Source organism: Xenopus laevis, chromosome 1S (genome assembly GCF_017654675.1).
Source record: "Xenopus laevis strain J_2021 chromosome 1S, Xenopus_laevis_v10.1, whole genome shotgun sequence".
Classification (NCBI taxonomy): domain Eukaryota; kingdom Metazoa; phylum Chordata; class Amphibia; order Anura; family Pipidae; genus Xenopus; species Xenopus laevis.
Genome location: NC_054372.1, coordinates 84,223,114 through 84,295,202, shown reverse-complemented (window position 1 = coordinate 84,295,202; position 72,089 = coordinate 84,223,114). Strand labels below are relative to the sequence as shown.

The following is a 72,089-nucleotide window of genomic DNA, read 5'->3' as shown; positions in this document are numbered from 1 at the left end:
GCAATTCTATTACCATAACCGTTATCCATATAGTTTAACAAGTCAAGGTGCCCTAACCTTTGTAAGAACAATCACAGCTCAGAATAATTGTGCTATTTAGTTAGTCCAAGACAGATATAGTCCTGGCTGGAGGAGTGAAAAATCTTGCTGTGCCTGTTATACAGCTGTCTTTTGCAGACAATCGTCAGAGTGGTTCTTTTCACTAGGATACTAGCAGCTCTATGATTAAAGAAAGGTGGGAGACCCTTTGACCCACCTGCCTTGAAGAATTACAGCACCACCAGTATCACAAGACCATTAGAAGAAACACTATGCAACTACGTATAAAAGCTGGTTTTGCGATGAGGATGGCTTAAATAAATACACTGCACTATATTGGAGACTAAAATAATTTTGCTCACCTACATCTGCAAAGCTGTTACAGTGCCCAGATAGTTGGTAGAAATTTGATTAGCAGTTACTGTGAATAATGATCTGATTGCTAAGGTGGTAGGCGGTTCAAATTGAATCTCCCACCAATCAGTGTTGTTTGCCACTGCTGCTTGTCAAAAGTTCGAAGTAAAGATTGGGCAATGTAACAGGCTTCTGGATAGGAGTGAGAAATGTTCTTTAAGCCTCAGAGTTTTTATTTTACAACAATTTTGCAATACATAGTTAAAGTCTGTCCAAGAAATCATCCAAGCCAATCTGAAAAGCATTAACCATTAGCCATCACAACATCACCCAGCAGGGCATTCCACAACCTCACTGTCCTCACTGTGAAAAACCACCTATGTTGCTTCGAATTAAAGTTATTTTCCTCTAGTCTGAAGTAGTGCAGTGATCCTCTTTATGGGTAAAAAGGTCCCCTGCTATTTGCCTATAATGTCCTCTAATATATTTGTAAATTGTAATCATGTCCCCTCGCAAGCGCCTTTTTTCCAGAGAAAACAATCCCAACCTTGACAGTCTACCATCATAATTTAAATCTTCCATCCCTCTATCCAGTTTGGTTGCACATCTCTGCACTCTCTCCAGCTCATTTGTATCCCTGGACTGGAGCCCAAAACTGCACTGCATACTTCAGATGAGGCCTTACCAGGGACCTATAAAGAGGCATACTTATGCTTTCATCCCTTGAGTTTATGCCCTTTTTTATGCAAGACAGAACTTTATTTGCTTTAGTGGCCACAGAATGACAGTGCCCGGAATTAGACAACTTGTTATCTATAAAAAAAACCCTAGATCCTTCTCAGTTAAGGAAACTCCCAACACACTGCCATTTAGTGTATAACTTGCATTTATATTATTTTTGCCAAAGTGCGTAACCTTGCATTTATCGATATTGAATCTAATTTTCCAGATTGCTGCCCAGTTTTCCAACTAGTCAAATCACTCTGTAAAGTGACAGCATCCTGCATAGAACCTGTAGTTCTGCACAATTTTGTATCATCAGCAGAAATACTTTCAATGCTCACCTCCAGGTCATTAACCCTTTAACCGCCAAGCACGTACGGCGTACGTGCTGGCGGTTCAGGGCTCAGGCTGCCAAGAACGTACATTGTACGTTCCCCTGCAGCTGAGCCCTTCTCTCTGCTTTTGCCTCTGCAGAGAGTCAGGAGGGTAGACAGCCCCCTGGGCAACGTGGCTGGGGGGCTGTCAAGTCGGATCTGCGACGTGATTATCGCAGATCCGACTTTTAAAGTAGCAAAAGCGCAATGGAAGCGCTGCTGCTACTTCCTTACCTGCTCCACGTCGCACCATCTGCCCACTCACTTCCTGCTGCGCAGTAACTCTGCAGACACGCTGCCAGGAGTCCTCCTTCAGTTCCAGCGATCCTCCTGCTACAAAAATGGTAAGTGCACGTTTTTTTACACACTTACCTGCACTTACACATTCCTACAGTACATTTATACACTTACACAAACATTTTAGTAAAGATTGGAATTTTTTTATTTATTTATTTTTTTACTTTAGCACACTTGGTCCCTTTTGTACACTTATTTACACTTAATTACATGTATTTGCACACTCAGACAACTTTTATTAGTGCACAAATATGTATACACAAAAACTCACAAACTGGTGTTTGTTTTTTTTTTACTTATTCATTGTACCGTTTGTTTTGCCTAAAAACATGTTATTTTGACAGCGTGACTATTGGATAATCGATTTCGGCCACTAATTATGCTGTCGGATCAATTATTTTGTTATTTCATTGATTTACGCTATTTTTGTGGTTTTATTGCAATTTTATCCCTGCATTATTGTTCCTTATGTATCTTTAGTATTGTTTTGCTGTTTGGTGCTTTGGTATAGAAAGATAGATTTTACTTAGTTTGATTCGCCAGAATATATGCTTTACGAAAATATATGGTTTTCGGGGGGTCTTTTTACAGTTTTGGGGTCTTACGGCACATAACGCACAGTTGGGGCTCTCTTTTCTGCAGCTTAGTTGGCTAGCGTGAAAATTCATATGCATGTTTTTCATTTGGGGTTCGTACACGCCAAATACTTTGGTAAATCTTTGCATATTGGGCATCAAACTATTCAGTAGACCTCTGACGTCCATATTTAGGGTGATTTTTCTTTGTACGTAAAACATGTGTGCGATAAATGCGGCAAACTGCAACAATTTTAGGAAATGTTGTAAAAATCTCTACGTTTAGAAAAGCTTTGCAGTTTGGTACTTTGGTGTAGAAAGACGTCTTTATCTTTTTTGGATTCGTCAGAATGTGTTCTTTCCAAAAATATTTGGTTTTGGGGGGGGTCTTTGCTGTTAGGAGAGTCTTGAGGCACATAATATGAAGTCAAGGGTCTATGTTCACAGAAGGCGAACCGGCAGCGGAGAAAAATCATATGCACTATTTTCATTTGGGGTCCGCACATGCCAGCTGCCTTGGTATATCAATGCATATTGGGCATCAAACTGTTCAGTAGACCCTTGGCATCAATATTTATGGTGTTTTACAATAATATGCAAGAAATTGGGTGAGATAAATGCGGCCAATTGCAATATTTTTAGGCATTTTCAAAAATGTAAAAACTGTTGCTTTTATCGCCAAATTTTGCGACTTGGTACTTTGGAGTACAAAGACATGCATACCCAATTTGGATTTGCGGGAATGTGTACTTTCCGAAAATATATGGTTTTCTGGGGTGAATGTACTTTTTTCTACCTTTGCTGCCCCCCAAAACTATGTATATGTGTTGATTTTGCAGTACCTGAAATTACAGACCATATGGGGGTCTTCCTTTTGGGGCCCCTATATTCCACGTGCTTGGGTACACCTATACATATTGGGCATCAAACTGTTCAGAGGACCCTAGGCTTTCATATTTGGGGTGATTTCTCTTGATACCTAAAAGTATGTGGGTAATACGATGCTGCAGGGTAGAAATTTTGAGGTGACTTTTGGAAATGTCACCAAAACCACCAAATTTAGGAATGGTTTGCGGCTTGGTACTTTGCAGTAAAAAGACATGCATACCCAATTTAGATTCGTGGCAATGTGTCCTTTCTGAAAATATATGGTTTTCTGGGGTGAACTTACTTTTTTCTACTTTTGCCCCCCCGAAAACGATGTAAATGTGTTGATTTTGCAGTACCTGAAATGACAGACCATACAAGGGGGGGGTCTTCATTTTAGGGCCGATATATGCCACGTGCTTGGGTACACCTATACATATTTGGCATAAAACTGTTCAGAGGACCCCAGGCTTTCATATTTGGGGTGATTTGTCTTGATACCTAAAAGTATGTGGGTAATACGATGCTGCAGGGTAGAAATTTTGAAGTGATTTTTGGAAATGTCACCAAAATCACCAAATTTAGGAACAGTTCACTTGGGGAGAGGCTGCAATATCCCACAATGTCCTCTGTTGGTTATATGAAAGAATAACAGTGCGCCCTCTGTTGGTTATATGAAAGAATAACAGTGACTGCAATATCACACAGCACCCTCTGTTGGTTATATGAAAGAATAACAGTGACTGCAATATCACACAGCGCCATCTGTTGGTTATATGAAAGATTAACAGTGACTGCAATATCACACAGCGCCCTCTGTTGGTTATATGAAAGAATAACAGTGACTGCAATATCACACAGCACCCTCTGTTGGTTATATGAAAGAATAACAGTGCGCCCTCTGTTGGTTATATGAAAGAATAACAGTGACTGCAATATCACACAGCACCCTCTGTTGGTTATATGAAAGAATAACAGTGACTGCAATATCACACAGCGCCATCTGTTGGTTATATGAAAGATTAACAGTGACTGCAATATCACACAGCGCCCTCTGTTGGTTATATGAAAGAATAACAGTGACTGCAATATCACACAGCGCCCTCTGTTGGTTATATGAAAGATTAACAGTGATGGCAATATCACACAGCACCCTCTGCACATGGTAGTGGGACAGTGGGACAATGCACACAGTAATCCGTTTGGCAATTCTCTCTCACCATCAACTTTGCAAAGAAGTCCGGTTGATCGCTGGGGGGGGTCGCTTTGGCAGAATGTGCGCTGCTGGGAGACAGGGCTGTAGTTGTGTCTAGGCTTATACTAGAGTCAATAAGTTTTCCCAGTTTTCGTAGGTAAAATTAGGTACCTCAGCTTATACTCGGGTCGGCTTATACTCAAGTATATACGGTAAATGTGTTGATTTTGCAGTACCTAAAATGACAGACCATATGGGGGTTTTCTTTTTGGGGCCCCTGTATGCCACGTGCTTGGGTACACCTATACATATTGGGCATCAAACTGTTCAGAGGACCCTAGGCTTTCATATTTGGGGTGATTTCTCTTGATACCTAAAAGTATGTGAGTAATACGATCCTGCAGGGTAGAAATTTTGAGGTGACTTTTGGAAATGTCACCAAAACCACCAAATTTAGGAATGGTTTGCGGCTTGGTAGTAGTACAAAGACATGCATACCCAATTTAGATTCGTGGCAATGTGTACTTTCCGAAAATATATGGTTTTCTGGGGTGAACGTACTTTTTTCTCCTTTTGCCCCCCCCCCCAAAACGATGTAAATGTGTTGATTTTGCAGTACCTAAAATGACAGACCATATGGGGGTCTTCTTTTTTGGGGCCCCTGTATGCCACGTGCTTGGGTACACTTACACATATTGGGCACCAAACTGTTCAGAGGACCCTAGGCTTTTATATTTGGGGTGATTTATCTTGATACCTAAAAGTATGTGGGGAAATACAATGCTGCAGGGTAGAAATTTTGAAGTGACTTTTGGAAATGTCACCAAAATCACCAAATTTAGGAATGGTTTGCGGCTTGGTACTTTGGCGTAGAAAGACATGCATACCCAATTTGGATTCGTGGGAATGTGTACTTTCCGAAAATATATGGTTTTCTTGGGTGAACTTACTTTTTTCTACTTTTGCCCCCCCCCCCCAAAACGATGTAAATGTGTTGATTTTGCAGTACCTAAAATGACAGACCATATGGGGGTCTTCTTTTTTGGGCCCCTGTATGTCACGTGCTTGGGTACACCTATAACATATTGGGCATCAAACTGTTCAGAGGACCCTAGGCTTTCATATTTGGGGTGATTTCTCTTGATAACTAAAAGTATGTGGGTAATACGATGCTGCAGGTTAGAAATTTTGAAGTGATTTTTGGAAATGTCACCAAAATCACCAAATTTAGGAATGGTTTGCGGCTTGGTACTTTGGCGTAGAAAGACATGCATGCCCAATTTGGATTCAGGGGAATGTGTACTTTCTGAAAATATATGTTTTTCTGGGGTGAACGTACTTTTTTCTACCTTTGCCGCCCCCAAAAACGATGTAAATGTGTTGATTTTGCAGTATCTGAAATGACAGACCATATGGGGGTCTTCCTTTTGGGGCCCCTATATGCCACGTGCTTGGGTACACCTATATATATTGGGCATCAAACTGTTCAGAGGACCCTAGGCTTTCATATTTGGGGTGATTTCTCTTGATACCTAAAAGTATGTGGGAAATACGATGCTGCAGGGTAGACATTTTTCAGTGATTTTTGGAAATGTCACCAAAATCACCAAATTTAGGAATGGTTTGCGGCTTGGTACTTTGGAGTACAAAGACATGCATAACCAATTTAGATTCGTGGCAATGTGTACTTTCCGAAAATATATGGTTTTCTGGGGTGAACTTACTTTTTGCTACATTTGCCCTCCTCAAAACGATGTAAATGTGTTGATTTTGAAGTATCTGAAATGACAGACCATATGGGGGTGTTCCTTTTCAGGCCCCTATATGCCACGTGCTTGGGTACACCTATACATATTGGGCATCAAACTGTTCAGAGGACCCTCGGCTTTCATATTTGGGGTGATTTCTCTTGATACCTAAAAGTATGTGGGTAATACGATGCTGCAAAGTAGAAATTATGAGGTGATTTTTGGAAATGTCGCCAAAATCACCAAATTTAGGAATGGTTTGCCGCTTGGTACTTTGGTGTAGAAAGACATGCATACCCAATTTGGGTTCAGGGGAATGTGTACTTTCCGAAAATATATGGTTTTCTGGGGTGAATGTACTTTTTTCTACCTTTGCCGCCCCCCAAAACTATGTAAATGTGTTGATTTTGCAGTATCTGAAATGACAGAACAAACGGGGGGTCTTCCTTTTGGGGCCCCCTATGCCACGTGCTTGGGTACACTTATACATATTGGGCATCAAACTGTTCAGTGGACCCCAGGATTTCATATTTGGGGTGTTTTACATTGATACCTAATGATGTGGTGGAGATATGTTGCTGTAGAGTGGAAGCTTTGAGGTCATTTTTCAAAAAATTCACCAATTTCTATAAAACATTATAACTTTAGGAAACAATTGCAAATTGGTAGTTTGGAGTACAAAGATATTTTTACAAATTTTTGGTTCACCAGAATCTGTTCTTTCTAGTAATGGATAGTTTTCTAGGGTAAACCTACTGTTAGCGGAATGTTTGGCCTTGAAATCAAAAGTATGCCGTTTGGGGATCGTTGCTTTGGAAATTTGGTTGTGTACTGCTTGTAGATTTTGAGCTATACAAGTGAGAAATCTCCATAAAACTATATATATTTGGTATTGCCGCATTCAGGAGACATAAACCTTTCTAAATCGTCTGTGTTCTCATACATAAAATAAATGATGTTTCTGATATATGTGATTGTTCTTCGTGAAACATGATTTTTTTCATTTTATTAGACACTTAGAAGCCTATATTTTTTTTTACAGAAGTAGAATTACACCAAAATTCTTGCATATTGTGAAAGTTCAGGTTGTCCTGAAAAAAACAATATATTGTTTTCCTGGGTAAACTAAAAGACCAACCCAGGAAAGGCCCTTAAAATGAAAGAGTGCAAAATATCTAAAAACTGCTTGGCAGTAGATGTTCGCATCGAGTACAAAACGGCTGGCAGGGAAAGGGTTAATAAACAAGTTGAAAAGCAAAGGACCAAGTATAGAGCCCTGTGGAACTCCACTAACAACACTGGTCCAATTAGAAAATGTTCCATTTACCACCACCTTTGTAATCTATCCTTTAGCCAGTTCTCTATCCAGATACAAATACTATGTTCCAGGCCAACATTCTTTAATTTAACCAGTAACCTTCCCTGTGGCACTGTATCAAATGATTTAGCAAAGTAGATCACATTCACTGCCATCGCAAAATCGAGGTCCCTGCTCATAAAAAGAAATTAAGTTAGTCTGGCAAGATCAATTACGCATAAAACCATGCTGGCACAAACTCATAGTATTTTGATTTGGTATGAAGTCCAATATCATATCCTTTATTAACCATTCAAAAAGCTTTCCAACAACTGATGTCAGACTAACTGGCCTATAGTTTTGAGGCTGAGAATGGGATCCCTTTTTGTATAGCGGCACTTCAAAAAGGGATCCCATTAGCAATTCGACAGTCTCTCTACACCATGCCAGACCTCAATGAAATGAATGAAGTAAGCAGGTTTGGAAATCACAGAGCTAAGCTCGCTAAGTACCCTGGGATGAATACTATCTGGCCCAGGAGCTTTGTTCCAGTCTCTTTTGAATTTCCTCATATGTAAACCATTCATCATTAGTTGTATTACTAGAATTAGGACTATTAAAGGAAAACTATACCCCCAAAATGAATACTTAAGCAACAGATAGTTTATATCAAATTGAATGACATATTAAAGAATCTTACCAAACTGGAATATATATTTACATAAATATTGCCCTTTTACATCTTTTGCCTTGAACCACCATTTCGTGACTCTATCTGTGCTGCCTCAGAGATCACCTGACCAGAAATACTACAACACTAACTGTAACAGGAAGAAGTGAGGAAGCAAAAGGCAGAACTCTGTCTGTTAATTGGCTCATGTGACCTTACATGTCGTTTGTATGTGTGCACAGTGAATCTTACGATCTCAGGGGGCGGCCCTTATTTTTTAAAATGGCAATTTTCTATTTATGATTTATTTATGAAAAAAGCATATTATTATGATAATGGTTCATTTACATGAAGCAGGGTTTTACACATGAGCTGTTTTACTCAGTATCTTTTAATAGAGACCTACATTGTTTGGGGGGTATAGTTTTCCTTTAAGAAGGAAACTTTCATTAACTGGTTCCTCATTTGTGTATGTAGACAGATGAAAAATAACAGTTCGGAATCTTAGCTTTTTTTTTGTTCTTATCAACCACCTAACTCCCCTCTGATATTAAGGGTCCCACCCCTTCCTGCTTCATTTTTTTTTTTAACTATTTACATGTTTAAAAAATAATTTTGGATTCTTTTTACTGCTTGCTGCATTACTCTTTTTTAGTTTCTCAGATTTTTTGCTTTTTTTTTGCATTATTTATTGGCCTCCTTGTACCTTCTTTTGTTACCCACCTCAACACCAACACTTCTATTGAACCAAAAAGGTTTTGCTTTGCAACAACGCTCCTTGCTTAAAAGGGGAATATACAGATTATATTTATTAAGCAGCATTCTAAAGACTTTTTGTTCCGTGTTTGACCCTGTGAAAAGCATTTACCACTTAATATGTTGCAGAGATGCTCTGATACTGTCAAAGGTTGGTGTTTTAGTTACTCCCTTATAGAATTACCTCTGCAACATAATCTCAAATAAGACCATATTATGATCACTGTTCCCTAAATGCTCACCCAGGCAAATGCTAGAGATGAGTTCAGTATTATTAGTTATTACAAGATCCAAAAGAGAATTATTCCTAGTATGTTCTTGAACGAGTTGGAATAAAAGGTTGTCATTCATCTTTTTCTGTCTTGGCAACCCCATTACCCCAGTCAATGTCTGAATAATTGAAATCACCCATAGTAATAACTTGACCTAGCTGTGAAGCTGATTCTATTTGTAAAAGTAGATGGGCTTCATACTTGTCACTTATACAAGCTGGTTTATAGCATACACCAATGATTATTTTCTTTTGCCCAGTCGAAATCTCTACCCAGAGGGATCCAACACCCTCACCAGTCCCATCAATGGTTATTTCTTTAGTGCATGGCTTTAAATCAGGCTTTACATACAGACACACTCCTCCACTCTTTTTAATACCTATGTCCCTCCTAAAAAGGTTGTAACCATTTAAATTCACAGTCCAGTGACATGTTTCATCCCACCAGGTTTCAGTGATACCAATTATATCAACATTTTTAGAGCATGCAATTAACTCTAGGTCTCCCATTTTACCTGACAAACTCAGTGCATTTGCCATCATACAGCAGAGGTTACTACATTTTCTTTTGAAATTTGCATTACTTAGGCACAACCCATTAGCACACCTAAGGCCCTTTCCTTCAGTAGAGCCCAATTGCATGGGTTCCTCTGTAGGCCTAGGGGCTGAAACTTTAGGCTTGGTTGCCGACTCTGAGGGAATATTATAAGAGGTAGCAGTAGGGGTTCTCCCCAGACACCTTTACTTATGCCTCCTATCAATTTGTATAGCGAAGTGCATGAAAGTATCAAGAGAGGACAAAGCAGGATAATAATTAGGCTATCTTTGATAACATCAGAAAGCCCGACCCTGAACTGATTACTTAAGGCAGTATCATTGCAGACTATACCGCCCAGAGGCAAAATTCAGTACAACTCTTGGAGTAGGGTTATTTACCTTGGGCTTCTTGATGGGAAAGGAGTGGGGTAGAGAGCCAAAATGTAATTTACAGGCCTCCTGAAAGGTGAAACATTCACCGCAGTGTTACCCAGGGATGTTGGTAGTGGTCCTGGGACAGGAGCTGGAGCAGGAGCAAAAGGTTGTTGCTGCGTAACCTCCAACCTTGGACTCTTTCATGTTGCTTAGCCTCTTGTTCCCCGAGACACTGGAGGAGGCCTGCCAGGATTGCTTCTGTGGTAGCAGGAGAAGCAGCTGCTCCTACAACATCCATGTCTGGCCCAACATAATATCACGTTTTGTATCCCAAAACCCAGAACAGATGCCAACATTCCAGTTCATGGCTCACGCTTCTGCCTATAACAGCCGTATTTCACATCAGGAGGAACCCTTTGCTACACTGATACCACCAAGTGAGTGAACCAAGGCGAGGGTTCTGCACAGCAAAGCATCTCAAAAAACATAAGAATAGTTAGTAAACAGGCAATGGATCAGGCATCAAAAGAGCAATGGTCAAGGACAAGCAAGGGTTAAGAAACAGTAAATCAGACTAGAATAGTCCTATGCTGGGCAGTGAGAAACTGTGTGTGGTGCCTTTAAATATTTCAATTTCGTGCTGTTCACGATGATGCCATGTGCCTTGTCGAGTATAAAAGGACGCACACAAGATCATAACCTAGGACTAAATTCAGTTACTTGTTTTTGAGATCAAGATAACATCCTTAAATATAATGAAAAATAGTTCATACTTAAATGGGTTGAAGAAGAAACATTTTCAAGGGTCGCACGTGAAATACATGGTTGTCAAATAGATTTAATAGTGAATTAATGACTTATCCTACAGACCTACACAGTGAATTTAAGTAAATAATTGAGAGATATTTATGGAATAAGTATTGGATGGACCAGGGGTGTTACACAAATCCCAACTTCCAAATTTATAATCTCAAAGGCAAGGCGCCAGGCCAGAGTAAAACAGAAAACAGAAAGAGAAATGTTGTGCAGGTGTGTTGTGCTGAGCCAGGTAAGCCTGAGGTAATTGGTCAGGTCAGGTTGCTGACTTGCTGCTGGTGGAGTGCCAGACTGCCAGTAAGCTGCAGGCTGAAGCGTGCACTCTGGTGGATGTCTTCACAACAAAAAAAAAACAATTATCTGCACCCTCCCCTCCCTCGCTACCCTTTTGTGAAGCATTTCCCATTTACCACACTTCCTGGCCTGATCCTTGATCTCCATTGGGCAGGAGAAGAGCCAAGTTGTTGGCTGGGAGTTGCTTTCTCTCTCTATGATACTCTCTCTGCCTCTATTTTACACTAAGCTGCCAGACGAGAGGATAGCAGGGCCCAGCAAAACCAGACAGTCACAGGCACCCAAAAAGACTAGCCGTCTGGCGCAGAGCTCGCTGGCGGTGACATGCAGCATGCCGTGGAGATCCCGGCAATGATGCAATGCGATCTACAGCAACCAAGCATTTCAAGCTAGCCCGCAGGTTGGACACCCCTGCTATTGGATACTATAACTTGTAATAGAATTTATTACAGAGTCTGCTACAATATGTAGGAAGGATGCTGTCTAAAAATAAGAATGAGAGAACATATTACTAATATTATAAAAGAACAAGTGACTCATAGGGGGTGGGGTGGATTCACAAAAGTGGTGAAATTGAGACAATATAAAAGAGGAAATAGAATTATCGGATTTCCCGCCATATTCACAAATCTCCAGTTCTGTGAATTTGTCTTAAAAAATAGACAGTTTCCAGATTTAGAATTTTGCACATAATTTTAAATGACAACTTTTTTCTGAATTTGTCTTTAGGTATTCTAAACCTATCAGTCTGTCATCAGGTGACTCTCAGCTGTACATTTGCCTTGTACTAATAATTTTGTCCTTCAGACAGTTGGGCAAATTTACTAAAGCGCAAAGTGGCTAACGCCAGTGTGACGTTATTTCGTTACTTCGCAGATTTACTATTGGGTGCTTCTGTAAATTCGCTAGCAAAGTGGACCTACTCTAGCGCTACTTCACACCCTTATGCCAGGCGAAGTTGCGCTATGGTGAAGGGACGTAACTACACTAATTCACTAACTTGCGCATTTTACTGAACGTTACCTCTTGCGCCAGATCAGGTCAGAACAGGCGAAGTTCAATACAATAGATAGGAGTTTGTCCAAAAATAGCTGAAATTTTTTCCAAGTCCAAAAAAACGCTGACGTCTTTTACATTTTTAAGGGTGATAGTATGAAAAATAGCATCATTTTTTTGGGGGGTACCCTCCTTCCCCCCTACACTTCCTGATATATGGCAACTCAACGTTACAGTGGGCACATGTGTAGGGCAATAGAACACCTTTATTTTATCTTTTAAAGGTTTCCTGGGCTTCTGCAGTGTAATGTAGTCGCTGCAGCATAAACGTCCATTATATTTTAACTTTGCACCGTATGCAAATTAGGCATCGATAGCATAACTTAGATTTGCCTGAAGAAGTAAAAGTAGCGCAACTTAACAACCGTTTGCCTCCCTGAGCGCAACTTCGCATTTTGGTGAAATTGCGTATCGCTGGCGAAACTACGCCTGCAACTTTGGATCTTAGTGAATTTCCCCCCAGTGTCGGACTGGGCCGGCAGGACACCGAGAAATAACCTGGTGGACCATGGCCCTCATGGCCCACACCTGCTCCCCCCGACTGGATGCCCCCTTAAAAAAATACTTGCACTGCAGGTGCGCAGCTCGACGGCACCCGCACAGAAACACAGAGGGAAGCCTGGATGGGGGCCCCCGGTTACTGCCTACAAGGCCCATCATGTGGCAGACCCAGTGGGCCCCACTCTAGTCCGACCCTGCCTTCAGAGATGTGAATTTTCAGGGTGCTTTACTTCACCTTTCAATAAATAAATATTATATATAAATAAATATTATATATAATTATATATAATTAATTTAAATGCTAACATTGCCTCATTCATTTAGCAAAAAATAGCAAAATAATACAACCTGTGTTATGTTGGCAATAAAAAAAAAATCTTGTTCATAAACCTATTGTTATTCAATTCTGGCTATACAGAAAACAGAGCTTTTACTCTGACAGTAGGCTACTGATGCACAGGAAAATACTCCCCCTTGCTGCACCTTAAAAGTGGGGAGATTGGAGGAAACAATGCAGAGCTGACACAGGGGAAGAGTTACACTGAGCTTTACCCAGTCTCTCAATGTGGAGAGAAAATCTTAAAAATTTAATTTTTCTTCTTTTGTTTTCATTTTAACAACATATTCACAAAAATGTCTGTAAAATAGCTTTCATTTACCAGAATACCAGTTTTTCATAATAGTTTTTAATACCACTTACACCAAAAAAATGCCTTCTCCCCTTTTGCAAATCCCCCATATTGTTTGAGCTCATTTTAAATTGGTACATAACTTTGACCCTTCCCTGCTAACTTTTTACAAAAAAAAGCCACAAGGGGGAATATAATACAAGCCATATCCAGAGAGGAAACCTTTTGGATTTATGAAATAAAAACCTTAGCACCAAAAGGATTAAACATAGACATTGATTTAGTGTTTTTTTTTAGAAGAATGAAATGCTCCAACAAGTCTTTTAGTATAAATGTTTTTATTTAGTTATTGATGTGTTTTATAAATGTGTTTGTTTGTAACTAAATATAATTCATTTGCATAATGTATTTGCATAAGTTATTTGCATAATTTATTATTGGCTTGTAAAGAACAACCAAATGTATGATGAGTTATTTTTTCTGATGAAGTATGTAAGATGTAACATGCCCTGGGCTGTTATTACCATTAAAAATAAAAGTATGTTACATATAAACCCCCTCATTGAATCCCACACAGCCCTTGGAGCTTTCTTGAGAGTTTCTTCAGATAATGCACAACACTGCTCACGAAGGAGAAAGCATGTTTGACAAAACATTGTGAAGACAAGACAGCCCAGTGCAGTGTCGGACTGGCCCACCAGGATACCTGGAAAAGTCCCGGTGGGCCAAGGTGTCAGTTGGCCCTTGTGCTGTTAGACATGTGGCCTAATTCATGGCCATTCCCTATTTCTATGAGAACAAAGTGGCTAAAGAGATGGAAAAATAGATTATAGTATGTAAAGAAAAGAGACAAGGAGAATAGAGGTTGAGTGAGGAGAGGAATAATTATACTACTAAGAGTGGGCCCTTGGTCTAAGATTAATTGGTGGGCCCCTAGTCAAAGGTTTTTGGGTGGGCCCCTGGTATCCCAGTCCGACACTGGCCCAGTGAGGAGATTGCAGGAACATTGAACAAGACTGGTAGGAAACAGGAGAAAATTTAAACACTGGATCCAAATGAAGATCTTCAGTGGCGTAACTAGATGTTACTGGGCCCCACAGCAAAATAATTTTAGGGCTCCCAAAATATCCAGTGGTTGCCCTGTATTGACAATATATATTAAAATTCCTAATTAATTAGAGCCTTATGGGGCCCCCTATGCCTCTTGGGCCCCCCTGCAGCTGCAGGGTCTGCTTCCTCTGTAGTTACGCCCCTGAAGATCTTGTTGATTATATCAATTGACTACACACCATTCATTTGACTATCCTTTGACCAATGGCATAACTTGACTGATCAGGGTCTACCTGCAAAAAACATCTTCAGGGGGCGCTACTTTTACCTATATCGTCTATAATACATCTGTAGAAAAGTCACAATATTTTGTTGTGATTTTGAAAGGAATAAACAAATACTGCTTTCAATTGCAATTACATTTAAAAAGTAACATAAAATTTTTATTCACATAATACAATGTAAAAGCATAATAATAGCAATGTACATTTAACCTCCCCTTTAAGCTAAAGATATTTCATGTACAAATTGCACTTCCTCAAACCATTCCTGATGTACTAGCACCATCTTGTGGTATTTAAAGCAAAATGAACCATTATGCAACTATACAGATTAAAACAACTAATAGACAAAAATTTAAGTATTGTACAAACCATACAACGTCATACAAGAAGCAAGCAACAATGAGCAACTTTATACAGGTGTACAATCTATTATCCGGAATGCTTGAGATCTTCTGTCCGAATAATGGATTTTTCCGTAATTTGGATCAAACTTATATGAAGATGGGTTGAAAAAAGACCATCATGTTCAACCACTTTAAACAAATCCCAGTGCACATACGTATGTACATATACATACTTATACAGACCTATCTATACACTCGCATTTATACCAAAATAAAATCTATATTGACCATACATCTTAATCACAATAGCCTTGCTCCTAAAAGCATTAAAAGAATTTGCCATCACAACATCACCCACCAGGCCATTCCACAACCTTGGTGTCTTCACAGTGAAGAACCATCTACTTTGCTTCAAAAAAATAATACAATTCATATTCTGAATTGGTGACCTCTAGTGTGGTAGTCTATGGGAAAAAAGATCCCCTTTTATGTCTATAACGTCCTCTAAGTTACTTGTAAAGTGTAATCATGTCCCCTCCCACATGCCTTTTCACAGGAGAACGTGAGAGTGTGTGCTTCTATGCTCTCTCAAGCTCATTAATATGTTTTTTAAGGACTAAAGCCGAAAATTGCAATGCATATTCAAAGTGAGTGTAAGAAGCCCACGAAGGTCTAGTATGCCTCCCCACCTTTAATCATGCTGTCCAGCTGGTACTTTCTGGTGCTGTTTGGTGCGCATGCATGCTTTGCCACTCATGATATCACATTACAGTGTGACATGACACAGGACACAATGACATCACAATGTCCATGCCATTCATATTTGCCTCTTTCCAATTGGCCCCTTAGCTCTTTAAATTCTGCTATCTCCCTCTCTGCCTGCTCTGTCCAAAGCTGGCTTCTGGTTATTCAGATCCTGCTCAAGTTCATATTCATTGCTAATTGGTTTTTTAATAAGTTACTCTGATTCTTGCTGTCTGTCCTGACCTTGGCCTGACCTTGGCCTGACCTTGTTTACGATTTGTCTCCTACTTTTCTGTACTGAATTTGGTTCTAAAATGTGCAGGATCCCTGTCTGCTCTGCTTCAGAAAATGCCGGGGGCCCGAAAGGGCATCTGTGAAGACCGGGGTAGGCAGGGGGTTCCCTGTAACAAGTGTACCCCTTTCCAACTTCTTCCATGGTTCCTTGATAATAGACAGTTATAGCATACCTCCCAACATTTGAGAACAAGAAAGAGGGACAAAAAGTTGAGCAGCGCAGCAGTGAAAATGTTTCACTTAGTGGTCACACCCACACAAGTCACGCCCATTTAACAAAACAGACCCCCTTTCCTTGGTTGGAATGGTAGCATCAGACACACAATGTACACTAGCATTTTAAGGCAGTCAAAGTGGCCCCCAATGTTTCATTTCATTATTAAGCTTTAAACTTAAATTTTGGAAAAACAGTAAAAAATAAAAAGTTTAAAAAAATAAAAGCAAATGAAAAAAGTCTTTATTTCTGGGAATAATCAGAAAACAGCTCAACTGAAAAAGTATTTGGAAGGTGAACAACCCCTTTAACTGTGCCAACCCTAACCCAAGCTCAGCCCACTACTCTATTTTGCACATCTGCATCCAATTTGCCAATCTCTGACATCACCAGAGGAGCCGGGCCTAAGCATACAACTAACAGCTGTAATCTGCATCTGCTCTAAAATGTTGGGTTGGGACAGAGCAGGGAGCAGGAAAAGCAGCGAAAATCGGGACAGTTGGGGGTTATGCATTCTGCATGATATTAAAATGGAAGTGACAAGAGAACAGCTAAATCTAAGCCTTAAAGGCACATTTGCTCCCTCCTGAGAGCACATTGAACCATCTACCAAAAACATGTGAACATATTAGTGGGCAGAACCCATGAAGCTCCATTTGACAAAAGATAGTTATAATGGCTGAAGAGGATAGCATTTTCTTTTCCCCTGTATCTCTGACATTTCAGTTTATAGACAGAGGACGGCATACTGTACACTGATGCACACAAGGATAAAAAGACTGCTCATCCAACCAATGAGGTGGCTTTACTATTTACTGTACACCCCCTATCTATCTATCTAGTGGCCTTCTGTTTCTGAGCAAATTTCCCCAAAAAAACGGTGCTGTAGTATCCTTCTGCCAGGAACTGGGGAGTGAGGGTTTTCACTTGTTAATGAGATTTACTAGCTACTCACTGATGAGCCTGAAATTGTAAAGAATGCCTGCTTGCTGTTCTACGACCTGGTCCAATGGAATCAATAGGCTTCTATCCATTATCTGCCACTGCTTTAAAGGGGAACTTTAGCCAGGGGAGAATTTCATTTCTACCACTTTTCTGTTTAATGTTGCCATCAGGGGGATATAAGGGTTGAATTACTGTCACAGCATGTGGACTCACTCCTGCGGGAGATCAATGTGAAATATGAACCAACTGAGGTAATATTAAAAGTAAGTGCTCTGTGCTGCCTTACCAGCAGCTGTCTTCAGCAGATCAAGAAGCGCGTTTGCTTTCCTCTTCTGGAGCATTACGATTGGATCGTGACATCACAGTCATAGTCTCTTCTCACGAAACTATGCTAACTAAGCTAAACCGGAAGACCAGAAAGCGCAACAGAAAACGGCACATTGTGTTCACAATCCGGGTGTCACGTGGGTAGCGGCGCCGGTGCAATGACGTCAGGATGCTACGTCAGTCGCTGCGCGCCGCGTCACAACGTCTGCGCCAAAGTGGCGCAAAATTTGTAAATAACAGTGCGCCCAGTTCAAGGGATTCTTGCCCAAGTATAGGACTCAATTGCTATTTTGTTCCTAGGTACCTTATGCATTATTATAACTGTTTCTTGGAACCTTGACCCCTGCCTGAAATTGTCTCTGTGAACCTACGCTGCCTGCCTTCAGAATTCAGAATTCAGAATTCCTGCCTGGACTTTGACCTTGAGATTTCCTTAACCCTTGCCTGTACCTTGAACCTGAACTTTGACCCTAAGGGCTTCCTCCTTGGTCCTGACTCCCCTACTGGGAGCCGATAGGCCCCCTGCCACCGGGGTAGTGGGACGAGCTGTTGAAAGCGGGACTGTCCTGCGAAAAGCAGGACAGTTGGGGGGTATGGTTATAGTGAGGCCTTACCAGGAACCTATAAAGAGGAAAAAAAAAATTTTCATCCCTCAAGATAATGCCTAATTTATGCAAGACAGTATACTATCTGTTTTAGTAGCCACAGAATGACGCTGCCTACAATAACACATCTCCAGATTTTTCTTAATTAATGATACCCCCCAACACACTAACATTTAGGGAAAGATCTGTCTAAGTGTAACATTAGAGCTCAAACATTGTTTCATTTCAATGGGATTTTTATAAGCTTATTTCTAAAACAGTGAACTTGGGTAATGTGATAGGGACAGGTCTGGTGAATGAAACATAATCTCTGTAAAGCACAGCAGAATATGTTTGTGCTATATAAAGAATAATTAGTCAAACATTGCAAATATTTAAATATATACTGGTAATATTATTTGTTATGAGAGAGGAACTGGCCATACCGGGGATGACTTTGTTAGTTAGCCATCTTGCATATATTGCAATATATGGACAAACAATCCCTGTTTTAAAGGGTAAGGCATTTTTAGTAGCTTAAGGCACAAAATGTTTCAATGTCCTTAAAGGGGATGTAAAGGCAAAAAATAAAAACCTATTTTTACTTTCTTTAATGAAAACAAATCTATCTCCAATATACTTTAATTAAAAAATGTGTACCATTTTTATAATAAACCTGACTGTATGCAGTGAAATTACCCCTTCATTTTACTTGATTTGACTGCTATAGATAGGAAACTTCAGACAGGCCCTAAATGCTCTAAAAGTAAACAGAAAACAAACACTGTGACCTTTGGTGTTCAGTAGAAACTTTAGAAACAATTTAGCAGGCAGTCTTCTCTTTTCAGCGGCTTTTGCTTCAGGCTCCATTTGGTTCCGGCTCAGATTAGGCTCTACTTCCCTGGCCCATAAATGGAGCAGCCCAACAAGGCATTTGCCCAAACGGCTCAATGACCAGTCCCAAGATCCATACAAAATTATGTAATCCTAGTGGTCAACCTATAATATCTGTACGCATCAGTAGGTATTGTTGATTTTATTTCAGCCCCATTTGTTGAAATCTAACTTTCATATGTTAAGTATACTTAGGAGATTGGATGGAGTTAGTGTTGCCCTAATACACTGCTGGTGTCCTTGTTGTTGAGGGGATATATTCATTGATACACCATGATGTGGGCCTGATTGCCACTGAGATCTTTCTTAAAACTACAGGATATAAATACCGGACCAATACAGAATTAGTCAGCTGATGCTCGTCATACTGGAAATCAAGCACGTTATCCCCAGAGGGAATGAATGAGGAACTTAGCTTTGTGATTTTTATATAAGGTGGACATGCGGGGATTATGTGAGATGTTGTATTATAGGATCATGTTAGGACTGAATGTGTGATGTATACTGCTGCCTATTCAGATATTTTTATCATACTTATATCACTTTATGGCATTATGCATTATGTGCTATGTATAACAGTTCTGTTATTCTTAATGTTGATTCCTTTTGATCACCAGTAATATGCCTGTTTATTTGATTTTGGCTGTGATATAAGTCAAGGCATTTAACTTTATTGCCCTTTATTAAGATGTTGCCAATGTCTGTCTATGGGAAACTATTCTGATCTGTGATGTTAGCAAGAACATCTTATTCAACTGTTCTTTATCAAAATGATGCTAATGACTTCTCTAGGGGAAACAAATGTATGTGAGCTGTGATATAAGGGCATTTGATGTTACTGCCCTTTACTAAGATGGCTCCAGTGATTCTCCCATGGGAAACTATGTGAACTTTTAATGGCCACCCATGGAGGGGCATGTGCATGAAAATATTGAAATTGTGCTCCCCAGATCTCCATCTTGACCCTGCTATGGTAATATGAGCCTTGAAAAAGTCCACGGCTGGTGAGACAAAACTTGCCTCAGTGATACGTTAAACAGGCAGTGATGGAAACATTCCAATGGAAATGGTGACTTTGGCTATGAAACTTGAATACCACTGCATTGAAGTGTCAGTGCTCCAGGTGGATGATGCACTGCTCCTGGCCAGGAGTGGTGACAACCTTTACTTATATCACAGATATGTGGCTTTCTATACAGAAGGAGGACTGTTCTAATGTGCCTGTGACCCACATCATGGACATTTGGGCTCCCCATATTGCAGGAAAATCATTACAGCATGCATGTTTGTGATATGTATAAACTTGTCCACACTCTGGATGGCATTTACAAACTGAATGAACTGATATTTGTCGTCAGTTCCTAATTAGTAACTTTTATGCCCATGAACATCTTAGCATGTAGAAGTTTTAGGTCATGCATTCTTTACAGGAGATGCATGTGGTGCATCCACCAGTTGCAATAAAAGCCTGATATGAGCTCTATTTTTTCATTTAGACTATAACTAAGTGCAGTGAACTGGGTCTGTTTTTCTGTTGATATTATATATTTATGGGTTAAACCAGTGTGCACAACTCAACAAGAAAAATAAATTAATACGAAATAGAAATAAAAATACATTTTCCTCTCTACCCACCAAACAAATAAAGCATTTGCTCAATTGATGAACAAAAATTAACACATCATCAATTTATCCTGGAACAGAAATGGGTGAGTAAAAAGAATCAGAATTAAACAAAGGCCCGGATTTGTGGAAAGGCCACCTTTCCATGCCTAGGGAGGAGGCATGCTGCCCAACCACACCCTCATTGGTTCATGAAAACTGGGGATGTGCTGGAGATACAATCATTTCTTAAATTCCCAGTATTCCAATCCCCATTACTCCGGTCCCGATGATGAAAATTTGCACGAATAAAGGGAAGGGGACAGGGGAGACGAACGACAGTGGGCGTAGGGGGCGCCCGCTATGTAAATCCAGGCCCTGATTATACATAAAATTCATAATGATAACTTTATTTTTATATTTATCAGACTTCAGAATGTCAAAGTAGGAGAGCAAAGTTTCAAACATTTTTCCCTCAAACCAATATTACCATATCTAAAACATATTGCTTCATCTAAGCATAGAGACCTAAGATGAGATAAAATAACCAATGAATCCAATGCAAAAAAATTGATTTACGGGTAGTTGCAATGACCAGATGTCCACCTGATAGTCAAGCAGTACAAATTAGGGAGATAACTTAATATCAATGTTCAGTTTTTCATTTAGAAATTTTCCAATTTTACCCCATAACTTGCATTTTGGACACAAAGGGAAAGCAATACCCTCTGAGTTTTTCAAGTAAAATAATTTATAACTCAGATGAATCAATCTAAAATGTTGAACTCTCCGTCCTTCACATTTAATGCATTTATTAAAATTCTTAATAGTAAATGTTGGGAGGTAATATTGACTTTTAATATAGATGACCAATTCTTTGCCAAGTTTTTGTAAAGGATGAAGATTGTCAGGAAAGGATTGAATACAAAGGTCAGTAATATATCATATTTTATAAAAGGCAGGTTCATCTATACATTTCTGAATTCCTTTGCATGGAGGAAGTCGGTAAACAACTACACTATTTTTATCTGCAAGAAGGTCTATACAACACAGGAATCTCAAATGAACCAGGAAGGCTACTCCATTTCCTATAAAGAAAAGCAGAAATATGAACTCCCTTTTCCAAATAGGCTTCAAAAGAAGGATTAGTATTGACCTCTCCACCTCCTCCAAAATATATATATATATATATTTTGATTGACATAACTTAAGCAAGGAGATTTTCTGTTTCTTCACCTGCCATAAAAATTTTGAAAGTCCTTGTTCCAGTTTCTGTATGCTTCAAAAGAAATGGAAAATTAAGCAACGGTTATGATAACTTAGGGAAAATGAACATTTTAAAGAAAGCAGCTCTACCCATAAGATTTAGTGGAGAATTTAGCCATTTATCACATAGTTACATAGTAACATAGTAAGTTAGGTTGAAAAAAGACACTTGTCCATCAAGTTCAACCTTTTAACTTTTTTAACCTGCCTAACTGCCAGTTGATCCTGAGGAATGTAAAAAACCCCATCTTAAGCCTCTCCAACTTGCCTCAGAGGGGGAAGAGTCCTTCCTAACTCCAAAATGGCAATCTGACTCGTCCCTGGATCAACTTGTACTATGAGCTATCTTCCATAACCCTGTCACATAAGGATTCAGTAAGTTTTAGCAAGGGAGACAAATTTAGAAAATAAAGACTAGATATTAGGGGCCTATTGGCTCCTAGTGGAGAAGTCCGGACCATGGAGGAAGCTGCTGGATAAAGTTAAAGTTTGCGGTACCAAAGGGATCAAGAATAAATGTAGTCAAGATACAGGCAATACTTCAATAGGCTGGCAGCAATGAATCAAAGTCCAGAGTTCACGCAAAGGTCAAAAGTCCAAGAATTAAAGGAATTAAGGAACACCCAGGAATGCAACAAAAAAATCCTATTATTGGGCATTAAACCCATGACCTTGGCGTCCTTTTATTTTAAATAAAATCTGTGCGCTGGTGCCACTGTGCTGGCGCCACTGTCCATGGGACAGCTATGGACACCGCCATCTTGGACGCGGCATTGAAGTGGAGCTGATTTCCATTGGGCGCTCCTGACACTAGAAAGGTCAGAAGGAATATTTAATCATGAATATTTAATTGAACATTTTAGATTAAAGGAAAACTATACCCCCAAAATGAACACTTAAGCAACAGATAGTTCATATCATATTAAGTGGCATATTAAAGAATCTTACCAAACTGGAATATATATTTAAGTAAATATTGCCCTTTTACATCTCTTGCCTTGAGCCACCATTTCGCGATGGTCTGTGTGCTGCCTCAGAGATCACCTGACCAGAAATACTATAACTCTAACTGTAACAGGAAGAAGTGTGGAAGCAAAAGACACAACTCTGTCTGTTAATTGGCTCATGTGACCTAACATGTATGGTTTGTTGGTATGTTTGTGAATACAGTGAATCCTATGATCCCAGGGGGGAAAATGGCAATTTTCTATTTATGATTACCCAATGGCACATACTACTAGAAAAGTATTTTATTATGAAAATGGTTTATTTACATGAAGCAGGATTTTACATATGCGCTGTTTTATGCAATATCTTTTTATAGAGACCTACATTGTTTGGGGGGTATAGTTTTCCTTTAAAAAGGGTTTGTTTTTGGGATACTGATATTAATATTTATTAATCCAGTTTTACTTTAATTGATTAAATATCCAGAAAAAGAACTATAAGAATGGAAAAAAGTAAAGATTTTCTTTTTTTTTAATTTCTTTATTTTCAGTTTTTCATCAAGGGTACAGAACAAAAAAGGGGAAGTAAAAGGGTGATATATTTACAATTACAAATATCCACATATATAATATATATATTGCAATATCATCGTTCCAATCCTTTTATTGCCTTTTAATCTATCCTTAAAAGGTCCTCCATAAATCTATGCCAAGGATACCAAGTTCTCCAGTATATCTTACTAGTGTTATGATATAGATGGGTTAACTCTTCTAATAAGCTTATTTCTTTCACAGCTCTAAGCCATCCCTCATAGTTCGGTGGTTTTTTGGATTTCCAGTTCCTAGGTATTAAAGATTTCGCAGTCTGGACTAACTGAAAGGTAAAAGGGTCTTCAAGCATTTATCTTGTTTATCTTTCTTTATATTAAATAAAATCATTGTTTTCTTTCCGTCCTCCAGGCAGCACATACCTATAGGTAAGCTCTGGACCAATCCCCTGGCAGGACAGAAATCAACATCCAATTAACGATCCTATAATACACCCCCCTTAATTCCCCCCCCAGCAGTGTTTTTTCTGTCCTGATTCCTGGTAGGAAATGGAGGGACTGAAAGTCTGAAGATCCAGACTCTGAGGAGTTTGAAGGCCGTATGGGTGACCACCTCAGGGTGGGTGACTCAGGGGGATATAGGATTTTTCTATCCCTTAGGCTTACCGAGTGCCGTATTGCAGCCCTTGTATCCCTGTGTGGATAGAGGTGGCGAGTATTCTGGAGTGGTGCGCTCAGTTCCTAAGCAGCCGTCCTCCCAGTGCAGTGCGCTCGGGTGTTGACGCGCAATGATGACGTCAGCGCTAGCCGCCTGACCAGAGGCATTGGGAAACCGGAGGGTGAGTAAAAAGGGAGTTTTTATCCCTGCTGGGGTGTGGTAATTGCACAAGTCTGCAGGCTATATATCCCTAATAAGCACACACACAGGTTGCTGCTGGTTCCTGTACTCCAGGCTGCCAGGCTGCAGGTTTTTGGTAAGGCTGCAAAGGTACTTATAGTAGCCTTATTATCCAGCCATGTCTTCTTATATATGTGTGTTGCAAATATTATACATTTACACTTCTCCTCTCCCCTTCATTGATTCCAGATGTCTGATTCTGTTAGAATTTCGGGGAAAAGGAAGAAGAAGACAAAGCATAATAACTGCTCACAGTGTGAACAGCCCTTGCCTGATAATTACAATCATTCTAAGTGTGGAGCATGTCGGCAACCAGTTCCAAAAGACTCTAACACAAATCAGGAATTTATTTCATGGTTTAAAAAGTTTTTGTCTGACACAATGTCTGAAATTAAATCGACAACACCTTCAAATTCCAGAGTATCCCCAGAACGCAGACAATTGTTGGACACTGATTCAGAATCCACTACCTCAGAAGGATTGGCTTCTTCCTCATCCTCAGATTCTCAAAAGAAAGATGATATATTTCTTTTTCCTATAGAGAAAGTTGGTAAATTGATCAAAGAAGTCAGTAAGATAGTTGGACAAAAAGATATGGCGAGTACTTCATCCTCAGAAAATCAGCGGCTTCCCTTTTTTTCGGAAAAGAAGTCTCTATTTTTTCTGATGCATGACTCAGTTAAAAAATTAATTGAACAAGAATGGCAAAAACCTGGGAAGAAATCAGATTCTTCCAAAAGATTTAAGTTAATGATTCCTTTTTTTGTCGAAAAGGACAACTATTCCGGTGGAAGAGTCGGGAATTAAAGATCAGATGGATTGTAGAGCCGAATGTTCTTTTCGCAGAACCTATGTTACTGTCAAAACTCCGAAATTCGTATCACTGACAACAGATGCATCGGCCTTGGGTTGGGGAGCTCACCTAGGAGTCCACATGGTCCAGGGGAGATGGTCCTCATGGGAGAAGAATCTCATTCAGAGAGCTCAGGGCTGTCAGACTGGCTCTGAAGAAATTCAGCAAACATGTGAAGACACAACATGTTCTAATTCACTCGGACAACCTGGTGACAGTGTCCTATATCAACAAACAGGGAGGGACCAGGAGTTCCTTGTTGATGAAAGAGTGCAGGAAAATTATGGTCTGGGCGGAATGGAATCTTCAGTCCATCAGAGCAGTGCACATAAAAGGGATAAACAACACTCTGGCAGATTCCCTCAGCAGGTTATCCATAAAACAAGGAGAATGGGAACTCAACAACCAAGTTTTTCAGGTGTTGATAAAGAAATGGGGAGTTCCCGAGATAGATCTAATGGCGTCGAGGTCGAACAGGAAACTTCATCTGTTCTGCTCATTGACAAAGACGGACAATCCAACTTATGTGGATGCAATGTCAATTCCTTGGGACTTCAATCTAGCCTAAATATTTCCTCCTCTGCCTATGATTCAGAGAGTCCTTCTGGAGATCAAACAGGAGAAGTCATCAGTGATTATGATTGCGCCCTACTGGCCAAGGAGGGCTTGGTTCTCGGATCTCCTGTTCCTATCCAAGGGAGATTATTGGAAGTTTCCAATGCAGGGAAATCTTCTTTTTCAAGCACGAATAAGTCATCCAGATCCGTCCAGATTGAATCTTACAGCTTGGAGGTTGAGAGGGAATTGTTCACTATTCAGGGCCTGTCCCAAGAGGTGGTAGATACTCTGATTTTATCCAGGAAACCATCTACAACTAAAGTGTATAGGAGAGTCTGGAAGATATTTTCCTCTTGGTGCTCCAAGAAGGAAATTGAGGCAAAAAGCTGTCCAATATCAGGAATTCTGCAGTTCCTACAGGAAGGTTTTTCTAAAGGATTGAAACCTAACACACTAAAGGTTCATATTTCAACTTTATCGTATTTCATGTCTAAAAGTGTTGCAGTAGAACCATTAGTAAAAAGGTTCCTAAAGGCTGTGTCTAGGATTAGGCCAAAGATTCGTTCTCTCATGCCTCCTTGGGATTTAAACTTAGTTTTATCTCTCTTATGTGAAGATCCTTTTGAACCTTTACAGCAAGCATCACTGAAACATTTGTCTTGGAAGACAGCTTTCCTCATAGCAATAACATCAGCAAGGAGAATTGGGGAATTACAAGCATTAGCAGCAATCCCTCCCTATACTGCATTTTTTCCGGACAAAGTAGTAATGAGAACTCTGCCGCTTTTTTCTCCAAAAGTTCCTACTGCCGCAAACATAAATTCCCAGATAATATTACCAGCATTCTGTCAGTTTCCGGAAAATTCAAAAGAAAAGAAACTCAATGCCTTGGATGTTCATAGATGTTTGTCAGAATACATAGAAAAGACAAAAGGCTTTAGATCCACGGATCATTTGTTTGTTTTGTTTTCGGAAAAGAGGAAAGGAGAAAAAGCCGCAAAATCTACTATTGCTTCTTGGATAAAGAATACAATATGTTTGGCTTACTCATCCTCGGGGAAAGAACCTCCAACTCAATTAAGGGCTCATTCCACCAGAGCCATTTCAACTTCTTGGGCAGAGAAATCATCTGTCGATATTAATGAAATATGCAGAGCAGCATCTTGGAGCAATGTTCACACATTTGTCAAGCACTACAAGTTAGACATCGCAGCTTCTCAGGATGCAGCCTTCGGCAGCAGAATTCTAGAAGCAGCTCTTCATAATTAAATAATTCCCCCCCTGTTTAGCTTGCTAAGTCCTATAGGTATGTGCTACCTGGAGGACGGAAAGAAAACTGAAAATTTGTCTTACCTGAAATTTTCCTTTTCTTGAGTCCGTAAGGCAGCACAAATTATTCCCACCCTATTAAAATTATTGCATCAATTTTGTGTTGTATTTTTTTTATTCCTCCTAGTTGGTTAAGCTTGAAAATTAACACTGCTGGGGGGGCATTAAGGGGGTGTATTATAGGATCGTTAATTGGATGTTGATTTCTGTCCTGCCAGGGGATTGGTCCAGAGCTTACCCATAGGTATGTGCTGCCTTACGGACTCAAGAAAAGGAAAATTTCAGGTAAGACAAATTTTCAGTATAATCCACCCTCTGGATTCTTATCCCAGTAATTTTATATATGCTATCCAGTATCTGACTCCAGAATCCATCGAGGGATGGACACAATACCCAAATGTGTGTATGATTCCCCTCCCCTTCTTTACATCTCCAGCATCTGCTAGATGTTTGTGGGAACATTTTATTAAGTTTACTTGGGGTATAGTGCCATTTTGTTACCAATTTATATATGGCTTCTTTAGTTTTTTGATACCTTAGTCATCTTATTGCTATAATTAAATATCTTAACCCACTCCTGTTCTGAGAGTTTTATTCCTAGTTCCCTCTCCCATTCTCGACTAAGGGAAGAAAAATGTTGTCCTTCTCGGGTTGTTAAGATGTTATAAATTTTGGATAAGGATTTTTCAATCTCCCCTTCCATCTCCATAACCTGTTCCCATTCAGTTAAGGGTCTTTCCCATTTGTTCATATCCAGCGTATTTATATAATGTGATAGTTGATTATATCTCCATTGATCTCCGAGATGAGTTCCCCACCTTTCTTGTATCTTTAATAAAGGGACCATTTTGCCCAATGTAATAAATTCTCTCATTCTAGTCAATTTTATGTCTCGTCTGCCCCACCTCTCAAAGGCACCCTTTGTAAAGATTTTCTTAATTGCATTATGAGGATCCTGAACTATCAAGAGTAGATCATCCGCAAAAGACAAAGTCTTAAGATATGTTTTGAAAATATTCCTTAAATATATTCGAAATAACCTTAGAGGAATTAAAAATGTTATTACTGTATTTCTATATTTAATTAGATAAGTATGAGAAGAGCGTTTCCAGTTTTTTCCTAAATTGACCAAAGACCTATAAGGCTTATTACTAAGATTAAGACATCTAACATTTGAAAAAGAGATATAAAATTGATCTCTCAAATCCCTCCATTTCTTGAAGATTTCTATAACCTTTTTAAATGTATTAGTATTATGAGTTGGGAAATTCTTAAAATGCCTTTTCTTGTTGTTTACTTAACAAGAAAAACTCCTTATTAACCTTTTTTAGAAAAGCATTTTGAAAAGATGTGATTTCACCTCTAATAACACATTTCCAAGTATCCCAAAGTAGAAGGGAATAATTTTGATGTAAAATATTATCCTTCAAGAAAGAATCCAATCTATTTAATATAATGTTAACAAAATCTGGTTTCTCAGACAAAGCGAACAGAAAAGACCAAGGAATATATACGATTTAAAAGCAGAGTTTATTTTAAATTCTGCCAAAACATATGCATGGTCCGATAAACCAATTACCCCTATATCAGCTGAATAAGCCTTATTTAAAATGTCCATAGATGAAAAAATAAAATCTATCCTGGAACCCATATTGTGGGGATGAGAAAAAAAGTAAAATCTACCTCAGTAAGATGCAAAGCTCTCCAAATATCAGTTAATCTAGTATTTTTCAAGAAATTAGATATCAATATAGATTTATTAAAGGAAAGTTTTTGTTCCGGGCCACACGTCCATATAAGGAACATGTACCTCATTAAAATCTCCACCTACAATTAACCTATTTTGAGGTAAAGAGGTAATTTTTTGAGTCAACATCACATACAAACCAATTTTGTTATGGGGGCATAAATGCAGCAAAAATTCCAAACTTTGTTATTAATAAGAACTTCAGTGAGGACAAAACGACCATTATCATCTATTTCTGTGTGTATAATTTTAACATTCAATATTTTATGAAATAATATAGCAACTCTTTTTTTCTTGAAAGCTCGAGAAAAAGCTATTGACCCTACCCAATCTCTTTTTAGCTTATTAGATTCCTGGTAAGAAAGATGAGTCTCTTAAAGTAGAGCTATATCAACCCTCTGCTTTTTTAGGGCACATCAAATTCTCTTTATTTTCACAAATGAGTTTAACCCATTAACATTCCAAGTCAAAATTTTTAAATTACTCATTAAAGAATATGAGATATAAATCTTGCCTAGTTTGATACTTTAAAATGACAACATGTGTTAAGTATAACATCTTGTCAGGTAGAGAGGATAAATCAAACATAAGTATAATGAGAAAAACTAGAAAAAATAAGAACAAAAAACCAAAAACTTTTAACAAACAAAATCACCCTATAAGGGTCACATTAACCTGTTGAACGACTTTTTTGCTCAAAAGGAAGAAGGTAAAAAAACGTATACCTAAGTAACCTAGGCTAACTGCCACCAAAAATCAAAAATAATCTGGAAAACCTAGAAAAAAAGAGGAAAATCAAGAAGCATTATTTAATTTACCTAGATACCTTTAAAAAAGTCAATTTGACATTGAAAATAAACAAAACGCATGAAACTAAAAAAATATTGGACCATTAGATCTTGATGAATAGGAGAAAGTGATCTGGGAGATCTTGATCTATGAACTGGTTTGTCATCTTTTCTTTGGGATCTCGAAGGGATGCGAGTATAGTCTCTAAAATTTGCTGATTTCCTTCCCTGTGAAGAACAAGAATCGTGAGTTGAATCTGAAGTTTTTGCTAACTTTGAAGAAGATTCTGAAATGTTGAGTCACCAGAGGAAACTATGTGCCTCTTCTAGATCATTGAAGGCAAAATTCCTGAAGAATGAATATTTCTTAGTCTAGAAGGATAGTTCACAAAGAACTTAATATTGAGCTTAGATAAAGTTTGACAGATGTTAGAGAATTCCTTTCTGAGTAATCTTGAAATAATAGGATTTTTTTACCAATTACTTCCAGATTATTATGTTTCTATGTATCTAGAAATTTAGCAATGACAGCACGTGGTTTAAGATTCATTTTGGTTTTCCCTAGGTGGGTCCAAACTATGAATTCACTAAATTTTTATGTTAGTAAGTTTATCTTGAATGTGAAGAATAGTTAGAATGGTTTTTGTAACCATTTTGTAATATTCCGGCATTCCAATAAACCTCAAATTATTTCTACTAGCTCTGTACGCCAGGTCTTCAGTTTTAATCTGTAAATCCAAAACTTTCTTTTCCATATCTTTCAAATGCTTAGAAGTAGAAATAGAATCATCCTGAACTTCAGATACAGTTTCTTGAAGGTGCCCAGATTATTGTGAGGTGTGGGCAATTCCTTCATTATGTCATAATCAATTAAGGTGATAAAAGCCCTGGAGTAAATTTGAGGGGGGGAGGGGCGCTTGTATGTGGAAGAATTTGCTGTGAACAGACAACATGCGGTCAAAGGAGCTCTCCATGCAGGTGAAACAAGCCATCCTTAATTTTTATACCTATTAACTCAGTCTTTCTCCTGTTTCTCTGACCAGTTTTCTGAAGTGATAGGAGTGGCCTATTTTGAACCTGACACACCAAGAACTTCCTATATGATTACATCATCATGCCCAGGCTTTGCCCTTACTTGTTTCCTATTGGATGTTGATACTGCCCTCCTCCTAGTAATTCATTGGTTGCTTGTAAACTGTAACCAGTTACATAATTTGAATGGTCATTGATTGATTACTCAATTGTAATGGCAGAGGTTAACAGACACAGCATATAAAAAACCTGCCTTGCAACAAACAATCACACAGCCATGCAGACAAATACTGCAGAAAAGGAAGGAGCAACCTTGTTCTCCCAATTCTTGTACTCTCTTTCTGCCTAGGCTATAACTGAATGGAGTGCCAAAGGGGTGCAACCTTTTCTAGGAATAAATACCAGCTTTTTTATATTTTTATCTTTTAATACCTTTGGCATTAAGCATAATGTCAGTTATGTACAAAATTGCAACAAAACCAGCACTGACTTGCTTAGAAACTTATGTAACTTACACATCTAGCAGTGACAGTAGGGTTGCCACCTCACCCCTTTTTTTTTTTTTAAATTCGGGTAGTTTATTGAAGAAATAAAGCAAACAATGTACATCAAAAGTGTCAGAAAAAGGAGCACATAGAATTACATGTCACATATCTGAATTAAACACAAAATAGGGAGCATGCCATATAACAAACACAGTACTATTAGTATAAGAATAAATGACCTCGTTTAGTGTCTGTCTCCTAATCTTGATCTGCTAAGGGTCGTCTTGGGTGTTGGGGGTAGATGTCGGTCCAGGGACCCCAAATTTTGTGAAATTTAGTGGGAACTCCCCTTTTTAGATACATTAAGTACTCAGTGCTACAGGTGTCCCGCATTATAGCTTTCCATGAGGAAAAGGTAGGAGGGGTCACTGCTCTCCAATTCTGAGTTATTAATCTCTTAGCTAGTAATAGTGCTTCCAAGAGAAAGAGGGAGTGATATTGGTTTAACTTAAGATCTTGTATTATGGCTAAGACACATAGTTTAGGTGTTCTGGTAATTGTCACCTGAAGAACCCTTTCTAGAGTATCTAGTATTTCCCTCCAGTATAAAGTAAGATCGGGGCAACTCCACAGCATGTGTAGCAAAGTTCCCCTATCCAAGGCACACCTGGTGCAGACATCCGGGGTATTGGCGTCAATATAGTGGAGCCTGACTGGGGTGTAATAAGCCCTGTGGAGAATATACAATTGAATTAGCCGTAATCTGTGATTGGGAGATACTAACTGTGGGGATTCTTGTGCTTCCTGCCATTCCTCATCTGAGATACTGCCAACGTCCACCTCCCATTTAGCTCGTAGCTCGACTAGTTCACTTCCATGCACCTCTTGTAGCAGCTTAGCATATATCATAGTAACCAGGCCTTTGGAATGTCCCCTCTTAATGTACACCAAGAAGGGGTTTGCGGACAGCGATATGGCATGACGCTTGTGTATGATATTAAGGGCACGACTGAGCTTGTGAAAGGTCAGCCATTGGTTGGCCACCTCACCCCTTTAAAACCAAACACATATGAAATCCACAGCCTGCATGGCTACTAACAATTCATTTATGCAGATTGAACTGATTTATGTGCAGCCATGTATCATGCATCTACATTAATTGCTAATTAGCCATGCAACCACCCCTTTAAACTGCAAAAACAGAAACAGCCCATCCAAGAAATTGCTACAATATTAAGAGTGGCAAAATCTACAGTTTGGTAAAGAAAGGAAGCACTGATGAACTAAACAACGCAAAAAGACCTGGACGTCCAAGGAAGACAACAGTCTTCAAACCATAAACAACACTCTCCAGGAGGTAGGCATATTGATATCAAGTCTACCATAAAGAGAAGACTGCATGCAGGGTGCACTGCAAGGTGCAAGCCACTCATAAGCCTCAAGAATAGAAAGGCTAGATTGGACTTTGCTAAAAAAAAACATCTAAAAAAAAACCAGCACAGTTCTGTAAAAACATTATTTGGACAGATAACACCAAGATCAACCTCTACCAGAATGATGGCAAGAAAAAAGTATGAAGAAGGCATGGAACAGCTCATGATCCAAAGCAGGGATCCCCAACCTTTTGAACCCATGAGCAACATTCAGAAGTAAAAGGAGTTGGGGAGCAACACTAGCATGAAAAAGGTTCCTGGGGCGCCAAATATGTGCTTTGATTGGTCATTTAGTAACCCCTATGTGGATTTTTGAGGTTCTGTTTGGCAGTACACCTGGTTTTTATGCAGCCAAAATGTGCATCCAAGCCTGGAATTCAAAAATAAACACCTGCTTTGAGGCCACTGGGAGCAACATCCAAGGGGTTGGAGAGCAACATGTTGCTGACGAGCTACTGGTTGGGGATCACTGATCCAAAGCATACCACATCATCTATAAAACAGGCGGAGGCATTGTGATGGCTTGGGCGTGCATGGCTGCCAGTGGCACTGGGACACTAGTGTTTATCGATGATGTGACACAGGACAGAAGCAGCCGAATGAATTCTGAGGTGTTCAGAGACATACTGTCTGCTCAAATCCAGCTACAGTAAATGCGGTAAAATTGACTTGGAGGTGTTTCATAATACAGATGGACAATGACCCAAAACATACAGCCAAAGCAACCCAGGAGTAAAATATTCTTGAATATCTAAGTCAGTCACCTGATCTGAACCCAATTGAGCATGCATTTCACTTGGTGAAGACTAAACTTCGAACAGAAAGGCCCACAAACAAACAGCAACTGAATGCCACTGCAGTAAAGGCCCGGCAGAGAATTAAAAAGGAGGAAATCCAGAATCTGGTAAAGTCCATGAGTTCAAGACTTCAGGCTGTTTGCCAAATCAAGATCAAATGGCTTTTTTAATAGTGTGTTGGATTTATTCTTCAACACAATTACTTTTGATTCAACGGTAGATATATTTACAGACCTGGGGGCAGCGATGGGGACAAGATTTGCGCCCAGTTATGCAAATCTCTATTTGGGTGACTGGGAGGTACAATACATCTGGTCCCCCTCCTGCCCCCCTGGTCTAGTGGTCTACCATAGATGATCTATTCATAATTTGGGACAGTAAGGTGTCTTTGGTTGATCAGTTTTTTACATTATATTATATCATATGAATGCTAATGATGAAGGGTTCATTTATACATATACTGTAGATGAGAAACAAGTTGTATTTTACATTTAGTAATACAAAGGGATAGCAAATGGACTTATTAGCCATCATAAGCCAATATGGTTATCCAGTATCCCTAAAGATCAAGTTGAGATGAGGATTTTTTTTTCCAAGGTTTAAATCCAAGGTATATGCTGTTAAAGGTATGGGTAAGGATTTTTCTTAAGTAGCAGATTTAGGATTTACAGTACATTAGAATGTATAAGGACAATGGGAAACCCAAACCATATCCTCTGCAAATAACCAATGTTTGGAGCATACAACCTTGTGCCTTGACCCCTTAGCTGATGGTCTTGTTTTTTCATCTACTATTGGGTTCAGTGGATTGTTGGGGAAAAGCAATCTGCCCAAATATTTTGAAAATAAGCCAACGTGCGTTTCGCAATAAGCTTAAGTGTGCCGTCTTATTTTATTTTATTTTAACCAAAACCAAAATGGTTTTAACAATTATTGGGTTATAGAGGCTGGACAAGTTAATGATTCTATGTGCTATGTGCTTGAAATCTTTATTTTCTCCTCTTCACTTCAAGGTACCTTGGATTTGCGTAATTTTAGGGAAGCTAGCTCTTCAAAGAGACAGGGAAGGTAAATGATTGTGATCTAAGTCCCTGGTTTCCTGCCTTCTCTATGTTTGTTGTGTCCCAGGGTTAGATAGAAAAAATTGAGTTAGCAGAAATCGGGACAGCTCCATCCTTTATTTATTCTGCTTCATATCTTTAATTACTAAATGAATTTTTATGCACAATTCTATTTGATCAATTAAAAACATTTTAACTATATCACAGCAGGAGCACTTTATAGACATTTCATAAGGAAATTAATTTATATATGTACATCAATTAATTGTATTGAAGCAAATTGAGTCAAAAAATGGATTAATTCATTTTAGTTTTTAATGAGTTCATAGCACGGGCAATTTTCCAAGACACCTTAGGGGGTATTCAATTTTAATTATATGTATTGATTAATTGTAATCACATGAATTAAGTTTATAAATTAGTTTATCATAGCTGTCATTGATTAATCTTAAATATTTAAGTAAGCACTTGCACTTTATATTTATTGGTCAAAAACAACTTTTAAAGGAGTTGGGAATTGTGGGGTACTTTTCTTTATTCTTCTGAATTCTCCGTTCTGATAAATATTCAGAACTTAGCAGAATTCAACAAGTAAATTGTACTTAAAGGGATACTGTCGCGGGAAAAATTTTTTTTTACAAAATGTATCAGTTAATAGTGCTACTTCAGCAGAATCTGCCATTGAAATCCGTTTTTCAAAAGAGCAAACAGATTTTTTTATATTTAATTTTTAAATTTGCTGTGGGGCTAGACATTTTGACATTTTCCCAGCAGCCCCCAGTCATGTGACTTGTGCTCTAAAAAACCTCAGGCACACTTTACTGCTGCACTGCAAGTTGGAGTGATGTCATTACCCCTCCCTCCTACAAGCTGATGTAATGTAAACCGAGCCTTTTCTAGTCAGCCTGTTAATTGAACAATAGGCAGGTATCAAGATAACAGCTCTCACTGACAACTCTTCAGCTTCTGAATGGACTGAGAGGAGTTCTGTAGCTGCCTGCTGTTACCAGTGCTTTGCTCCACAGCCTTAGACCCTGGTAATAGTGGGCAGGGAGGAGAAAGGCAGTGTTGGGCTTGGAAATGTTAACAGAGCTATGGTAGTGAAGAGTGCAATTGTGAATTATTTATACCTCTTATAACAAAAGCGCAATGCCAAGACTGATGATAGGGAACAGAAAAGGGAAAAAAAAGGACATTCTCGAGAAACAGGAAAAACTAAGAGGGATGAAGTGTAGGAAGGGTTAAATAGTTCAGGGTTGCTTTCTATAGTTTATCAATGAAGAGAGAAGGGAGTAGATAGTTATATATAAACACTGCAGGCACGGAGTGAGTCTGTGTGGGGGTGGGATAGTCGACGGAACACGGTCACAGCTCTATCACCTTATCTTGTAACCAGCCTCAAACATACAAATGAAGGCAGCAAGGAGTAAAATCTCTACCCTCCCAACTCTGCAAACGCTATCAAAGGAATGCAGAGAGTAAATGTACCGAAGGGCAGGAGCTGTTTTAGTTTTCTGTATGCAAAGGGCTGCTCGTGGACGCTGGAGAGCAAACAGGAAGTGGGAAGTGAAAGCAGTAGCTGCTCTGCATACCATGTGACCGCTCTCCTGGTGACATCACACGCATGAGCAGAGAGGGGAGGGGGAGGACACAGAAGGGGAGGGGGAGTGCACAGATGGATCCTCATGTCGCAGCACGACTTGGCTTTCTACCAGAGGCTGGCTGCCTCCAAGCACACAGGTAATGCCGTGCCTGCTGTTAGTGTAGCCCTTGATGCATGTATAATGAGCAAATATGGAAGCCCCCATGACAAAATAAAAACTATAATAACTTATGTATTGAAATGTGAATTAACATTTTATTTGCCAGACAGTGTTTATTGAGGTGTACTTTTTAGAAAAAGGCAAAAAAAAAAAAAAGTTTAAAATGATGACAGATTCCCTTTAAGTCTGCAAGGAAATATTTTCTCTTTCTATCAGTAAAATATGTCTAGTCTGTAATGTTCTAAAAAAGTTTTATAAAGTATGCAGATTTGACCAAGTTGCTGCCTTACAATTATTCTGTGGAAAAGCATAACCTCTTTTTGCCCAAGATGTGTAAGGCCCAAAGGCTTCAGGAGTAGTGAGGACCAGAGGAGGAGGTTGCAATGTCCAAGTTCGCAGTACAGATAAGGATGAGACGAGACAATGGTCAAACAGGCAACAAGATCAGTCCAGGCAGAAGAGGTTCAAGGTCGAGGAATTCAGGCAAAAGGTCGGTACACAATAGCAAAGTTTCACAAGATCACACCCAGGAGTAGCAAGCTAAGACCTATAATTGGGCACTGATGAATTTCCAGAGCTCCTTAATATAGGCCTAGATTTGGCGCCAATTTTGGACGCAACGGTGTCATAACGCGCGCGCGGACGCGCTGGCGTCAGCGACCGAAGCTGGCGCGCATTATTGACGCCGACGTCCGTTCCGTCGCCGGCGACCAATCAGAGTGCGGGAAGAGGCAGGCATCATCCGGCTGCGTCCGTGAGGAACCAGGGAGCCGCCATCTTGGACGCCATTTTGGCCACCATTTTGGGAACTGGACTCGGATTCCATTACAGTACCCCCCTCCCTAGAGGGGGCCTCAGGACCACCTGGGTTAGAAGGAAACTGCCGATGAAATTTTCGGACCAGGAGAGGAGCATGGACATCTGAACTTCTTACCCAGGAGCACTCCTCCGGACCGAACCCCTTCCACTCAATGAGGTATTGTAGAGTGCCCCTCGAAATCCGGGAATCCAGGATTCTTTTCACCTCAAACTCCTGATGACCGTCCACCACGACAGGAGCTGAGGAAGAAGAAGAAGTACCTGCAGGTTTGAGCAAGGAGACATGGAAGGCGTTTGGAATCCGCATCTCCGAGGGAAGTTGCAAACGGACAGCCACCGGATTGATGATCTCAGAGATGGAGAAGGGACCAATAAACTTGGGACCAAGTTTAGGAGAGGGGACTTTGAGACGAATGTTCCGTGTAGATAGCCAAACCTTGTCACCGGGGGCATACGGAGGGGAAGGAATTCTTCTTTGATCAGCGAATTTTTTCTGGACCAAGGAACTTTTCTCCAGATTGACAACAGTGGCGTGCCATATAGCCGACATGTGGGCGGCTTGGTCATCGGCGGCAGGAACATTAGTGAGTAATAAATCCTGAGGAAAAGCCAAAGGGTTAAGACCATACATACAGAAAAAAGGAGATTTCTCAGAAGAAACATGTAAGGCATTGTTATGTGCGAATTCAGCCCACGGAAGCAAATCAGCCCAATCGTCTTGGCACAAAGATACATGGCATCGGAGGAATTGTTCAAGGGCCTGGTTAACCCTCTCTGCTGCTCCATTAGACTGTGGATGGTAAGAAGAAGAAAATTGAAGAGAGACACCAAGGGCTTTACACAGGGATCTCCAAAACTTGGAAACAAATTGAGATCCACGGTCAGAGACAATTTCAGCAGGGAAACCGTGGAGGCGAAAAATGTGTTTAATAAACAATGAGGAAAGTTCAGGGGCAGAGGGAAGTTTCTGAAGAGGAGTAAAATGTGCCGCCTTGCTGAATCTATCAATAACCACCCAAATAACTGTATAACCAGAGGAATTAGGGAGATCCACAATGAAGTCCATAGATAGATGAGTCCATGGGCGAGAAGGAATAGGTAGTGGTAGGAGTAACCCCTTAGGAGGGGAGCGTCCAGACTTGGATACAGCACATACAGAGCAAGAGGAAACAAAGTCTTTGACGTCTTTTCTTAGGGAAGGCCACCATACAAGACGAGACAGAAGTTCAATAGTCTTTTTGACTCCAGGATGACCGGCCTGCTTGGAGCTGTGGGATTGAACCAGAATGGAATGACGAAATTCAGGAGGGACAAAGGCAACACCAACAGGAGTTCCTACAGGAGCAGAAGATTGAACCGACAATAATTGAGAGGCCAGGGAGGGAAACAGAGCAGCGATGATTTTTGTAGGAGGAACAATGGATTCTGGTTCTGCAGAAGTGAGATCTTCGAGAAGAAAGCTTCTAGAAAGAGCGTCCGCCTTCTTGTTCCTAGCACCAGGCCGAAAGGTTAGAATGAAATTGAAACGAGAGAAGAATAGTGCCCACCTAGCCTGGCGAGGATTGAGGCGTTTGAGTGTCTGGATATATTCTAGATTTTTATGGTCGGTATAGATGGTCACAGGGATGGAAGAACCTTCCAGCAAATGTCTCCATTCCTCTAGAGCCAGTTTGACGGCCAGTAACTCACAATTTCCCACATCATAATTTTGTTCAGGAGAGGTGAATTTTTTCGAAAAGAAAGCACAGGGATGTAGTTTTCCATCAGTAGACGCTCTCTGGGACAAAATTGCTCCAGCACCGACATCAGAGGCATCGACTTCAATGAAGAATGGTTGGGAAGGTTCAGGGTGTCTGAGGATGGGAGCGGAAGAAAAAGAAGTTTTAAGATTCTTGAAAGCTTCCAAAGCTGAAGGTGGCCAATGCTGAGGCTTACCCCCTTTACGGATAAGAGAAAGAATGGGAGCAATCTTGGAAGAAAACCCCTTGATAAATTGTCTATAATAGTTAGCGAAGCCAATGAATCTTTGGATAGCTTTAACACTGGTGGGGAGAGGCCAGTCCTGGATGGCGGAGATTTTGGCAGGATCCATTCTGAAGCCCTGTTGAGAAATGATGTAACCAAGAAAGGAGATGGACGAAACTTCAAAGGAGCACTTCTCCAACTTGGCGAATAAGTTATTTCTCCGCAGACGGGAAAGGACTTCTTGGACTTGAAGACGGTGCTCAGCAAGGTTCTTGGAAAAGACAAGAATATCATCCAAGTACACCACCACGTATTGACCCAACAAATCTCTGAAAATGTCATTTACAAATTCTTGGAAAACCGCGGGGGCGTTGCAGAGGCCGAATGGCATCACTAGATACTCATAATACCCGTCACGAGTGTTGAATGCGGTCTTCCATTCATCCCCCTCTCTGACCCGAATTAAATTGTAGGCCCCACGAAGATCTAACTTGGAAAAAATGCAAGCCCCCTTGAGTTGGTCGAACAGTTCAGAGATGAGGGGAAGGGGATAACGGTTTTTAATTGTAATTTTATTTAAACCCCTATAGTCAATGCAGGGCCGCAAACCACCATCTTTCTTTTCTACAAAGAAGAATCCGGCCCCAGCCGGGGAAGAAGAAGGACGAATAAAGCCTCTTTGCAGATTCTCTTGGATGTATTCCTTCATGGCACAGGTTTCAGAAGGAGAAAGCGGATAGGTGCGACCCCTGGGAGGCATGGACCCAGGAAGAAATTCGATGGGGCAATCATAGGGGCGATGGGGAGGCAGGACTTCGGCAGACTTTTTATTGAAGACATCAGAAAAGGCTTGATAAACAAAGGGCAGAGAAGAATTTGGAGACACAGATGAAACTTTAATGATGGATTTGGTAGGTAAACAATTTTGTTGGCAGAAAGAACTTCATCGAGAAATCTGAGACGAAACCCAGTCTATTACTGGGTTGTGGATATTCAGCCAAGGCAAACCAAGCACAATGGGAGTAGATGGACAATCAATTAAAAGAAAAGACAACCTTTCAAGGTGCATGGTTCCCACAATAACAGAAAGTTCATCGGTGGAGTGGGAAATAATAGCAGAAGACAATGGACGATCATCAATCGCCAATGCACGAAGAGGAACAGCCAGGGACCGCAGGGGAATGGAGTGACTTTCAGCGAAGACTTTATCCATGAAATTCCCAGCTGCGCCAGAGTCAAGGAAAGCTTCAGAAGGAATCGTCTGGGTTCCGAAACGAATCTGCACAGGAAGGAGGAAGCGTTGAGCAGAAGAATGGGGAGAAGGACCAATTCCACCCAGGTAAGTCTCCCCAGTCTTACCTAGGTGCTGGCGTTTCCCTGGGCACTCATAGGCAAAATGGGATTTTCCACCACAGTAGAGGCAAAGTCCAGCAGCCCTCCTCCGAAGCTTTTCCTGTTCGGTCAGACGGGCCCGTCCGATCTGCATGGGTTCTTCCGTAGGCAGGGAAGAAGAAGCAGAAGCCGCAGGAGTTGGAGAAGGCAAGGTGGAAGCAGGATTGGGAAGGAAGGGTCTTTGAAAACGAGGAGCCAGGGTAGGTTGGAACTTGTGGAATCTCTTGGTTGAGGAGCGCTCTCTGTCGAGCTCAGCTTGAAACTCCCTCTGCCGAGTATCTACCTTTATGGCCAAGGCGACTAGATCTTCCCAGCAGGATGGAATTTCCCTGGACACCAGATCATTCTTGATGCGCATCGCCAGGCCGTTGTAAAAGGCAGCGTGATACCCGTCATTATTCTCAGCAACAAGAGTGCAGAACTCGATGGCGTACTCCGGGACAGAGCGAGTTCCCTGTTGAAGTTGGAACAGGCGTGCAGAGGATGCAGAGGCACGACCCGGAGCATCAAACACAGTACGGAGTTCGCGGACGAAGGACCTGGCATTGTCAATGATAGGATCTTCCTTCTCCCATAGAGGTGAAGCCCACTCCAATGCCTTCCCTTGCAGGCGGGAGAATATGAAGCCCACCTTGGCACGTTCGGAGACAAATTGGCTGGGTAATAGTGCAAACTGGACCTCGCACTGGTTGATAAACCCGCGGCCAGCTTCGGGGTCACCACTGTAGAGTGGGGGAGCCGGAATGCGAGGCTCGGAGACCTGGAGTGGAGACACAGGTACAGGTACTGGAACAGGATCAGCGGGTGTTAGGGCCGACAACTTTGCCAGTACTGTTTCCAGGGCCTGACAAAAATGAGACTGTTGTACCTCATAGGACTGCATCCGAGAAGCCAACCCACGAAGCGCTCCACCAACATCAGGCGGCGCTGGGGTTTCCTCCGAAGGGTCCATGGCCCAATTATAATGTAAGGCCCAAAGGCTTCAGGAGTAGTGAGGACCAGAGGAGGAGGTTGCAATGTCCAAGTTCGCAGTACAGATAAGGATGAGACGAGAGAATGGTCAAACAGGCAACAAGATCAGTCCAGGCAGAAGAGGTTCAAGGTCGAGGAATTCAGGCAAAAGGTCGGTACACAATAGCAAAGTTTCACAAGATCACACCCAGGAGTAGCAAGCTAAAACCTATAATTGGGCACTGATGAATTTCCAGAGCTCCTTAATATAGGCCTAGATTTGGCGCCAATTTTGGACGCATCGGCGTCATAACGCGCTCGCGGACGCGCTGGCGTCAGCGACCGACGCCGGCACGCATTATTGACGCCGACGTCCGTTCCGTCGCCGGCGACCAATCAGAGTGCGGGAAGAGGCAGGCATCATCCGGCTGGGTCCGTGAGGAACCAGGGAGCCGCCATCTTGGACGCCATTTTGGCCACCATTTTGGGAACTGGACTCGGATTCCATTACAGTATGTAGGTGTGATTTGTAGTCAATAAAATATTTTTCTAGCAGTAACTGCTATTTGAGTGCTCTCCTCTATACTGCAGAATTTTGAGTCTACATAGGATTGCAGTAATCCTTTGCTGAGGATCGAAGCATTGAGGAATTAACCCCTGCACGGCTGAGCGTAAGAACAAATTGTGTTTTTTGTATATGTAGCCATTCCATATTGTTATTAAGTCTTGATACATTGTGGTAGATTAATAGGAATGTTCCCCACACTGCCTCAGCTGTATAGTAGAATGCATCCAATCCTCCACGGGTACACCGATATCCCGATATGTAAAAAGGATCAACATGGATCCGAAACATGTCGTGTAGTAGCCTTGAATAAATACAATCACAGCATAAATAGCTATTTTTGAGTGCTCTGCTCATTCTAGGAAATCGTTAAGTACATTGTAGTGTAGTGGATATCATCTTGCAGTTTGCAGCCTACATTGATGATATGTTTTCACAATCTAGGAATTGTCCTTATTTCATCCAGTGAACAGGAAGAAAGGATGGTCTTATTTTCAAAACATATGTGGTTTTTTTCTAGTAGAAATTCAAGCATCTTTTTAAGTGTAAAGCACAATATTGTACATTTCAGTAAAAGAAAGATGCAGGTATTAGACTATCACTAACATCAAACAATACTATTTTGTCCAAAAATATGTTATTATCATTATTATTTCTTAAACTAAACAGGGAGATTGAAGCTACACCATGCTTGGTCCTTGTGAAGTGCGTAATTAGATTACCAATATACAAGCCTCCTCCATTCACCTCCATTTCTTCAGGAAGTTTATCTGTGTACTGGAAACCAAATTATTTACCTTTCAAGGACCAGACAAGGACATACTTACAACAGGCAAAAATTATTTTCAGCACAAAACCTATTCACTGAACACATGTTGAAAATTGGTATAACTTTTAATGTTTTTAAAGATATTGTTTCTGTTTGTGTGAGCAAGATAGAAAAAAAATTTGTGGACATTTCACCTTTTGCTAGATACTATTTTTGCTTTATAATCTGATCATGATAGCCCCAAGAGACTCCCTGTTGCCTCCATACTCCATTCACTAATTTCACCAAAGTCTGTAAAATCTTTGGCAGCCACCTGCGCTTGAATAACTGATCTCAGTTGGGTCACTGGCAAGTAAAAATAGCTCTGCTCATAAGGTCCAATCTGTGAGAGAAGAGAAAAGAAGTTATAACTAGACTGTGAATGAGGTAAATCAAAATCTGGAACTAAGCTAAACAACGTTCACTCTTTGGCAAATAGCAGTCAATGTTATTCCAGGAATGAGCTGCTATAGGTGCCTCACCTAATCCTTAATTAATCATGCCAGTTTGGTATGATAAATACAATGCTAATGCATTTTGATAATTTGCAATATATACTGATACTGTCAGAAAAATGTAAAGGAAAGTCATAATCACTTAGGGTTATATTAAGGACAGCCATATCTTTTTATAGAATTTATTGATTTTAAACAAAAACTCATGCCCTTCAGAGGCATTCCGCTCTTTTACAATTGGACATCTACAATAAAACCAACATTAATACAGCCAATTTCACATTTATACATTTGGCCCTTTTGTAAATCACATTGTTCAAACATCTTTCAAAGAATATTTGAAGTGTAAGGCCACCAGCTATGAGATTGTAACAGGTAATGTATCATCTTTCTTTTTTGTTTTCTAAAAGACAAGGAAACCCTGATTCACTTGGGCACATCCTAGTTAATCCATTTGCTAATTTATTTTCCCTGGGTCAGAGCATTTGTTTTTTAAAAGGATCACCAGCCCAAGGAAAAAAACTTTGGGGATTCTACAATTTTATGCACCACCCCAGTGAATACTAAAGGTTGTTCACCTTCCAACACTTTTTTGTCCAGTTCAATTGTTTTCAGGCAGTTCGCCATCAATAATAACTTTTTTCAATTACTATCTGTTTTTCATTTTTGACTGTTCTTGAAGTTTAAAGTTTCATTTTTTTTACTATCTTTCTAAATCAGCTCTGGTGGGATGGGGGGTCATTCACTCTGTAACTGTTCTAAATTGATTGATGCTGCTGAGAAATGTATCAACTAATGTGGAAAATTGTAACAGTTCTTTATAAGCATATTATATTATATGCCATTTTAAAACTAAAGAGATACATTAAATATTTCCCACTTACAATATTATTTTTTGGGGAACAGCTAAACAGTGTCAAGCATTTTTATACAACCAATTTTTTTTAAATATTATTGGGGAATATAATATATTTTGAAAAAAAGACATTTGCAAAGACCATTGAGGACGTTACAAAGATTTTCATTGATTGCATCTTCTTTGACTGATTTCAGATATCAAAGACTTACTCGCAATGTTTGTGAACAAATGGCTTTTGCAAACATGCATAGTGTATGTAATAAAATGTTGAAATCACAATGTTTTTTTTTTTGATGCCAAAACAAAACTTCAAAATTGGTGTTACCATTGATTAATGCATGCCTTACTAAATGTAAGTATTATTTTAGTCATAAAGCATACAAGGATAAACAGATAAAGACTAGGATGATAAGTGGCAAAAAGTTGAATCGTTATAATGGCATCATTCATTATTATGATGGGGCAGTTTCACATTTGTTAACCTCTGCATTTTTTTTAAAAAGCTCTGCTGCAGAGCATTGAATCATGAGACATGTTAAAAAAAAATATGTTCTCTCTTTACCGCAGCTGATTCACCATGATCAAACAGGATTTATCCCCACGCGAAATACAGCTGATAATATTCGGAGAATTATTAATGTTAAAAGGGTGAAGGGTAAAAGGGTCAAAGGGTGAACTAGACTAGGGAACAGATGTTGAGTTAGCCTAGATATTCAGAAGGCATTTGATTCCCTACAGTGGCCTTACATGACTGCAGTCCTACAGAAATTTGGGATCACGGGGACATTTTTAACTGCATTACAAGGTTTGTATTCTAATCCCGTAGCACGTACTAAGGTCAGGGTCATTTGTTCAACAGATTTAAGATTAGTAATGGTACCCGACAAGGGTACCCTTTATCGCCACTATTGTTCGTGTTAGCAGTTGAGCCATTAGCACAGATGATTCGTATCAATAAAACAATTGCAGGATAGCAATGGAAGGGGTTAAGGAATACAAAATAAGTCTAATAATATACTTTTGACCTTGACTAAACCGTTGACTGGTCTGCCCACTCTATTTTCATTGCTTGCACAGTTTTTTATTTACTCAGTATTGAAGGTAAACCCACATAAGTCGGAAATGATGGGTATTAACATAGTGGAATCAATGCTTAAACTGATATAGCTCAATTTTCATTTGTTGCCAAGGTTGGAAGCACTTAGATACCTAGGAATTCAGATTACTCCAAAATATTCGGTATTGTATAAGGTGAATTATGGTTTTATTATGAAACATCTATTGAAAGTGTTAGAATGTTGGAAACATTATGCAATTACATGGCTCGGGCGCATCATTAAAATGTCTTGGCTCCCGAAATCGTTATATTATTTTTGCGTACTTCCAATTGCTGTTCCGCTGAAAGACATTAAACAACTGCAAAATCAGATGTCTGCTTATATCTGGTACTATAAAACACCCAGAGTGTCCACTTCAGTACTGCAATGTAAACCTATAACAGGAGGTCTGGGTATCCCAAATATTTTGCTGTACTATAAAGCAGCGCAAATAGGGCAATTGGTAAAATGGCAACTCCCATCTTCTTCAACGGTTTGGGTGGAAATGGAATCGATTGATTGCCACCATGTGTCTCCCACCAATTTACTTTGGTCTGAAGAACTTTATATATGATTAATAATTTGATTATTCAATATTCTTTACAAATTTGGGACTCCTGTAAACACCGTTACTCAATGAGCAACTTAATTCTTTAATGCAAACAATAGTCGGGAACCCTTCATTCTCACCAGGATTACATTCTTGAAGCTTCGAGAAATGGACACAGAACCATCTTGGCACTATTAGATCGCTCTTGGGTCCAAGTAGTATGAAATCCTTCCAGCTCTTACAGATTTCATATGGGTTTACGGGCTCTGACAAATATGCTTATACCCAAGTTAGGCATTTTGTTCAAACTACGATACAAAATATGGTCACTAAAGATTTAACAGTGTTTGAAACCATATGTAATAATTGCCCTCTTGCTAAAGGAATGATTTCTTTGCTCTACACCCAACTGTTGGGAGTCACACTACAATCACAGCCTGCATATTAGGCAGTGTGGGAACAGGACCTGCCTATCCCATTGCCAGGAAATGTATGAAATAAGATCTGGGCATCTACTAAAGTGGTTTCTGAGAACGATACTACTAAGGAACTATCTTAAAAACCCCTTACCAGATGGTATATGACTCCACAAAGGAAAAATAAAATTTCTTCATCACACTCGCCCCTGTTTAATTATTATTTGAAAAATGAAAAAACTTTGAGTAAAAAAAAAATGTTCTCTCACCGTCTTATAATATTTTGCTCCAACTCTTTTGTAACGAATCAGGTACTTCAGGGGAAACATTTCTGGAAGTGGCCAAGAATGAGGAGGGTCCCATCTCAGGAGTAGTTTTCTACTCTCCCCAGTAATTATAGAAATCCTTACATTCTCAGGTGGATCCGGGCGTACTATCAGAAGTTAAAACAAGCACAGTTTATTTTACAGGTATCTCATGTTTATACAAAAATATCAATAATTAGGGACAACTATAAAACAGAAAGGTAGTTCACAAAGTAATGAATGTGACAAATGTACTTTTCATTTAACCTATGTTGCTGAGTAAATTTGAATATATTTATATGAATGAATCTATTTAAATGAATCAGTTTTGTACAGTATATGGGTAATGAAACCTTGCCTAATCTACTTACTGATATCCTCCACTATAAAAGGCAACAGGTGCGTGATGGACCCCAATGGGTTTTTGGCTGTGACATTAAGAAGATATGGAACCTCTGCGAACATCTGAAAGTCACTTATAATACAGCTGTTTGGATGCAGTTTAGATTGCTCACACTGACTGTCAGGTTCTGATAAACCCAACCTATAGGATTAGAAAATCCAACCAATGGTTATTTAAATTAAAGGGCTGTCTTAAGTAGGTAATCATAATAGAATTATTGTCACAAACTGTATAATTATTGCATAGTAAATGCCTGGTCACACATAAAAAAGTTAAGCTACCTGTAAGTTGTAATGAATGTGGTATTCAGTTGAGTATCATGATGGAGATTCCATGTACATTGAATCTGCTCTGGATAACTTGTAGCCCAACATCGGCTAGTCAAGTTCATTGGCGGAACTAGGACACAGTAAAACAATTATCACTTGGTTCAGAACTGTCCAGTAAATGTATCAAGTAAATATCATATGCCAAATCTTAGTTTTACAAATGTTGCCTTCAATACTTCACATTCTGCCTACAAATTATACAGTATGTTTATAAGTATATGTGAAGTATCCTGTTTATAATGTAAGGCAGGTATAGATGAGCCCACAAGTGACATTTGGGCAGAACAGATCTACTGATGTGTCCTTATTTGTGTGATGTATTTACACTAGTGTGCACCCCTCCAGGTCCTATTATACAGACTAATGTACATATGTCCATCACTGTCATTTGAGATTTGAGTGATATGCTTTATATTATAAGTCTGTGAGTACCGATCGGTTACCCTTGAGTGTCTGCACTGTGGTAGCATTGGAGATTAAGTTATATATTTTCTGATGTGCAATGTGCACTACATTGGTCTGTGAGTACCCAATTATACCATAGCTACTCATGGTTGTTTCTGCAGTAAGGTAAATTAATTATGGACAAGACCAACAAAAACTGGTTTATAAATTAATACACACTCAGAAGTTAACAAAAGATAATGGGGGTCATTTATAAAGACTGGGCAAATTTGCACCTGGGCAGTAACCCATGGCAACAAATCAGATGATTGCTTTCACTGCTCAACCTGCAGCTGGATGAAAAAAGCTAATCACTGATTGGTTGCTAAGGGTTACTGCCCAGGTGCAAAATTGCCCATTCTTTATAAATGAGCCCCAGTAGGTTTTCCATACTTCAATACAAGTGTCATAGAAATTGGACAGGATCAGACTGTGCCAGCAGGACACCCGGAAAAAAACTGGTGGGCCCCCACAAACCCAGGCCCCCTACCTGCACCACTGCATAAAATATTAGAGTAAGCATGTGTGCGCATGCTTGCAGAGAACTGCAAGGGCACGTACTGTACGTCAGGATGGGGGCCCTGGAAATTGTGAGATGGGGCCCTTCAATTGGCAGCCCCAGGCTGCCCCTGGCCCAGTTCAACACTGAAACTGTTTTTATTTGTTTCCTGGTCTATAGCCATAATTTTTGGAAAGGAAGCAATTTAGCAGGTGAATGCATCCATTTAAAGCTGCCAAGATGTATTCTTTTTGTAAATTCATATTGTTCTATACTGGTTGCTTTTCCTGTTTATGATACCCATAGCCATACTGTATGTCATTGTGAAGTTACATCAGTGGCATTCAGTCTGTAGGGTGGCGCTGTCATGATTACACTGCTTATTTCCAAAATCTGTCCTCATTTCCTGAGGGCAACCAGTTTACTTTTGGTACTCCAATTTGATCCTTTGTCTGCTTTGATAGTCACATCATATTTTTGTTGTGTGTTCTGAACTGTGCTGGTATCTCCAGGCCCACTGACCTCTTTGACCCTTGATTTGCCTTGGCCTTATTTTGACCTCAAACCTATTCTTCACCAAAAAATTCCTAGTAAGTCTTGGGTTCTGCCCAAAGGGAAAGGTTAAATGATCAGGGAAGAAGACGCAGTATTGAGCATAAAAAATAGGGCTCCTTTTTATCAACAAGAGAGAATATTGTAGCAGTCAGCAGCATGGAAAATGCACTGATTACACTTCTATATTGTTGCTCTAACCCTGCTCAGTCCTTTCTACCTGCCATTCAGAATGGAGCACTGCTGTAGCTATGGATGCATGGGAACCCTGGAACCAGGGCCGGATTTACATAGCAGAAGCCCCTAGGCCCACAGACATTCATCGCCCGTCCCCTCCTCTTCCTTCCTTTTCAGCATTGGGTCTGTAGTACTGGGGATTGTTGCACTTTTAAATTAAAAAAATTAAAAACGATTGTATCTCTTGTGAATCCCCAGTGCTTCCGAACCAATTTGGGTGTGGTTGGGCGGCATGCTCCCCCCCTAAAATTCTGCTGCCCTAAGCCGGATCTTTGTGGCCTTTCCACAATTCCGGGCCTGCCTAGAACTAGTGCCAACTCCTGACCAGACAGTAGCATCAGGGTTCTCTGTGTGCTCAGTATCACTAGGCACAGTACTCCTGTGTCTAAAGAATCAGGCACAGAAGTCAATTGCACAATGATCTAACAATAGATGGACTTCCATGCAATTGCATCCCTTTTGCTATGACATGCACAATTAGTTGGGTTAATTGTGGCTTGCTTACGAATTGACTTTCTCTACGGGGACTTTGAGAATAAACATTTTTTTTAAATATGTGAATGAATTCTGGTAGTAAAAAAGTGATACAGCTTAATATACTGGTACAGATTTTACATTTTGTATTGTATTGTATTGTCATCATCGTTGATAAAGATCCCCAGGGTGTCAGAACTATTGGAATAGATGCTATGTGATCTTGTAAAAACAACAACCAATGTTAATCAAAGGAAGTGCAGATCAATTTGATTTTGAAATAATAAGTCTCCTTGTTAAGTTCAATAAAAATTTCCAGAAAAAGACAGCTTGTTTCTTAAATGTCAAATGGTGCATTTTGCCTTACACACAATTTCTAGCTCAGGGGTTCCTGAATGACAGATGATTAAAACAAACTAGGTATCTATTTAACGATGTACTCACATCCCATATGTAATTCTATCTCTGTTAAGGTTTGGTTGCTGTGAATGTCATGGCACGTATAGATTCCTTCTTGGTCCTTATGCACCTGCAGCAGTGTTAGATGAGTCTTACTTAAATTCTCTTTGTTATGATGAATCTTCTTTCCATTTAGTCTCCATTCCATATCAGATAAAGTATCACAATGCAGAACTACATCTGTTTCTATTTGCTGATATTGTTGCCGAACAGGATGCAACCCTATGAGGTGAAAAACTCAGCATGATTAATTCCAAAGTGTTTACATATATTCTGTATTTAAAAAGACAAATATAATGTTTTCCTAGTAAAATTCCATAGATCCTATATACAGGTATCATAAAATATACTCATAAATCTCATACAGATGAAGCCACTTTGGTTTGTGTGTTTGACACAGAATAATAGTAAAATTCCATAGATTCCATATACAGGGATCATAAAAATATACTCATAAATCTCATACTGTATGTGCAGCATCTGTAAATGTGATCAAGCATTTCTGCTGTAGAATCATAAATAGGTACATAGACTAGTATGGCTGGGGAAAACAGAAAGAGCAAACAGTCTTTTAGGACTTGCCCTTTTACATCTCTTGCCTTGAACCACCATTTTGTGATGCTCTCTGTGCTGCCTCGGAGATCACCTGACCAGAAATACTACAACTGTAACAGGAAGAAGTGTTGAAGCAAAAGACAGAACTCTGTGACCTAACAAGTATGGTTTGTTGGTATGTTTGTGTGCACAGTGAATCGTATGATCCCAGGGGGCTGTCCTTATTTTTTAAAATGGCAATTTTCTATTTATGATTACCCAATGGCACATACTACTAAAAAAGTGTATTATTATGAAAATGGTTTATTTACATGAAGCAGGGTTTTACATATGAGCTGTTTTATGCAATATCTTTTTATAGAGACCTACATTGTTTGGGGGGTATAGTTTTCCTTTAACATGTTCTAGAATGAATGTTTAAAGGGATTGTTCACCTTTAAATTAACTTAACTAAACTAGTATAATATAGAGAGTCCATAAAAATATATATGGACTTCCCTTTAATTGAGATACACGAATAGAAGAGTTGATTATGGACTTTTTTATATGGACATTCACTGAAAATATTTAGATTTTCCATTGCAATTTAGCTTTTTATTATATTATAAGCTTTGTCTATTGGGGTAATGTACTTAATCACCAGTAGATGTCACTGTTTTATTTCCTATAAAAGCAACATTGCAGCATCACTATCACTGAGGAAGGGACATGTGGTCCCGAAAAGTTTGATCGTGATTGCAGTGTCTGCTAGCACTATGGAATAAAATTGGCATCGCCCCGTTGCAGCATACTAAGGTATTGGCGTTTTTTTTCATATTGCATTAAGTGCTGGCGTGTGGCTTGGCCAGTGCCATTACCTTACACCCCATACACAGAAGTCTTTTGAATCCTGAGTCAGTTTGCAATTGCTTTTCAAAATGTTCTCATTATTTTATTAAAACAAATTTGACCAAACTCCAATCAACAATTTTGGCTTATTTATAAAAAAATAATTTGGTGCAGAAAAAGACTTGAGAAAAAATTCAAATTGTACACATTTTTTAGATTTCATTTTTTTATGATTATCACCTGAAAAACACATATTATTCAGATTATTGTGCAAAACCCAGCGCAGATCATGATATCTTCCAATTTTAAAATGGACAACTTTGTGGTCAGTGCATCAATATTTGTTGCCACCTTTGAGTTCCACAAAAACTGAACAAGTGGGTGAGATGATGGTATATAGAGTGGAGCAGTGATGTATGGGGGTGGGGTTATGACATTTGGGGGTGTTTGTGCCTCATGTGGGCAGAGTTTCACATGAGAGGTAGTTATTGGTCAAATTATTCTTCACGTTTCCCAAGGCTGAAACCAAAACAGGCACTTGTGACCCGAAGAGCCCTAAGAAAAACCAAACAGGTGGCAACCCTAGCTCACCCCCCCCCCCGATTCTTCATCTGAACTTGCAGACTGCAACCGGGCAACAAGGCAATTGGAACTGTTCCATGTTTGCTCCTTGCAAGTACATAATTCGAATACCGGTATACAACTTCATATCTTCATCTTTTGTTGTGAGATTGTTTTGTTCGTAGGAATTCATTATCCAGGAGGATTATATGGGGACTACGATTTAAATTATCTGTCTTGCAAGAACCAAACACAGTGTAGCTTCAATTTTCCTGCTTCCCCTGTTTAACGTAAGAAATAACAAAACCCAACATTTTTTCATGATTAAAATATATATATACAGTATATATATATATTATTTGTTTATTTATTTTTTTGACATATATTTTATATTTAAATTACTAGATGATTAGATAACACTAAGAAGAACTACATTGCAATAACTGTGATGTAGCAATGTTTTGAAGCAGGACACTATTCCAGGAATCTAGTGTGTATGGGAAAGAGGAAGATGTGGTATGATTCTCTGGTATGTTCCAGTGTGACTACTAAACCTACCTCAGCTATATATTTTTTTATACTTAAAAGCCTATATCTCGTTACAGATGTAGAATTAAACCAAAATGCTAGCATATTTTGAAAACTTGTTTTCCTGGGTAAGCTAAACAATCCCACTGGGAAAGGTCCCAGCAAACCTTATACTCTATTGAAAACCTCATATAATAAGTACCGTAATAAACTTGTATAGGCTGAACCGAGGAAACAAGACCCATTCTTGTGTCCTCCACTGATGGGGATATTTGTTCTTAGAGGAAAAAGAAAAATGTAGAGCATTAGTTTGAAGAAATGCCCCACTATTTAGAGGGCACCAACATATGCTGCAGTGCTGCACAATACATATATCCAATAAATATATATGTATACAGTATATCCTGCTCAATAGATTTAAAAGTAACCTTTTGGAACTTTGAAGTTTTTAAGCCTTTCACTGCAGCCGATTTGGAGAATTTAGTACTTTTATTGCCAGATCATTTTGAACATTTTAAGGACCTTTCCCAGTGGGATTGTTTAGCTTACCCAGGAAAACAAGTTTTCAAAATATGCTAGCATTTTGGTGTAATTCTACATCTGTAACGAGATATAGGCTTTTAAGTGTATAAAAAATCCATAATTTCCATAATAGGAACACATATATCAGCAGCATAATTTATTTTATGCACGGGAAAGCGCTATTTCTCCAGAACACACCAGAGAACCAAATATATATAGTTTTATGGAGATTTCTCACTTATATAGGTCAAAAATCTCGAAGCAGTTCCAAATTCCCAAAGCACCACTCCACAAACTGCATACTTCTGATTTCAAGGCCAAACATTCCACTAACAGTAGGTTTATCCTAGAATAATACACGTTATGTATAATGTGCAGACTATTACACATTATACATAACAGATTCTGATGAATCCAAAACAATACATCTTTATAGTGCAAACTACCAGGTTGCAATTCTTTCCTAAAGTTGTACTTTTTTATACAAATCTGTAAATTTTTTGAAAAATTACTTCAAGCTTCCACTTTGCAGCATCTTTTCTCCCATATACTACGGTACCAAGATGAAACACCCTAAAAATGAATGTGTGGGGTCTACTGAATAGTTTGATGCCCAATGTGTATAGATTTACCTAAGTATGTGGCATATAGGGGCCCCAAAATAAAGACACCCCTTTTGAGCTATCAGTCCTGCAATTCCAGATACTGCAAAATCAACACATTTACAGCATTTTTTGACGGATAAAGGAAGAAAAAAGTACATTCATCCCAGAAAACCATATATGTTTGGAAAGTACACATTCCCCAGAATCCAAATTGGGTAAACGTCTTTCAACTCCAAAGCAACAAGCTGAAAATCACCTCAAAGCTTCCAACTTGAAGCATCTTTTCTCCCACATACTATTGGGTACCAAGATAAAACATCCTAAATATGAATATGAAAGCCTTGGGTCCGCTGAACAATTTGATATGTACATAGGTTTATTGAAGTATATAGCATGTAAAGACCCCAAAATCTACCTTGTGCATTCTTATTTGATGGCTTACATTTACCTTAAAGTCACATGGATCAGAAACTGGCTACAGGATTGGGTACAGATGGTGGTTGTTAATGGTACATTCTTTACTTGGAGTACGGTTCTTAGTGGGGTCCCTCAGGGCTCGTATTGGGTCCACTTTTATTTAACTTGTTCATTAATGATTTAAGGGTGGGTATTGTAAGTAATGTATCAGTGTTTGCAGATGACACAAAACTATCTAGCCCAATTAGACAAAGCCTCTATGGTGTATTATCCTTTGTATGCAAGGCTGCTGTTGAATAGCAATTCTACTCACACTTAGGAAGAGATCGTATCGCAGAAAATGAAGGTTCGTCGGATCTGTTACTGGTCGTTCGTGTTAGGTTAAGAGTGCAGAATAGTGTAGTACCTCACAGTACGTTTGGAGATTTCGCCGATAATGCGCTTACCTGGTATCGCTGTAAGAATAGCGTGTAATTCAATGTCAGTGTGGATGCGGCTGGTAGCGGCTCCCTTCAAGCCGGCTGCTTCAAAGTTGGTGCTTTTACGCTGACAGGAAAGGTTTTCTCAGGTAGCGGTCAGGCTTTTCTCCCAAATGTCAAAGTCTGCGTTCTCTCCCACGTGGTTTAGCGATTCGGTTGTAGTGTGGTTTGGCGATGTCCGCAAATATCTCTAAAGGATTCGTTTGTCCAAGTACATTACTTAGAAAATAGAATTCAGGGCACATTTTTGCCTTATTAGAAATTCAATTTATTCACATAAAATAGTTACAGGCCCAACGTGTTTCGTATCCAATGATACTTCATCAGGGGCTATTTCCCATACTCCTTCTTGGAAGGTTTTTTTATCCCCTCTGTGGGAGGTTCCTTCAATTAAAATTCCAACAATTAAAATTCCATTCGTTTAGTAACATTGTGCATTGAATAGAGCACACTTTAAGTAATCATATATTGGCATTGTGCAATGAATAAAACACACTTTAAATAGTCATATTAAAACAATCAGTCTTTTAAAAAGCATTTTATATCTATATCGATATTCAGACCATTAGGGGTCAGGGTCTTTAATTTGTGTACGTAAATAGAATTAATCCAGCACACGAAATCTGCTCAAGGGTTATTACCCATGTTTAATGTCAAGCCAAACAGGTTACAACGTTTCGGGGGCATACCCCTTCGTCAGGGGGTACGCCCCCGAAACGTTGTAACCTGTTTGGCTTGACATTAAACACGGGTAATAACCCTTGAGCAGATTTCGTGTGCTGGATTAATTCTATTTACGTACCAGTTGTTGGAGGTGCCGTCCTCCTATGTTCCATGCACCGTGAACGTTGAAAGAGGGACCAGGTGTGCATCTGCATTTCGTTTGGCTGAAGTTCTTTAATTTGTGTATCCAGAAAGTTTCTTCTTGTGATATTAAAAGTAAAATTTAAATTAAATTAATTTTGATTTATACTAGTGAGAAATGTTTTTAGTGACTGTTCTGGACCTTTTCCAGCATAACTAGGAGCGAATCTAGTTCCCATCGCTCCTAGTTATGCTAATCTATTCATGGGATATTGGGAGAAATATAATATCTATCCCCTACTTAATCCAAATAACGGACTAATAGCGTGGAAACGCTACATAGATGATTGCCTTTTTATCTGGAAAGGTCCAGAACAGTCACTAAAAACATTTCTCACTAGTATAAATCAAAATGAATTTAATTTAAATTTTACTAGCGATTTCAGTACACAGAGTGTAAATTTTCTGGACCTGACAATAGCAATAGATAACAACAAATTTGTGACTAGCTTGTACCGTAAGCCCACTGACTGCAATGGCTTTATCCTCAATTCGAGTTGTCACCATAAGAAATGGTTAGAAAATATTCCTCTTAGTCAATTTAATAGAGTCAAAAGAAATTGCAGCAAATTAAGTGACTATGAAAAAGAATGTAACGTACTATATAATCAATTCAAAGAAAAAGGGTATAGAAAAGAAACTGTAGATAAAGCCAAAAAGATGTGTGATATGAAAGATCGAAACGAAATGTTGAAAAATAATTACAAAAAACGAGAAAACACCCAAGATAAGTCTATTTAATTTATTACAACATTTAATAACTCTAATAAAAACCTGGAACAAATAATAAAGAAACACTGGCATATTTTAAGAAACGATAAAGACCTATCAGGATTTTTAACTGAAAAACCCAAAGTAATATACAAAAGACCACAAACGATAAAACAAATGCTGGTACCAAGCTGTCTACCTTTTAATGAAAGAAAAAACAATACATTTCTCAATACAGGACAAAATGGTTTTTATTCATGTGGGAACTGCAAAGCATGCAAAACCTGTAAAAATGACACAAGAAAATCTTTTAAATTCAAGTCCAATGTGACAAATGAAGAATTCAATATAAAAGATACAATTACCTGTAACAGTAAAAATGTCATATATTTATTACAATGTCCTTGTAAACTACAATATGTAGGGAGAACTACTAGAAATTTAAAGACTCGAATACGAGAACATGTAAATAATATACATAAAGGGATGACCACCCATAGTGTTCCAGCACATTTTAAAACCCACCATAACTCAGATCCGACACTACTTACCTTTATGGGAATATCCCTAAAAAGGAAACACTGGCGTGGGAGTGATATAAATAAAACAATATCACAAGAAGAAACTTTCTGGATACACAAATTAAAGACCCTGACCCCTAAATTGAATTTCTAATAAGGCAAAAATGTGCCCTGAATTCTATTTTCTAAGTAATGTACTTGGACAAACGAATCCTTTAGAGATATTTGCGGACATCGCCAAACCACACTACAACCGGATCGCTAAACCACGTGGGAGAGAACGCAGACTTTGACATTTGGGAGAAAAGCCTGACCGCTACCTGAGAAAACCTTTCCTGTCAGCGTAAAAGCACCAACTTTGAAGCAGCCGGCTCGAAGGGAGCCACTACCAGCCGCATCCACACTGACATTGAATTACACGCTATTCTTACAGCGATACCAGGTAAGCGCATTATCGGCGAAATCTCCAAACTTACTGTGAGGTACTACACTATTCTGCACTCTTAACCTAACAGGCACACGAACGACCAGTAACAGATCCGACGAACCTTCATTTTCTGCGATACGATCTCTTCCTAAGTGTGAGTAGAATTGCTATTCAACAGCAGCCTTGCATACAAATAGAGATGTCGCGAACTGTTCGCCGGCGAACTTGTTCGCGCGAACATCGGGTGTTCGCGCTCGCCGGAAGTTCGCGAACGTCGCGCGACGTTCGCCATTTTGGGTTCGCCATTGTTGGCGCTTTTTTTGCCCTCTCACCCCAGACCAGCAGGTACATGGCAGCCAATCAGGAAGCTCTCCCCTGGACCACTCCCCTTCCCTATAAAAACCGAAGCCCTGCAGCGTTTTTTCACTCTGCCTGTGTGTGCTGAAGAGATAGTGTAGGGAGAGAGCTGCTGCCTGTTAGTGATTTCAGGGACAGTTGAAAGTTTGCTGGCTAGTAATCGTTTTGATACTGCTCTGTTATTGGAGGGACAGAAGTCTGCAGGGGTTTGAGGGACATTTAAGCTTAGGTAGCTTTGCTGGCTAGTAATCTACCTTCTACTGCAGTGCTCTGTATGTAGCTGCAGTGGGCAGCTGTCCTGCTTCTGATCTCATCTGCTGACTGCTGCAATAACAGTAGTCCTTGTAAGGACTGCTTTTATTTATTTTTTTGTTGTTTTACTACTACTACTACTACTACTATAAGAGCCCAGTGCTATTAGTCTAGCAGTGTTGGGGAGTGGGACTGGTGTGCTAATCTGCTGCTCCTAGTAGTTCAGCAGCACCAACTTTAATTTTTTTTTTTAATATTCATTTTTTTTTATTTTACTTTTTTTTATTTTACTACCGCTGTAGTAGTGTATAAGTTGACCTTTTAGGCATTATTTGCCCTGTAGGCATTATTTGCACACTGTTTTCTTCAACCCGCCATCTAGCTGTGTGACCTTGTTCACATTCTGTCTAAATATCCATAATATTACCGTCTCCAGAAAAAACACCGGAGTGACTTTTTTCAAGCAGCCATAATATATTTTACGTAATCCGTATCCACCGCTGTTGTAGTGTATACGTTGACCTTGTAGGCATTGTTTGCCCAGTTTTTTTGGCCGCAGCCACTGAAGCACAGAGGCCAGAAAAAATATGCCATATAAATGCTGAAAATAGTCATTTTTTGCCATACGTTGACTCAACGTATATGGCAAAAAATTACTATTTTCAGCATTTATATGGCATATTTTTTCTGGCAACTGTGCTTCAGTGGCTGCGACCAAAAAAACTGGGCAAACAATGCCTACAAGGTCAACGTATGGCAAAAAATGACTATTTTCAGCATTTATATGGCATATTTTTTCTGGCAACTGTGCTTCAGTGGCTGCAACCAAAAAAACTGGGCAAACAATGTCTACAAGGTCAACGTATGGCGAAAAATTACTATTTTCAGCATTTATATGGCATATTTTTTATGGCAACTGTGCTTCAGTGGCTGCGTCCAAAAAACTGGGCAAACAATGCCTACAAGGTCAACGTATGGCAGTTGTTTAAAGAGAACAGTAGATTACTAGCCAGCAAAGCTACCTAAGCTAAAATGTCCCTCAAATCCCTGCAGACTTCTGTCCCTCCAATACAGAGCAGTATCAAGCAGATTACTAGCCAGCAAACTTACTATCATCTGTCCCTGAAATCACTAACAGCTCTCCCCCTACACTATCTCTTCCAAGCACACACAGGCAGATTTTTCAGATACATTTTTGCCCTTGATCCCCCTCTGGCATGCCACTGTCCAGGTCGTTGCACCCTTTAAACAACTTTAAAATCATTTTTCTGGCCAGAAATGTCTTTTCTAGATGTTAAAGTTCGCCTTCCCATTGAAGTCTATGGGGTTCGCGAACCGTTCGCGAACCGCTCGCATTTTTGCGCAAGTTCGCGAATATGTTCGCGAACTTTTTTTCCGACGTTCGCTACATCCCTACATACAAATGATAATACACCATAGAGGCTTTGTCTATCTTGTTCCTATAGGATTTCCCCATGTATCTTCAGCGCACCTCCATCACCCCTATGAACTTTTTTGAAACGTGGATAAGTGGATCCATTAACTGAATATTGGTACAGCTCATCTCCCCTGTCACATTTGGACTAAACACAGTTTTTACCTCATTACTAATTGTTTATCTAGCCCAATTAATTCCACAGGATCTAGACAAACTAGCAATCTGGGCAGCTAAGGGACAAATGAGATCCACTGTTGATAAATGTAAAGTCATGCACCTGGGATGTAAAAATATCCAAGCCACTTATACCCTTAATGGGACTGCACAATGCAAATCCATTATGTAAAGGGACCTTGGCTGTAGTAAGCAGTGCCAGTCAGCAGCATCAAGAGCAAATAAAATCTTGAGCTGAATTAAAGGGGCATTGATTCATGGCAGGAAGGGGTCATTCTTCCACTGTATAGAGCACTGGTAAGGCCCCATCTAGAATATGCCATACAGTTTTGGTCTCCATCACTCAAACAGGACATTATTGTATTAGAGAGGGTGCAGAGAAGGGCAACTAAGCTGGTAAAAGGTATGGAAAATTGGGGTTGTTTACGCTGGAGAAGAGGCGCTTATGAGGTGATATGATAACTATGCATAAATATATAAGGGGATCATATAATAATCTCTCTAATGATTATGTACCAGTAGGTCTTTCCAGCTGACGCAAGGTCACCCATTCCAATTAGAAGAAAAGAAGTTTTGCCTAAAAATTTGGAAGGGGTTTTTATACAGTGAGAGCTGTGAAAATGTGGAATGCTCTCCCTGAATCAGTTGTACAGGCTGATACATTAGATAGCTTTAAAAAAGGGGTTGGATGGCTTTTTAGCAAGTGAGGGAATACAGGGTTATGGAAGATAGCTCATAGTACAAAGTTGATCCAGGAACTAGTCCGATTGCCATTTTGGAGTCAGGAAGGAATTTTTTACCCCTCTGAAGCAAATTGGAGAGGCTTCAGATGGGTTTTTTTGCCTTCCTCTGGATCAGCTAGCAGTTAGGCAGGTTAATAAAAGTTAAAAGTTTTAACTTGATGGACATTTCTTTTTTCAACCTAACTTACTATGTTACCTTAATTTATAAACACTGACAGTTTTATGTGGGGTAAGAGTTACAAAAAATTATGGTGACCACTGAAAACCATATGTAGGGACCTGCAGGGTTAATTCCCCTACGATCGAAACCACATGTCTGGAAATCCCCTTTTGAGCTAAAGGGTCTACCTAAAGCCTTGGCAGGGGCAGAAGCCATTGTGCCTGTGCAGCATGGCAGATACTGGAGGGTGTCATTATATGTCGCTGCTGCACCACTTTTCTATAAATAGGAGATGACATGTGCTCATGTTTGGATTTGCTCATTTTACTTTACTAAGGACAGAGTGGGAGTAAGACTCTGCCCATCAAGATGTAGAGGCAGGAGGACTCTGAGGCTGGGGTGCGGCAGCCCCAAGCCTGGGAGCTAGACCACAAGGGTCTGAAGCTCCTGATTTCCAAATCTGTATTTATGAGTACTTGAGCTATAGACAGCGCTGGGAGCTGGTTGTGAAGAGTAATCTCGGGGTCTATCGTGCTCGCTATGGACAGTGCTGGGAGCAATACCCTAAAGGTTTAAAGCAAGTAGGATTGCCTGGAGCTTCTAAGAACTTCATTGCTGTGCATGCCTGTTCCAGCTCTGGAGGAGCCTACCCATCTGAGTGAATCCCCCGGGTGAGTTGTGCCTGAGGGAGGGTAGAAAAAGAATAAGAATCCAGCGTATCTCCTGTTTGTGAAACAGGCTTTTTGTGTGCCTGCCACGTGGGAGCCAATATCTTGTCCATTGGGAAAGGTATTTGGGGAAAGGTATTTGGGGCGTGTGTGTACAGCTCTAAATGTTTGTATATGTGTGTGTATGTGTGTATGTAAGTATGTGTGTGCAAAAGAGAAAAAAAATCCAGAAAAGCAAAAAAAAGCTAGATTTAGTCAAATGTAAAGTGTGTGTGTGTGTGTAAATGCATGTGTGTGTGTGTATGTGTAAAGAAAGGGCACTTACTGTTTCTGCATGCAGTAGGGCCTTTGCAGCGTTAGAGGGCCCCAGGATCTCAGAGCCTACACAACGCAAAGTGAATGGGCAGGTGATGTGAGGCTGGAAGTCGGGTCCTGGAGATCTGCGGCTGTCCTGGAAAGTAAAAGTCGGGTCCTGCAATGATCGTTTCACAGGCTCATTGCCTAAGGGGTTGGGGGGCTTTTGCCGCTATGCAGTGAAGAAGCCCTTTAATGTGAAGCTCGTAGGTACTACGTGCTTGGTACTTAGATCATTTTTTCTGCCAGCATGAAGTACCTACATACTTGGCAGGTAAAAGTTTAAGCTCTAACTACTGCGTGCTTGGCACTTTCTCACTGTCTAAGGGGTTGGGGGCTTTTGCCACCGTACAGAGAGGAAGCCCTTTATTGTGAAGCACGTAGGTACTACGTGCTTGGTACTTAGATAATTTTTTCTGCCAGCATGAAGTACCTACGTACTTGGCAGGTAAAAGTTTAAGCTCTAACTAAGCAATGGCCTTATCACACCCAATAACATAAGCAAAAAGTTACCGGGTTTGAGATTCATATAAACAAAGTGAGTTTGTGTTTTAGAACTCTCTGCTCACAGGTCTTTAAATAGTGCTTTCCTAGATAGTGAATGCACTACTTGCTTGAGAATCCTACCTCAGCTGCTTTAAATAACTAAACAATTTAATGTGGGTGCCTACAAACTCAGCTAGGTTACTGTCCGTAACCTTATTTACTTTTTTAATATTTTGCTTCTCCCAAAATACTATCAAAGAAAAGCCCTCCTTAGTCTTTGGTCATTCACCTTCACAGAGTATATGGTTTAGAATACCCTTAGTAATCCATGACCCTGAGTGTTGCAGTTACAAAAGCATTTAATGACTTTCTCTAGCTAAAGGCAGCTGAGGCAGCAGCCACCCCCACCCCCCCATTGCACCTTGCCTTAGGCATGAGTGGCCCTGAAAGCACATGCCTTCAAATAACAAAATACTGGGAGAGTGTAAATATTATTTGCAAACTTAATTCATTTTTTTAAAGCAGGCTTAATACAATCCTGAAAGAAATACTGACCAATTGAAAAGAAAGTCATGAAAAAGGAGGAGTATATATAATCTAGCATATACTAAAATACATAGGCATGGTTGAAGTTTTAGTTACTAACAAGTTACTAACAAATAAGTAAAATTCATTTCAAGAAGTCCTAAATAAACTCATAGAATGCAGACTAACTGTACAGTGCACAATAAAGCTCTAAAATACAAATTTTATCTTGTGATGTTAATAAATGTAAACATTCAAGTCCAAGGATACATTTTTTACAACAACAATAACATGCAGAATATGGTAAGAAAGATGTTCTTTGTCATTCTTGATAATGTTCCAGTGCACTTACCCATTTTTCCTGAACTCTCAGCTTCCATAGAGCCATTCAAGTACAGGACTAGCAAAGCTGTGAAGATCAAAGTTATTCCCATATTCTAGTTCCAGTAAAACTTCTTGTTTCTAGGAAAGCTTAAGAATAAAATACACAGGACATCTTTAGAATGTGGACACTTGGGGGCAGATTTATTAAGGGTCGAAGTGAAAATTAGAAATCAAATTCAAACTCTCAAATTCAAATTATGAATTATGCAAACTCGATTTGAATTTCAATTCAAATTTGAATTTCGAGATATAAGTATATATAAGTCAATGGGAGAGGCCCAGGGATCAATTTGGTGATGTTTGCAGCCTTCCTGACATACAAGTTTTTTTCAGAGGAAAAAAAAACAAATAGATTTTTTTAAAGTCGATTTGAGTTTTTATAATTCAAATTGAATTCGATTAGAGTTTTCAGGTCGATTTAATTTGCCTGAACTGAGAAAATGCGATTTATTAAAAAAATTCTAATTTTAAAAAATCCATATGAATTCAAATTCGACCCTTGATAAATGTGCCTCTTGATATCATTTTTCAATTTAATTATTTTCAGATAGTACACCAGCAATTTTTTCAATGGCATTACGATTTTTGCTTTTTCCATTTTGTTAAGTTAAGGTCATTTGACATGAATTTCCCTCTCAATGATAGCAGTAGCAACTCAGAAATCCAGGTGTAGGCTCTCTGAACTTTTATATTTTCAGCAGCATTACAACAATATTAGCAACCATTGTACTTGACTTTAACAAAGCTCAGGTAGCTCAGTAGGGCTGAATTCAAGAAATTCAATAAATGAATTATATTTAGAGATGAGTTACCCCCATCGCTAAGCTAAACCTGGGAAATAGGAAAAATGCAACTTGAGTCGTTTGAATACAATGGTCAACAAAAACAATTAGAAAACTACTTATAATGGTGAACATTTTTGGTGCACTATATGAAAACAATGGAATTAAACAACATTTTGGAAGGCGAACTACCCTTTAATTTGCTCACGCAGAGCAGGCTGTAAAATGTAACATTTTGTTTTTTTTGTTCAATGGGAAGATGAAGTTATATTGTGGTTAAGGAGTTTTTAGCTCTGCAATAGTATATACATTGCCCTACCTTGTTAGAGAAGCTCCTTTCCACAATACTACAACTGATCCTCATAGGATCCAGATATCCTTAACTTATTTTTTTAGGCCAGAAATTCGCCAAATCAGTTTGATAAAAGCACTAATTTTCCATTAGTTATACAGTACAGTTAAAAACAGCTGTATCTCTGGACAAGGAGAGATTAGGAGCATTTTCTACCTTCACAGTGAACATGCTGCAAGCTGCATCTGCTAACCCTCTCTCTCTTCTTTGCAGTTAGAGGCACTGTCAATCCTCTTGGCAAAAAACCAAGGGGGCTGTCACATCGGTCCTACAGCATGACTATGTGCCTGCTGTTTGGAAAGCAACCAACACTAAGGGGGTTATTTACTAAAATCTGAATTTTTCTCATTATTTTATTAAAACAACTTTGACCAAACTCCCATCCACAATTTTACCTTATTTATCAATAAATTAACTCTAAAAATCTGGTGTGGGAAAAGACTTAATAAAATCTACATGCCTTTGGCAGGTTTGAGATGGAGTATTTTCTGATTTGGGTGTAATAAATCTTGAAAAATTTTAGTTTTTTTCCGCTAAAAATAGTTTTCCCCTTTAAAACTCCATCCAGAAAAAAATCAGGCTTTAGTAAATAACCCCCTAAATCACAAGTTTAGAACTTTTAGAAGTATACACACGTGCATACACAAATACACAATTTTATAAAAACTTTTTTTTAGTTCTTCTTAAAACTGTTTATTTCACAACATGGCTCCAGAGTATTCTGACAACAAACCATGCTGTTGGGTCAATTATTTTGTTATTCCATTAATTTGCCTAAATGTATTTGATTCTTGTGGCTTGTTGCAGTTTTAATCTTGTGTTGTTGTTTATTGTGCTTTTTTGGATAGCTGTGCATTTTGCTAGATAAGAGTTGAAAGATATTTTTAAGTATGTTGGCATTGGCAGAATTAGTAATTTCCCAAAATATATGGTTTCAGAAATCTGTTAGGGAACCTAAATACACAGCAGGTGTGCTTTGTTTGCAGAAGGTGTATTGCCAGCAATGAAATTTGCACAGTTTTTATTTTATGGCCTCTCCATGCCATACATTTTTTTAAAATAAATTGATGCATATTGGGCATGAAACGGTTCAGTAGACCGTTGGCATCCATAGTGAAGATGGTTTATCTTTGTTAGAAATTGTGTAAACTCTAAGTGGAGTTTTAGAAAAGTCATACAAATTTCTAAAGACTATACACAAGCATACTGTATTACATAATCCATTTTGGATTCAGGAGAATGTGCACTTTGCAAAAATATATGGTTTTCAGGGGTCCACTTATTTTTGGCTGTTACAAAATATAAAATGCATTCATGGTGCTTACTTTTCAGCAGCCAAAATGTTAACAGTGACAATTTTACCAAATCCGCCAATTTTAGGAAAGGTTTGCAGTTTGGTAGTTTAGAGTACAAAGACATTTTTATCATTTTGGATTAGGGAGAATACTTTCCAAAATATATGGCTTTCTGGGCTATATACACTTTTTCATGGTTTTATCCCATTTAGAATTTGTTAAATGTGTTGATTTTTAAGTAGCATTTGGTCGTCAAACTGTTCAGTAGACCCCTGCCATTCATATTTTGTTTTATCTTGGTACCTAATAATTTGTGGGATAGAAGATGCTGCATATTAGAAGCTTTGAGGTGATTTTTTTTTTTATAAAAACCACTAACTTGAGGAATCGTTGCAGTTAGATAGTTTGGTGTAGGAAGATGTACACATTTTCCTGTTTTGAATTCATCAGAGTGTGTTCTTTCCAAAAATGTATGTTTTTTCTATCTTTCTGGCCTTAAAATCTAAAGAATGGTGCTTAATCGAGTGATGCTTTGAAAACGGAGTACTGTGCTGCTTGGAGTTTTTAACCCAAGTCAAGACTATATAAACATATGGTTTGCCATGTTCAGGAGACATGGGACTTTCCAATTCAGTTTTAATTTTGCACATAAAATATGTTTCTGATATATGTGTATATATTTTCTATTTCTTTAGGTATTTAGAACACTATATCATGTTACAGAGATGGGATGACACAAATATATATAGAAACATTAGGTTGCTCTGAAAAAAACAATACATCATTTTCCTTGGTAAACTAAAATGCCCCTAAATTAAAAGGACACAAATTTCTGGTAATACAAGTATCAGAAGCACTAAATCTTCTAGCAGTGAAAAGGTTAAAATAAGCCATACCATATTCCCTGCTAGAGCTAGTATTTGAAACCTTTGAAGAAGCCAAAATTTTACCCTGTACACTCACCTTTAGGGAGACTAGTTTTTGTTTTGGAGGCAGACAGAGTTGTGTGACAGGGAAAGAAAGTTTTGTTTGTAACTTCCCTTTATTTCTCACCCAGGAAACACCCATAAATTAAGTTCTAGTTACCATATAAGGAGCAAGAATTTACTGTGTGTCTGTTACCTCTATTTTGGCTCAATAGCTGGCTTCCTGGACTAGTTCCAGTAGAACACGGGTTACACTGGACTCCCTCACCCAGAGTTGAGCTTTACAATGTGGAAGAGAAAGGTGAGGGTGTTTTGCAACTACACCTCTCTTGCTGCTATTCAGAAAAATAAAGGAAGAGGGCACCAGGGGTTCTTGCAAACAACAAAACAGAAAATGTTTATTGAACATCCACAGGGTTTACTCACAGCACAGTTTCTCTTCTGAGAAACTCTGGTACAGGCAACATCACATGCAGAGCATAATAGAGGCCAACACTCCCCTGCTGAGAGACTTGTCAGGAATCTCCCTTCACCTCTGCGACATGCCCCAGAGTAGTCTGGATGCCCTCAGGGAAATCCTCTATCCTGATTACCTCTCCACTGGGATCCCTACACTACAGGCAATATGGCCTGGGAGAGATACTTCCAAAATTGCCACTCCTAAGATTGCCAGCTCACATGCCACGTCACGGCTCTTTATTATGCGTGAGTCCTATACTATTTGTGAACATTCTAAGCTTGAAGTGCATTTAAAATCAAGCCCCCCAGCAACCAGAGTGACTGAGTAGTAAGACCATTGTGCGATTACCATTTACTCAGGAGCACTGTGAGAAAGCAGGAAGCTTTTAAGTCCCAGTCAATTAACATGCACCTGTAAATCACTCCTATCTTGGAGCTCAGAACTGCTCTTTTAAGCTAAACCCTGACTTACAGCCCTAGAGTGTACTGGTATGGGAGCTACACCTGCCACCTAATGCCTCATTCATGGGTTTTGTACCCTACTTGCCAGCCAATAGCATACATATGCAAATTAACTTACTTAGCTGCATATAATAGCAATAGGGGCTATTAACACAATAGTTCCTTATATGTCCTTTAAAGATATATGCAAATTATTATACTCCAACTTATAATGTTTCATTTGTAACACTCCACTATGCTAAGGCCATTGCCATATTTACAGTATATAGCAGTTAAAAAATAATATGTTCTGTTCTACACACACGAGAGAGGGAGCTCTTCCTCCAAGGACAGGAAAAAACTAAAATACATCCCCATCAATGCCTCAGTGTTAGTAAAAAAAAAGACCAAGATACAAGCAGGCTGCTAATAAACCAATTAACCAGAACATTTTCCCCCAAGGATAAATTCTTCATCGCCCCCAAAGCCACTACTTGTACTTTAAGGGTGGCTAGTCTTAAATCCATAAGAAATCCATCCAACAGGAACTGTAAGATCTGAGTAACAGTTGCTGCCAATGGCTCTACCAAATGGTCTGCACACCAAAAGGCAAATCTCCCCCAGATCCTAGAATATATTCTAGTCATGCTTTCTTTCCTACTTGGAACCATAACTGACACTACCTCGAAGAAATGCCTTGCTCAATCAATGATTGCCATTCAGGATCCAAGCAGACAGGGCTAATCTGCTAGGGTTTAGTGGAATATAGGCCCCTGATGAAGAAGAGTTCTGCCGGACCCCAACAGGATCTTTCCTCGGCCATTCCTAACAATAGGGAGAACCAGGCCCTTCTGGGCCAATACGGGACTACCACAATGACTCTGGCCTTGTCCTGCCTGATCTTCTGCAGCACCCTGGTCACCATTGGAAGAGGAGGAAACACATAACTCAGACTGCCACCCCAGTCCTGCAACATGGCAACCACTGCCGCTAGTTCATCCCAAGGAAATAGAGAAAAGAAGGACCACACCTTGGCATTCTCCTTCATGGCGATCAGGTCTATCGCTGGATATCCCGAAATGCTGATAAGGCACCTAAAGATTGGCTGACTGAGAGACCAGTCTTCTGGGAGAATCGATCTGCGACTCAAGAAGTCTGCCCCGAGATATTTTGAGCCTTTAATGTGGACTGCCTGCAGAGCCTGAAGATGCACCTCCGCCCAGGATACTATCTTGACTGACAGTTCCAGAAGGTTGTGGCTGTGAGTACCACCCTGCCTGTTCAGATATGCCACCAATGTGGTGTTGTCTGACCTGACCTTTACTGCAATGCCTCTGGTCAGCTGAAGTGTTGCTCTGAGCGCTCTCCAAACAACCAGGAGCTCCCGGTGATTAGAAGAGAGAGACACCTCCTGAGGAGACCAAGTGCCTTGCCAGACACCCTGCTCCAAGGTCGCTCCCCACCCCTGCCTGCTGGCATCGGTGGTCAAAATGAGCCAGTGCTTTATGACCCACAGGACGCCTCTGGACACATTCGGATCTCTCCACCATCTGAGAGAGCTTCACATGAGGAGGAACTACCATGGGACTGTCCAGAGTGCTCTCTGTGCCATTCCAGAATTTCAGAATGGCTTTCTAAAGTTGCTTCATGTGTAGCCTGGCCCAAGGTACCACCTCTTTTATAGCCATCATGGCATCCAGCAGCCGCACTGCAAGGGAGGCCATAGCACTGCTATGTAATTTAAATTTACTGCCAGAGGTCACATGACTCTCAGATGCAAACAGATGCAGGACCTGAGCTCCCAGTGTGCATCACTGCTTCCCCCAAAGCACTCACTTACTCCTGGGTCCTAGAGTGCCACTCAGCTGCTCAAGCGGAGCACCGCTCAGCGCCTCACGCCCTGCTGCTGCAAGACCGGGACTGCCTGCACTCGCTCCTACCTCCCGCTTCTGCTGGATAGGAAAGGAACTAGGTACTGAACACCCACAGCTAGGGGCGACGGAATGGCGAGTAGCTATAGCCTCCTTTTCTACCTCACTAAGCAAAACAGGTGCCCAACAACTACTTACCTCTCCTTGGAAGGACAGGAAACAAAACACTGGGGTATTGACTGTGGGGCTGACAATTAGTGACTGTGAAATAAGTTCATATTAGTTATAGGAACACATCTATTAAGCCAGAACTAGTTGAAACTATTCCCTGTGTTTGTGCTGGCTGGGCTGGGAGTCTATCACTTTTTTATTGGTCCCTTATTATTCCTTACAATTAAAAATAATATGGAGAAACCATTTTTGTTTTTATGCAATATAAATAGTTTGATCCTATAAGGGATTGTTTTCAGTTGATACCTTCCTTTAACTGACCTGTTGGGACTGGGTTTGATCTTGGTAAGAATCAGATTCCAAGGTAATATAATGTTCCTGCAGGCAATCAGCATCAGATGCAATATTAGTTTGAAAGTTCAGTATTTCAGCAAGTTCAGTTTGATCAGAGATGATCAACCTGCCCGGCCACGGCGCCGGCTGAGTGTGCGCATGCACGAATTGGTGACTTTCTTCCATTTTGATATCTTGTGAAAGTTAACCAATAAGTAGTAGGGATGTACTGAATTCACTATTTTTGGTATTTGGACAAATCGCACATTTGTGAAACATTCGGGAAAATACCAAAATGAATCCGACCCCTGATTTGCGTATATATGTGAAGCTTAAGCAAATCAGGGCCAGAAAGGGTTAAATAGAACTGCATGTCAAACATGTGGTTAAAAAGTTTTTTATTTCCTTGTTTGTGTGATGAAAAGTCACATGATTTTAAGGATTCAGATTCAGTTGGGCCAGGAACTTGGATTCAGCTGAACTTGAATCCTGCAGGAAAAGGCTGATTTCTGGCCTAAACTGAACCGAATCCTGAATTCAATTCATCCTAAAAAAAGTCATCATCAGTATACAATGCCTTTACAATGTTTTACTGAAACTCAAAATTGGTTAGAAATGAACAAAGAAAAGGGAAATATTCTTAGTTTACAAAAGTATTCAAGCACCCAAAGCAATAACAGCTTTAAAGGTAAAGTAAAATCCACCTCTACCCCACTGTTTAGAAGTTATTTTGTTCTATTTCATATTTACATAGTTAAATCAGGTTGAAAAAAGACAAAGTCCATCAAGGTTAACTCCTACAAATGAAACCCAGCATCCATACACACACCCCTCCATACCTTCACATAAATTATATATACCCATATCTATACTAACTATAGAATTTATTATCACAATAACTTTTGATATTATGCCTGTCCAAGAAACCATCCAAGCCACTCTTAAAAGCATTGACAGAATCAGCCATCACAACATCACCCAGCAGTACATTCCACAACCTCACTGCCCTCACTGTGAGGAACCACCTACACTGCTTCAAATTAAAGTTCTTTTCTTCTAGTCTGAAGGGGTGGCCTCTGGTATGGTGAGCCTCTTTATGGGTAAAAAGGTCCCCTGCTATTTGTCTGTAATGTCCTCTAATGTACTTGTAAAGTGTAATCATGTCCCTTTGCAAGCGCCTTTTTTCCAGAGAAAACAACCCCAACTGTGACAGTCTACCCTCATAATTTAAGTCTTTCATCCCTCTAACCAGTTTAGTTGCACGCCTCTGCACTCTCTCCAGCTCATTTATATCCCTCTTAAGGACTGGAGCCCAAAACTGCACTGCATACTCCAGATGAGGCCTTACCAGTGACCTATAAAGAGGCATAATTATGCTTTCATCCCTTGAGTTTAGGCCCTTTTTTATGCAAGACAGTACTTTATTTGCTTTAGAGGCCAAAGAATGACACTGCCTGGATTAGACAACTTGTTATCTACAAAAAAACATAGATGGTTCTCAGTTAAGGAAACACCGAACACACTGCCATTTAGTGTATAACTTGCATTTATATTATTTTTGCCAAAGTGCATAACCTTGAATTTATCAACATTGAACCTCATTTTCCAGTTTGCTGTCTAGTTTTCCAGTTTAGCAGAGTTTCGATATGAACAGCACCACAATATCTTGTTATAATAAAAATGCCTTTATTGCGCACTTATAGGGCATTACCGCAACTTTTCAGGCCTCACTTGGCCCTTTTTCAAGGCATTTTTATTATAACAAGATATTGTGGTGCTGTTCATATCGAAACTCTGCTGCGTTTGCTGGTGGGAAGTGGCCACTGAAGAACCTGCACCCATATAAAGTAAGAAGATTTAAGAAAGTTGTGCTGACTATTTTGCTTACAGATAGTTTTCCAATTTTTGCCAATTTAGTCAAATCACTCTGCAAAGTGGCAGCATCCTGCGTGGAACCTTTACTTCACATATACAATTTAGTATAAAGTGCAAAAATAGAAACAGTACTGTCAATGCCCATCTCCAGGTCATTAATAAACAAGCACAAAAGCAAAGGACCAAGTACAGAGCCCTGTGGTTCTCCACTAACAACACTGGTCCAATTAATAATGTTCCATTTACCACCACTCTTTGTAGTCTATATTTTAGCCAGTTCTCTATCCAGGTACAAATATTATGTTCCAGGCCAACATTCCTTAATTTAACCAGTTACCTTCTGTGTGGCACTGTATCAAATGCTTTAGCAAAGTCGAAGTAAATCACATCCACTGCCATCCCAGAATCAACGTCGCTGCTCACCTTCTCATAAAAAGAAATAAAGTTAGTGTGGCAAGATCTATTACGCATAAAACCCTGCTGGCACAAACTCATAGTATTATGATTTGCTATGAAGTCCAGTAGCTTATCCTTTATTAGCCTTTTTAAAAAGTTTTCATATGTATTGCTCAATTTAGTAGTTCATGTTAGGCATAAGGGGCTTGGACAGAAGTCAGATCTATTAAAAATGTGGTGATGCTAACATTTGTTTCACTATTCTTTCAAGTACTTTTGAATGAATAATATCCCTCATTTTAGTCATCTGTTATATTTGTATTGTACAAATAAGCACAACAATACAAATAAATAAATACAAATAAACAAGCCCCAATTCATTTCAAATGAAAGGGACATTTTTCAAGTTGTAAATGATTTTTACTGACAGTTACATTTTGTGGGAAATTTTAACAGATTTTTTCTTAAAAATTCCACTTTGACACTTTTGGTTTCTTTTTTTCATACTTCCAGAAAATAAAATGTTTATTCATTGTGACAGCTACACGGTTTGCCTGAGAATCTTTTTTTATCAAACGCATCACTATCCATAGTATGCATTATACAGTGAGTTAAAGGAGAACTAAAGCTTAACTAAAGAAGTAGGCTTAGGCTATAATTATTGTAAATAATGTTTTGGGCTTCTATTCCAGCCCAAGGCAACCACAGTCCTTTAACAGGGAAGATCTGTGCTTCTGAAGATGCCCCAGTAGCCCCCATCTTCTTTTCTGATGTTTATAAATTCACTATATAATATTAATACCACAATACGAGGCTGATTAATAATTAATACAGTGCAATTGACATCTGAATGTAATAATCAGCCCTATAGCATCAGCTTATACGACGG

General features: G+C 39.5%; 1 protein-coding gene across 3 annotated transcripts; it reads right to left on the bottom strand.

Moving 5' to 3' along the window:
• Window positions 1-28,566: 28,566 nt before the first annotated feature.
• On the bottom strand, window positions 28,567-65,769 carry ebi3.S (Epstein-Barr virus induced 3 S homeolog). 3 transcript variants are annotated; one of them, XM_041579849.1, is made up of 8 exons: window positions 65,692-65,768; window positions 62,268-62,386; window positions 49,726-49,962; window positions 47,028-47,145; window positions 46,715-46,887; window positions 46,308-46,471; window positions 42,817-43,004; window positions 29,733-29,818 (listed from the first exon to the last, which is right to left on the bottom strand). In XM_041579849.1, exons 2-7 carry the CDS (start codon window positions 62,347-62,349, stop codon window positions 42,852-42,854), a joined length of 927 nt encoding a protein of 308 aa, XP_041435783.1. In that variant the 5' UTR covers window positions 62,350-62,386; window positions 65,692-65,768; the 3' UTR covers window positions 29,733-29,818; window positions 42,817-42,851. The 3 variants fall into 3 exon arrangements, with proteins under 3 accessions (XP_041435782.1, XP_041435783.1, XP_018099027.1); XM_041579848.1 differs by lacking the exon at window positions 42,817-43,004 and having other exon boundaries at window positions 28,567-29,818; window positions 65,692-65,769; XM_018243538.2 differs by lacking the exon at window positions 29,733-29,818 and having other exon boundaries at window positions 42,729-43,004.
• Window positions 65,770-72,089: the final 6,320 nt, after the last annotated feature.

Bases quoted from the DNA above. Each gene is read 5' to 3' on its own strand.
- ebi3.S (XM_041579848.1), bottom strand. From the start codon at position 62,349: ATGGGAATAACTTTGATCTTCACAGCTTTGCTAGTCCTGTACTTGAAT. The intron at 49,963-62,267 runs GTAAGTGCACTG...TTCACCTCATAG, and splicing joins TGAGAGTTCAGGAAAAATGG to GGTTGCATCCTGTTCGGCAA. The intron at 29,819-46,307 runs GTGAGAGAACAT...TGTTCTTCACAG, and splicing joins GAGCAAAATATTATAAGACG to GGAAGGAAATCAGCAAATTT.